Genomic DNA, 72,089 nt, shown 5'->3' on the forward strand with positions numbered 1-72,089 from the left:
ATATATACATATATATCAAAGTATGTTCAAAATATATTTACAACACTTTTAATATATTTTGATGTTTTAAGTTTATTAAGTCAGCTGTCCTCGTTAGTAACCTACAACTAGTTGTCCACAGTTAGATGTACAGAAATAAATCGATAAATATTATCTTGAATCAATCCACGACCCAGTGTATACGTATCTCAGTATTGATCACAACTCAAACTATATATATTTTGGAATCAACCTCAACCCTGTATAGCTAACTCCAACATTCACATATAGAGTGTCTATGGTTGTTCCGAAATATATATAGATGTGTCGACATGATAGGTCGAAACATTTTATACGTGTCTATGGTATCTCAAGATTACATAATATACAATACAAGTTATTAAGTTATGGTTGGAATAGATTTGTTACAAATTTTCACGTAGCTAAAATGAGAAAAATTTTCCAATCTTGTTTTACCCATAACTTCTTCATTTTAAATCCGTTTTGAGTGAATCAAATTGCTATGGTTTCATATTGAACTCTAATTTATGAATCTAAACAGAAAAAGTATAGGTTTATAGTCGGAAAAATAAGTTACAAGTCATTTTTGTAAAGGTAGTCATTTCAGTCGAAAGAACGACGTCTAGATGACCATTTTAGAAAACATACTTCCACTTTGAGTTTAACCATAATTTTTGGATATAGTTTCATGTTCATAATAAAAATCATTTTCTCAGAATAAAAACTTTTAAATCAAAGTTTATCATAGTTTTTAATTAACTAACCCAAAACAGCCCGCGGTGTTACTACGACGGCGTAAATCCGGTTTTACGGTGTTTTTCGTGTCTCCAGGTTTTAAATCATTAAGTTAGCATATCATATAGATATAGAAAATGTGTTTAGTTGCTTTTAAATGTCAAGTTAGAAGGATTAACTTTTGTTTGCGAACAAGTTTAGAATTAACTAAACTATGTTCTAGTGATTACAAGTTTAAACCTTCGAATAAGATAGCTTTATATGTATGAATTGAATGATGTTATGAACATCATTACTACCTTAAGTTCCTTGGATAAACCTACTGGAAAAGTGAAAAATGGATCTAGCTTCAACGGATCCTTGGATGGCTCGAAGTTCTTGAAGCAGAATCATGACACGAAAACAAGTTCAAGTAAGATCATCACTTGAAATAAGATTGTTATAGTTATAGAAATTGAACCAAAGTTTGAATATGATTATTACCTTGTATTAGAATGATAACCTACTGTAAGAAACAAAGATTTCTTGAGGTTGGATGATCACCTTACAAGATTGGAAGTGAGCTAGCAAACTTGAAAGTATTCTTGATTTTATGTAACTAGAACTTGTAGAATATATGAAGAACACTTAGAACTTGAAGATAGAACTTGAGAGAGATCAATTAGATGAAGAAAATTGAAGAATGAAAGTGTTTGTAGGTGTTTTTGGTCGTTGGTGTATGGATTAGATATAAAGGATATGTAATTTTGTTTTCATGTAAATAAGTCATGAATGATTACTCATATTTTTGTAATTTTATGAGATATTTCATGCTAGTTGCCAAATGATGGTTCCCACATGTGTTAGGTGACTCACATGGGCTGCTAAGAGCTGATCATTGGAGTGTATATACCAATAGTACATACATCTAAAAGCTGTGTATTGTACGAGTACGAATACGGGTGCATACGAGTAGAATTGTTGATGAAACTGAACGAGGATGTAATTGTAAGCATTTTTGTTAAGTAGAAGTATTTTGATAAGTGTATTGAAGTCTTTCAAAAGTGTATAAATACATATTAAAACACTACATGTATATACATTTTAACTGAGTCGTTAAGTCATCGTTAGTCGTTACATGTAAGTGTTGTTTTGAAACCTTTAGGTTAACGATCTTGTTAAATGTTGTTAACCCAATGTTTATAATATCAAATGAGATTTTAAATTATTATATTATCATGATATTATCATGTATGAATATCTCTTAATATGATATATATACATTAAATGTCTTTACAACGATAATCGTTACATATATGTCTCGTTTAAAAATCATTTAGTTAGTAGTCTTGTTTTTACATATGTAGTTCATTGTTAATATACTTAATGATATGTTTACTTATCATAGTATCATGTTAACTATATATATATCCATATATATGTCATCATATAGTTTTTACAAGTTTTAACGTTCGTGAATCACCGGTCAACTTGGGTGGTCAATTGTCTATATGAAACATATTTCAATTAATCAAGTCTTAACAAGTTTGATTGCTTAACATGTTGGAAACATTTAATCATGTAAATATCAATCTCAATTAATATATATAAACATGGAAATGTTCGGGTCACTACAGAATACATGCGCTACTTTTATAAATGTTTTACGAAATAGACACAAGTAATTGAAACTACATTCTATGGTTGAATGATCGAATCCGAATATGGCCCTTTTTGCTTGGTAACCTAAGAATTAGTAAACCGATCTACTAATTGACGCGAATCCTAAAGATAGATCTATTGGGCCTAACGAACCCCATCCATGGTTGCGGATGCTTTAGTACTTCGATGTTGTTTTATATCATGTCCGATGGATGTCCCGGAATGATAGGGGATATTCTTATATGCATCTAGTTAATGTCGGTTACCAGGTGTTCAATCCATATGAATGATTTTTGTCTCTATGCATGGGACGTATATTTAAGAGAAATGGAAATGAAAATCTTGTGGTCTATTAAAATGATGAAAATGATCGATTATGATAAACTAATGAACTCACCAACCTTTTGGTTTTCACTTTAAAGCATGTTTATTCTCAGGTATGAAAGAAATCTTCCGCTGTACATTTGCTCATTTTAGAGATATTACTTGGAGTCATTCATGACATATTTCAAAATATGTTGCATTCGAGTCGTTGAGTTCATCAAGATTATTATTAAGTCAATTATAGTTGGATATATTATGAAATGGTATGCATGCCGTCACCTTTCGATGAAATGAAAGTTTATCTTAAAAAAATGAATGCAATGTTTGTTAAATGTATCATATAGAGGTCAAGTACCTCGCGATGTAACCAAATGTAATGTATTCGTCCAGATGGATTAGGGCGGGTCTTTACAGAATAGACGGTCAAACTGAACGTATGAATCAAACATTGGAGGATATGTTACGGGCGTGTATTATTGATTTCGGCGGTAGTTGGGATGAGCACTTACCATTGGTGGAATTCTCGTACAATAATAGTTATCATACTAGTATCGGGATGCCACCTTACGAGATGCTTTATGGGCGTAGGTGTCGAACCCCGATTTGTTGGAGTGAAGTGGGTCAAAGAGAAATCGGGAGTACCGATTTGGTTTTAGAGACGAATAGCAAGATTGATATGATTCGAGCTCATTTGAAAAAGGCTCAAGATAGACAAAAGGCGTCTGCCGACAAACGAAGGCGACCAATTGAGTTTCAAGAAGGTGACATGGTGATGCTTAAAGTTTCGCCATGGAAAGGTGTTATTCGGTTTCGAAAACGAGGAAAGTTAGCTCCTCGATTTATTGGACCATTTAAAATTTTAGCTCGTGTTGGTGAAGTTGCGTACCGTTTGGAATTACCCAAAGAGCTTGCAGGGATCCATAATACATTTCATGTTTCCCACATCCGTAAGTGTCTTGCGGATGATTCTTCATAGGTGCCTTTAGACGAAATTGAGCTAAACAATAAGTTAGAGTATATTGAGGAGCCGATTGCTATACTCGATGAAAAGGTCAAAAGATTGAGGAATAAAGAGGTGAGAACTTTTAAAGTTCAATGGCGTCGAAGTATAGGTTCTGAGTTTACATGGGAATCCGAAGTGTTTGTTTTGGTGTATCTTCCTGCTTGTCATGCGGCTTGGATCGCGAGGTAGCAAACTGGTTCAAGTGGGGGAGAGTTGTAAGATCCTGTTTTCCCATATGGTTGGGACGCCATCTAAAATGGTGGGACGCCATCCCAATGTGAAGGGTTGGACGCCGTCCAGTAACTTGGACGCCGTCCAGATGAACTGGCGGGTCTGCTGCCTTATTTTTAGATATTAAAAGGGGTATTTTGGTATTTTCACTTAGTGAATGAATTTAAGGGTATTAGATCAGTTTGGTGGGTGACTTAACTCCACTTTTATCTACCATTACCCTTCCACTTCAATTCTAGAGAGAGAGAAATTTCTAGAGTGAGAGAGCTCAAATCAAGGAAGAAGAAGGTTGAATCAGGGCTTAGTGCAAGTTCTAAAGTTGTTCATCTAGTCCCTAGCTACATTTTGATTGTAGTGGTAAGTCTTAACCTTGATTTCCTTGTTTTAATTGTGTAAGGGTTAGGGTTTGGGTTAGTAATGAACATAAAAACCCAATTGTTAGTGTTTTGGGGGTTTGTGGGTAAGTTTGGGTCATGAGGACTCAAAGATGACTAACCTAGAGTTTTGAAGTGTTAAATTATGTATATGGGTCTCACATGTTAGTAAATCACTAGCACACTTAGTGGTTAAAGTGAATGGGTGTATATGGCTATGATAGTGACCCGAATGAGTGTGTTAACCTTGAAATGGGTCAAATGAGTCTTTGATGACCTAAGTGGGTTAATGGGTGCAGAAGTGAGATAACTTATGTTAAACGGTGTATTAAGACCATAATGGAATTATTAGTAAGGGTTTGACGAAATCCCGACCTAGTGTTAGGATGAATGGTGCAAATGGGTCACGTTTGCACTATGGGCCAAATGGCACTTGTATGGTGAATAAGTTGGTTGACCAACTTGAATGAATAATTGATATATGTACTTAATGTATTAGGGTACTTTGCTTTGAAGCGTACGGAAGTGTTTAATCATCACCGACGTGTATGGTGAGTGGAATAATTATGCGTGTACGTATATAATGTATTTAAATGTGTAGCGTGAAATGTGGAATTGTCGCGGTGTTCAAGACACCATATTCTATGTAACGAGTGAAATTATCGCGGTGTTTAAGACACCACTCATTGGTTTGATTGACATGTGGAATAGTCGCGGTGTTTAAGACAACACATTGTCATAAGAGTGGAATTGTCGCGGTGTTCAAGACACCACTCATTGGTTTGATTGACATGTGGAATTGTCGCGGTTTTTAAGACACCACATTGTCATGGGGGTGAAATTGTCGCGGTGTTCAAGGCATCACCCGGGGGATTAGTGATTACGCGTCATATGTACACTAATGGATGTTATGAACTCTGATGGTCTCTAGCGAGTACCGTTCCCTTGTACGATTGGTTAACCATGGTTGTGTGAATTTTGTATTAGCATATTAAATTGTGAACTATATGCTTTTGGTGTCGCTAGGTTATTATGAATTGCGGATATTGGTTTATGCATAATGTTTGCATAGTTGTCGAATTGCTAGCTTGTATGCGGTATTGTGTAAGTGATTGCAAGTAAGTAGGTTATATATGTATATGTATAATTATTGCATTCACTAAGCTTTAGCTTACCCTCTCGTTGTTTACCTTTTTAGGCTTCGGCGTGGACAAGGGCAAAGGTATTCGTTTGGAATAGTAGTGGCTCTCGGGGGTTTAGCTTTTTGGAAGTTTGGCCAAGATTTGGGTAGTTTAACCCCAACACCATGCTCTAGTGTCGTTTGGAAATTAAACTAGTACGGTCGAAACTTGTATTTTTGAACGAAACTCGTAAAACGGCCGATGTGGGCCCGATGTTGTAAAACTTGATTTTATTGTGGAAATCTCTTAGTTTAACTTATATTGGCATGTTGTAAAAAGGTTTTCCTTTAAAAGTGTCGGGAAGCGGGTTTTCCACTCACGTAAGTTGGATAAGGGGATCAGAAAGTTACAGTTCATTTGGACGCCGTCCAGATCTTCTGGACGCCGTCCAAGGCTTCTTTGCTGGACACCGTCCAGATGTCTGGACGCCGTCTAGATGTACTGCATCAGATTTTTTTTTTTTGTGTTTTTGAGATAACGAAGTTGGGTCGTTACACTCCATAGCATGAGAAAAGGCTAAGTGGAGACCCTCCATTACAATAATAAACAAAAATGGACTAAGAGGATCTCCCTGTCTTAACCCTCTTTTAATCGAGAATTCGCGTGTCAGACTACCATTTACCAAGACAGAAGTCTTAGCCAAAAAATGACACCACTTAATCCACGTGCACCACTTATTGTCGAATCCCAATGAAGATAACATGAACATCAAATAGTCCCAATTAACCGAATCATAGGCTTTTTCGAAATCCACCTTCAAATGTAACATCTTTTTCTTAGCTTTCTTATACCATGAAATAATCTCTGACAGCATTAACGGTCCATCTAGAATCTGTCGCCCTGAAATAAACGACGTTTGAACCAGGCTAATGAAATGTCCTGTTCATATCGATTATAAACGTTTCATATTATTTGGTTTCGTTGCGAGGTTTTGACCTCTATATGAGACGTTTTTCAAAGACTGCATTCGATTTTTAAAACAAACTATAACCTTTACTTTATCGATAAAGGTTTAAAAGACATAGCGTAGATTACCAAATAATGGTAATCTAAAGTACAACGTTTACATACGACCATTACATAATGGGTTACAATAATATATTACAACAATTTATTTTCCGAAATGCAGTTTTTCTTTAAACATTATTATACAAGCATGCTGACTCCAAATGTTGTCCTTAATTTAGCATGCAACAGCGGAAGCTCTTAATAATCACCTGAGAATAAACATGCTTAAAACGTCAACAAAAATGATGGTGAGTTATAGGTTTAACCTATATGTATATCAATTTGTAATAATTGACCACAAGATTTCACTTTTCATAAACATCCATCTCATATCAGGCATTTCGCAAACTGCTTAGAGATAAAAATCATTCATATGGTGAACACCTGGTAACCGACCTTAACAAGATGCATATAGAATATCCCCATCATTCCGGGACTCCCTTCGGACATGATAAATTCGTAGTACTAAAGCATCCGTTACTTTGGATGGGGCTTGTTGGGCCCGATAGATCTATCTTTAGGATTCGCGTCAATTAGGGTGTCTGCTCCCTAATTCTTAGATTACCAGACTAAAAAGGGGCATATTCAGTTTAATAATTCAACCATAGAATGTAGTTTCATGTACTTGTATCTATTTTGTAAAACCTTTATAAAACTGCATGTATTCTCATCCCAAAAATATTAGATTTTAAAAGTGGGACTATAACTCACTTTCACGTATTTTCACTTCGTCGGAAAAATAAGACTTGGCCACGCGTCGATTCACGAACCTATAACAAATATATACATATATCAAAGTATGATAAAAATATATTCATATCATATATTATTACGTTTTAACGATTTAAATTGGTAACTTAGCAGTCCAACGTTAGTAGTCCACAATTAGTAGTCCATAGTTAGTAGTACATAATTAAATCAATATATTATCTCGAATCAATCCACGATCCATTGTATACATGTCTCAGACTCGATTACAACTCAAAGTATATATAATTTTTAGAATCAACCTCGACCCTCTATATGCTAACTCGAGCATTACCGCGTATAGAGTGACTTACGGTTATTCCGAATAATATATATAGATGACGTCGATATGATATGTCAAAACATTGTATACGTGTCTATGGTCTATCAAGATTACATAATATATGTTAAATTACATGTAATACAATATAAGTTAGTTAAGTTATGGTTAGTATAGATTTGTTATAAAATTTTCGTAGCTAAAACTAGCAAATTTATCCAATTTTGTTTTACCCATCATTTCTTCGTTTCAAATCCATTTTGAGTGAATAAAGTTGCTATGGTTTCATAACGAACTAAAATTTATGAAACTAAATAGAAAAAGTATAAGTTTATAGTCGGAAATACATGCTACAAGTCATTTTTGTAAGAGGTAGTCATTTCAGTCGAAAGAACGACGTCTAGATGACCATTTTGAAAAACATACTTCTACTTTGAATTTAACCAAGATTTTTGGATATAGTTTCATGTTCATATGAAATATCATTTTCCCAGAAGAACAACTTTTAAATCAAAGGTTATCATAGTTTTTAATTATCCAACCCAAAACAACCCCCGGTTTCACTACGACGGCGTATGTCCGTTTTTACGGTGTTCTTCGTGTTTCCAGGTTTTAAATCATTAAGTTAGCATATCATATAGATATAGAACATGTGTTTAATTGATTTTAAAAGTTAAGTTAGAAGGATTAACTTTGTTTTCAAACAAGTTTAGAATTAACTAAACTATGTTCTAGTGATTACAAGTTATAATCTTCGAATAAGATAGTTATATATATATATGAATCGAATGATGTTATGAACATCATCACTACCTTAAGTATAGTAGGTAAACCTAATGGAAATGACAAGAAATGATCTAGAGCTTCAAAGAATCTTGGATGGCTTGAAAGTTATTGAAGTAGAATCATGACACGAAAACAAGTTCAAGTAAGATTTCTACTCGAATTAAGATAGTTATAGTTATAGAAATTGAATCAAAGCTTGAATATGAATATTACCTTGAATAAGAAAGATAACCTACTGTAAATAAAAAAAGTTTCTTGATCTTGGATGATTACTTGGAATGGATTAGAAAGCTTGGAAGTAAACTAGTAAACTTGAAAGTGTTATTGAAGTGTTCTTGAGTAGTTGTTTTGTAGGTTGATTTATGTTGGGATTTTTGAGCTAAATTGATGTAGATTTTGATGAAGATGATGAATAACACTTAGAACAATGAGAGAAGACTTGAGAGAGAGTAGGTTGATGGATGGAAGTTGCAAAATGAATGTGTTGGTGGTGTATGAAGTTCACGTGAATGGAGGCCATGGATATAGGCTCCATTAGTTTGTAATTTTGTGAGATATTTCATGCTAGTTGCCAAATGATGGTTCCCACATGTTTGATGACTCATTAAGGCTGCTAAGAGCTGATTATTGAAGTGTATATACCAATAGTATATGCATCTAGGAGCTGGGTATTGTACGAGTACGAATACGGTTGCATACGAGTAGAATTGTTGATGAAAATGAATGAGAATGTAATTGTAAGCATTTTTGTTAAGTAGAAGTACTTTGATATGTGTCATGAAGTCTTTCAAAACTGTATTAACACATCTTAATACACTACATGTATATGCATTTTAACTGAGTCGTTAAGTCATCGTTAGTCGTTACATGTACATGTTGTTTCGGAACCTTTAAGTTAACGATTTCGTTAAATGTAGTTAATCCCATTGTTATTATATCTAATGAGATGTTAAATTGTTACATTATCATGATAACATGATGTACTAATATATCTTAATATGATATATAAATATTAAGACGTTATTACAACAATAATCGTTACGTATAAATATCGTTTTGAATTTCTTAAGTTAGTAGTCTTGTTTTATGTATATAGTTTATTGTTAATATACATAGAGAGATACTTATATATCATTTCATCATGTTAAACATATATATATTTTCATATATATAATATCATGTCATATACAAGTTATAACGTTCGTGAATCATCGGACAAACTGGGTGGTCAAACGTTAACACAAAATCCGTTTCAGTTAATCAAATCTTAACAAGTTTGATTGCTTAACATGTTGGAAACATTTATTCATGTAAATATTAATCTCATATAATATATAATCATGGAAAAGTTTAAAGGACCCGTCCTAATCCATCTGGACGAAGTCACCAACATCTGGTTCCATTGCGATGATCGACTCCAAATAATGTCTTTAAAATGAGCAAATGCACAGCGGAATGTTTCTTTCATATCTGAGAATAAACATGCTTTCAAGTGTCAACCAAAAGGTTGGTGAGTTCATAAGTTTATCATAAAATAATAAAATTCATCATTTTGATAGACCACAAGATTTAAATGCTGCATGGTACAAATGGGCCCGAATCCTATATCCACCTGTAATGTACATGCGATATCTTTTAAATACAGTACACATTTCTTGTGTACGAAATCATCTTTCATAAATCTTAGTAACCGTACACATATCTCGTGCACAAAAATAACATACACATAACCTGTGTATAAAATCATTCTCTCGACATTCACTTTTCATTTCTTTCATAGCTTGGCTTGGTAACCGACCTTAACATATAATGCGCATAATAATATCCCCAAAACAGAACATCTCGTCTGTATAATAATCATATAAACTTCGAAGTACTAAACACCACACCCACTAGCCCTTCCATCTAGTGAACATTCTGGGTGGGGGTGTTAAACCCGGTAGCTACCTTTAGGATTCGCGTCAATTAGGCGTGCACTAATTCTCAAAATTAGTGATGTTCCCTAATTTTTAGGTTACCAATCAATAATAATCAGGGGAAAAATATTCATATCAATTGTGGCAATTATCACGTCCACACAATTATCACGTCCACATAATTCATTCGAGGAATGTTTTGCTTGTGTCTATCTCGTCAAACATTTATAAAAGCATTTCATATATTCGCAGTTCAAAATGTATTTCAAAAGCATTTAATAAAGCAGTTGTAAAAGTAGCGCATGTATTCTCAGTCCCAAAAATGTAAAGAGTAAAAGGGAATCAAATGAGCTCACCTAATGTATTTTGTAGTAAAAATACATATGACTATATTGAACAACTGAACAATGCAGGGTTGGCCTCGGATTCACGAACCTATATCATTTGTATTTTCATCAATACATATAATTGTAATTGAACCAATAATTATATTATTATTAATGATAATTTTTATATTAATAACTTGTATACTTTATTATATATTCGTTTTGTGTATTTAAGTAAAGTGTTTATATATTTAAGTTATGGTTATTATACATATTTTTATCTACTTAATCTTTTGCTTACAAAATATTAGTTATAGTAATCTAGAGTAATATTAATAATAATAAAAATGATAATTTTTATAAAAATGTTACTTTTAATAATAATGATAGAAAAAAATGATAGTCTTAATAATAGTTTTTTTTTTTAATAATGATAATAATAATAATAGTAATGATAACTTTATTGAAAATGATAATTTTAATGTTAATGAATACTAATAATAATAATAATAATAATAATAATAATACTTTTTCTAATAATAATACTAATAATGCAAATAATCATAATAATAATAATTTTACTACCTTAAGAGTATAAGCTCCAAAAAAAATATAAAACTGTCTCTGCCAGAACTCGAACGCACGACCTCCCGAATACCGCCAACACCCTAAACCAATGCACCAATTCAGTTTTTCTGTCTTAATACCACTTCTATATTTATTAAACCTGTAATTCGTTTACTCTTCATCATTTCTAACAAATTTTGGATTTCGGCCCAACTATAAGAAATGGCACCTTAAATTAAATGTCAACTGTACAAGTGGATTAGGGAAAAAGGAAACAAGACAACCCCACCTCATTATCAAATTCCAATTATCTTTATCATCATCATCAAAAAAAACATCCTTCCATCATCGTTTTCATCATGTATCATTATCTTTTTTGTATTATCCTTGTCCTCATAGCATCATCATCATCGTGAGTCTCATCATCCTTATCAATATTTGTAACGACCCTGGTTTTTTCCACTTTTAATTAATGATGATTATTATTAATACGTGTGATTGAACGAATGTATGTTATTACATTTACTTGTTACCATGATTGATCATACATGACTTTTGAATGCCCGAAACGTCTTTGTGACACACGAAACTTTCACGAATAATATTTTTAGAATATTATTTACATTCATGATTAATTTTATTAATCATTTTAATTAACTAAGACTACTGGTTAATTACTTGGGCTTTTATTGAATTAATTTGTTAATTAATGGAACTTGGGTCTTTACTAGTGTTAATGGACTTAAGAAGCCCACCCTACTTCTTTAATGGACTTATTAGTCCATTACATATTATGTAAGTATTACATTTAAGATGAAACTAGTAGCTTAATGCTTATGGATTCTTGTTACTACTTAGTTACACCATGTTCCCATGCACACACCTTGTAACCACCTTTTAAGCTAATTACATGAAAGAACTAGTAGACAATTGCCTCCCCCTTGATTCCATTTTGGTCGTTGGCCATAGTAGGCCTTAAGGAGTATTTTTTGTTTCATTTTTTTTGATTACTTATCTCTAGTATACTCTCTCATTTACACACACACGCTTACTTGCAAATTTCTCTCAAGCTTTTCTCTCTTTTTCTCTCATTTTGTAATTAACATGAACAAATACTTCTTTTCTTTTTCCTTTGTAAAAACCGAATTCTACTTGAACATCATCATCATTCTTTTGTTTGTTGCTACTTGTCTTTGATTATTGTTTACTTACTTGTTGTTGTTATTTACTTACTAGTTACAAGAATCAAACTTCTTAGTTTGTTCTTCATTTATCTTGTTCATAACAAGAACATACAAGAACTAAACTCACTAGCTTATGTTCTACATTTAATTTCTTAAAAGATTGTAAGTTCATGTGTTGAAAATCATTACTTGTAATTCATGTTAGTAAACTTTAAAGTTTACTCTCTTAAAGATCAAGCTTTGGTTGAATCTTTAAAAGTATGAAACCCATGAACTTATTACTTGTTATTTAAGATTATTACTTCATTTCTTACACTTTTCAAATCGTGATTTTTGGATTAAATGGTCAAGTGTTACTAGTTAACTTTGATCTCATTTTTCTTGAACAAAAGTTAACTTTAAAGGTTCAAGAACATAGAAGTATAACTCTTTAGTTATAACTTCAAATACTTATGTATGATCTGAGTTTATATAGCTTATAGTCTTCTAACTTTGTCATAATCAAGAGCTTATGAGCTTACATACACTTTACAAGATGATAATCTAAGTTTTGTAGCTTATGGTTTCATTAAAGTAAAGGTTCAAGTGTTAATACTTAGGATTTAACTTAATAACTTTAGATCTAGATATTTGAGTCTTGGTGTAGTGACCCGAACTTTTCCGAACCTTTCTATGATTATATGTTTAATGAAAACTATATTTACATGATTAAATGTTTCCAACATGTTAAGCAATCAAACTTGTTAAGACTTGGTTAATTGAAACGAAAATTTTGTAAACGTCTGATTACCCAGTTTGACCAATGATTCACGAACGCTATATGTTGTATATGACATGATGTTACATAAATGAATAAATATATATGTTTAACATGATATAATGATCATCAAGTATCTCATTAAAAATAGTAACAATAAGTTATATACTTAAAAAGGAGACTATTGACGTATGAAACTCGAAACGATACATATAACGATTATCGTTATAACCACGTCTTACTAAATATATATGAAGCATATTAATACATTGTTATATTATATATAACATTATAATATTATAATTAAATATATCATTAAGTGTATTAACAATGAACTACATAAGTAAAAACAAGACTACTAAATTAAGGATTTCGAAACGAGACATATATGTAACGATTATCGTTGTAACGACATTTAAATGTATATATCATATTAAGATATATTAATATATCATAATATCATGATAATATAATAATTTAAAATCTCATTTGATATTATAAACTTTGGGTTAACAACATTTAACAAGATCGTTAACCTAAAGGTCTCAAAACAACATTTACATGTAACGACTAACGATGACTTAACGACTCAGTTAAAATGTATATACATGTAGTGTTTTAATATGTATTCATACACTTTTGAAAGACTTCAAGACACTTATCAAAATACTTCTACTTAACAAAAATACTTACAATTACATCCTCGTTCAGTTTCATCAACAATTCTACTCGTATGCACCCGTATTCGTACTCGTACAATACACAGCTTTTAGATGTATGTACTATTGGTATATACACTCCAATGATCAGCTCTTAGCAGCCCATGTGAGTCACCTAACACATGTGGGAACCATCATTTGGCAATTAGCATGAAATATCTCATAAAATTACAAAAATATGAGTAATCATTCATGACTTATTTACATGAAAACAAAATTACATATCCTTTATATCTAATCCATACACCAACGACCAAAAACACCTACAAACACTTTCATTCTTCAATTTTCTTCATCTAATTGATCTCTCTCAAGTTCTAACTTCAAGTTCTAAGTGTTCTTCATAAATTCTACAAGTTCTAGTTACATAAAATCAAGAATACTTTCAAGTTTGCTAGCTCACTTCCAATCTTGTAAGGTGATCATCCAACCTCAAGAAATCTTTGTTTCTTACAGTAGGTTATCATTCTAATACAAGGTAATAATCATATTCAAACTTTGGTTCAATTTCTATAACTATAACAATCTTATTTCAAGTGATGATCTTACTTGAACTTATTTTCGTGTCATGATTCTGCTTCAAGAACTTCGAGCATCCAAGGATCCGTTGAAGCTAGATCCATTTTTCTATTTTCTAGTAGGTTTATCCAAGGAACTTAAGGTAGTAATGATGTTTATAACATCATTCGATTTATACATAAAAAGCTATCATATTCGAAGTGGTAAACTAGTAATCACTAGAACATAGTTTAGTTAATTCTAAACTTGTTCGCAAATAAAGTTAATCCTTCTAACTACACTTTTAAAATCAACTATACACATGATCTATATTTATATTATATGCTAACTTAATGATTTAAAACCCGGAAACATGATAAACACCATAAAACCGGATTTACGCCGTCGTAGTTACAACCGGGGGCTGTTTTGGTTTGGATAATTAAAACTATGAAAAACTTTGATTTAAAAGCTATACTTCTGGGAAAATGATTTTTATTATGAACATGAAACCATATCCAAAAATCATGGTTAAACTCAAAGTGAAAGTATGTTTTTCAAAACAGTCATCAAGATGTCGTTCTTTCGACTGAAATGACTACCTTTACAAAAATGACTTGTAACTTATTTTTCTGACTATAAACCTATACTTTTTCTGTTTAGATTCATTAAATAGAGTTCAATATTAAACCATAGCAATTTGATTCACTCAAAACGGATTTAAAATGAAGAAGTTATGGGTAAAACAAGATTGGATAATTTTTCTCATTTTAGCTACGTGAAAATTGGTAACAAATCTATTCCAACCATAACTTAATCAACTTGTATGGTATATTATGTAATATTGAGATACCATAGACACGTATACAATATTTCGACCTATCATGTCGACACATCTATATATATTTCGGAACAACCATAGACACTCTATATGTGAATGTTGGAGTTAGCTATACAGGGTTGAGGTTGATTCCAAAATATATATAGTTTGAGTTGTGATCAATACTGAGATACGTATACACTGGGTTGTGGATTGATTCAAGATAATATTTATCGATTTATTTCTGTACATCTAACTGTGGACAACTAGTTGTAGGTTACTAACGAGGACAGCTGACTTAATAAACTTAAAACATCAAAATATATTAAAAGTGTTGTAAATATATTTTGAACATACTTTGATATATATGTATATATTGTTATAGGTTCGTGAATCAACCAGTGGCCAAGTCTTACTTCCTGACGAAGTAAAAAAATCTGTAAAAGTGAGTTATAGTCCCACTTTAAAAATTTAATATTTTTGGAATGAGAATACATGCAGGTTTTATAAATGATTTACAAAATAGACACAAGTACGTGAAACTACATTCTATGGTTGAATTATCGAAATCGAATATGCCCCTTTTTATTAAGTCAGGTAATCTAAGAATTAGGGAACAGACACCCTAATTGACGCGAATACTAAAGATAGATCTATTGGGCCTAACAAACTCCATCCAAAGTACCGGATGCTTTAGTACTTTGAAATTTATATCATATCCGAAGGGTGTCCTGGAATGATGGGGATATTCTTATATATGCATCTTGTTAATGTCGGTTACCAGGTGTTCACCATATGAATGATTTTTATCTCTATGTATGGGATGTGTATTGAAATATGAAATCTTGTGGTCTATTGTTACGATTTGATATATATAGGTTAAACCTATAACTCACCAACATTTTTGTTGACGTTTAAAGCATGTTTATTCTCAGGTGAATACTAATAGCTTCCGCTGTTGCATACTAAAATAAGGACAAGATTTGGAGTCCATGTTTGTATGATATTGTGTAAAAACTGCATTCAAGAAACTGATTTCGATGTAACATATTTGTATTGTAAACCATTATGTAATGGTCGTGTGTAAACAGGATATTTTAGATTATCATTATTTGATAATCTACGTAAAGCTTTTTAAACCTTTATTTATGAAATAAAGGTTATGGTTTATTTTAAAAATGAATGCAGTCTTTGAAAAATGTCTCATATAGAGGTCAAAACCTCGCAACGAAATCAATTAATATGGAACTTTTTTAATCAATAAGAACGGGACATTTCACTTGAATCTTCAAGATCAATCTAAGAACTATGTTCTACAATTTAAGATCTTGATTAGTTAGTTACTTTCAAGTTTATAGTTTTACATTACTTTTATATTTCATGTATGTGTTAAATCTAAGACTTTGATGTAACTTTGGTTCATCAAACACTTGCAACACTTGATTGTGTTGTGCTACACATCTTAGACTTGCACTTGGGTTATGATGGTCAAAACTTGGTAAAGATGATGTAAACCCATCAACGAGTTGTACACTTGAAGCTATATGCATCAAGGATGAGAACCGTGATGAACATCAAGCACCAAGAACCACTGGAACCTACTGTTTTACTGTTTTTGGGTCTGACTAGTATGACCTGGGATGCTTTAATGTTGATTTTAAGATATCTCTATTCGAGTAGATAACTTTTCATATAGGACTCGTCTTAATCCGAGTTACGGTTTAGGATTTATGGCCCTCCGATCGTCACTATGTCCATTTAACGTTGTGCTGAAAATTCTGACCTACTCGCACTTAGACTGTCGCCACGGTCAAACGAAGACAGAGAAATGGCCACTGGTCTCACCTTATTTCAGTAGGTATTGAGGCCGTGGCGACTGACCGAAGTCAGCCCTTGTTTTAAACTCTTTCCTTGAACAAAACTTACTTTATACCTTTCGTTTGATGATGAATGATGATGACCCTTAAGACCTTATTTACATACTTATAAACCTATTGGGACGATTGACTTAGTGATATTTGACTTAGGTTGAGGACCCGTTTGGACAACCTACATACTTGCCTATTTCCAGAGTCATACTTTACCGCTACTTGATCATTGTGAGTTATAGCATTCCCTTTTTACTTTAACTTATTTGGGAACTGAGAATGCATGCGCTTTTATACATTTTACATACTAGGCACGAGTACTTAAAATTTATATATGTGTGGGTTATACAACGGCAGAAACTTTCCCTTTAGCTCGGTAACGTTTAGTCATTGGTTTTTGAACCGGTGAAAGCGAATCTTAGATATGGATCCATAGGGTTTGACATCCCCACTCGGGCTAGTCGCGCTAGCATTTAACGAGTGTTTAATACTTCGTAAACATACGCACTTTCCAAGTGTACTTTCAGGGGGTGATATATTATTAAACGTTAAGTTAGTTACCAAGTGCCCACGGTTAAACATATACTTAAACATACGGATTTGGATTACTATTTTGAAACGCTCTTTGTAGCACTGAAATCTCGTGGCCTACCTTACATTACTGTTATACTTAAACTATAGCTCACCAACATTCGTGTTGACGTTTTTAAGCATGTTTTTCTTAGGTGCTTAAGGTTTGCTTGCTTTCGCTGTACTAGTCATGCTTTGTAGACACCCGATGTGCTTATTAGAGATGTCACCGCATGAAACGTTATTTTGCATTCAAACATTATACTTTTGAAACGATATATTTGTAACGACCTATGGGTCACATACTATTACTTATGCTTGCTATTCGTAGAAGCATACTTTGGGTTGTTAAACATTTTATGTTGGTTAAGACATCACTTTTATTATGAATGCAAACTCTTTGAAACAGCATATAGTGTTTGACCTTGTAATGATCCTGTTGTTGATGGTCCGTACATGTTGATTTAGTACGGGGCATCACATTTGGTATCAGAGCATTGGTTGTAGGGAATTAGGTTGCATTAGTGAGTCTAGGACCGACCCGATTAGGATTCACTAATAGGACTAATCTACAACTTGCTAGTTTACTTGTTTTCGCTGAACTTACTGCATGCCACTGCTTACTTCTACTGCTGTATGAACTTACTGCATGCTACCGTTTCCTTTTACTACTATGTAAACTCGTTGTATGCTTTTGCTTACTCTCGCCACTGCGTGCTACTATATGCTTTTAACATGTTACTTCGGTATGATACTGTCACTATTGCCATGCTACGTACTGCTGTAAACGATCTAGGCTGCTGTAGTTGTTATGCCTGATTACGCGCTTGCTACATGTCTATTATTCGCTGTACTGACGTGGAGAACTTATCCTTTCCAGTTCAGATGTTTTCCTGAACTACTTACCCGCTCATCTAACCCTAAGAACTAGTAGTGAAATCCACCTGTTACTACTGCCCCACCGTTCCAGAGATCGAAACATTACTTCACGTAATCTAGAAGATTGTTCAGTTGACACATACTCTGTACGCTTTCATGACCGTCACTTAACTCTTTCATTCTTCACCACTGCTCGACGATCTAACGACACTTCTGGACTTAGGTCCCTAACACTCCTAGACATTGGAGAAGTCGGGAAGGCATTCCCTTTAACAAGGTCGTAGTGTCTTCTACTGATGCTCAGCCATACCCAAAGACTTGGGAGTCGCCTCAAGACACATCGTATCACTACTTGCTACACGTACAACCCGGCACGAGACCCAAATTGAATTTCTAGAAAGGAATCTAACGATGTTACTTGAACCCGAATATTTTGAAGAAATATCGGAGCACTTAGGCATTGATGCATGACCTATGGAACTTACGCATCCACATCGAGAAACTGTGAGATTAGTTATGTAGATTCTGTTTTGAGATGGCATAGATAAAGTACAGTTAGATGAAATTGAGTATAACTGGAAGTGATCACGTTACATTGACCATATGGGGTGATACTGGAATGAACGTACGATTTAGTACGATATAATGACGCCAGGCCAGCGTGATTATATTGAAGTAAATCATGCAGAAGTTCCAATGTCACTACATGAGGAATATGAGGTGATCCAGGGAAACTTTGGCAGGGATCACTTGAGCCTACGCATTATAGTCTGTTAAAGGTAGGGAAGGAATAACCACGTAGCCCAGATACTGTACAAGAAGGGCCTTGATTGCAGAATTGATAACCCGAAAATTTGTTATAGATATCGACACCCTGGACATTTAAGGAAAAAGTTCTCAAATAGGAAAAACCCTGTACTGACTTGCGATAGAGCAATCGTTATCTCAGTTATGGAAACTCGCATGGATCCTGATTTTAGTTAGGGTACGTTTCATCACAACGTTTTATTGTCTCAAGGTTGTTTAATACTGGAGCGATAGAAACCTTATATCCAAGAACCCTAGTGTTATGACCAATAAGCCAATAACAACCATGAGGGTTAAGTATTCTATAGGGCAAGCAAATGGTAAGCTGAGAAAGATAGAGGAATAATTTAAGGTAGTACTTTAAGATTAACAGGTGGGTCATTTGGAGATGACCTCATATTAACCAAACTTGGAAGTTTTAATGTAGTAGTTGAAAAGGATTAGTTACCTACACAGGCATATGTTATTTGAGAAGACTGATAAAATTTTCACGGCAGTATAATAAGATTGGTTGGGATGAACCTTAGGATTGACCTAACACCCATCAATTAGGGATATTGGATGCAATAGTTGGGATGAACTTTAAGATTAACCTAATACTCATCAAGTTAGGAAGCTTTGATGAAATAGTTGGAACGAACTGACTTTCAAAGATGAAAGCGAAGGATATTGATAGTGAGAGAATTTTTAGTATACCGCTCGAGAATGGCAAGCCAAAAGCCACCTGGGCTACTTCAACGACCCGAAAGCCCACAATGGAAGTGGGAAGGAATAACAATGGATTTCATCACGAGCTACTGAAAACGGTAGGCGGTTAGGACATCATCCGGGTTATTATTGACCATCTCACCAAAACTGCTCACCTTCTAGCCATGAAAGAAACCGATACAATGGACAAACTTGCACAACGATATTTAAAGGAAATTGTATTCCGTCACTTCAGCAATTCAAATTCTATATTAAAGATTACCCAAGAATATCATTTGATACTCATTTTTACGCAACTCTAAATCCTAACTTATTACGAGAAATCTTTATTCTATGATAACCACAACATCATCCTTCTTACCTCGATGTTAGTCATACCAGTTCGAAATTTTCCAAAAATCAATGAGTGGTTAACTCTCATCCTCATGCCCTCCCACTCGTATCTCACTTATAAGCAACAACTTAACACTTAAGCATTTTTGGTCAGAGGACTTATGCCCTACTAATAGTCATTAATCACATATAAATTCAATGGTTTTTATTACCTCAAATATCACTCGAAATTTTCAAAAATCTTTTACTCAATCCTTATCAACCTTTTCCAACTTGTAACCTCCGAAATATGAAAATTTTGTCTGCCAAAAAAAAAAAAAAATTTATTTTGTTCGCCATTCGCACAAATTTTGAAATCATATACGTTATATAAAATAAAGCAAATGATTACTTATTTTTGACAAATACAAGTAGAATTTTACTTTCACTCTTACAAATCAAATCTTTTATTCAAAATATATTTTACTTTGAATGGTACGGGTTGTACATAACCCTAGTTTACTAGAACTTCATTTGTTTCCATACATTGTCACCTTAAACCATTTATATAAAAATTTTCGTTTCTTGCTATATAAAAATTCTTCGCTGCTCATTCGTACCCAAGTCATCGTGAAAACTTTACAACGTCGAAATCGAGAGATTCATGTGTGTATGTGTTGAAGACACTTCTGCCACGTCATTCAGAGCCTTTGGACATCCACTGACACTTAAATCATTTAAAAATCATTGCGTTACCTCAAGGATCTTATTTGCCACGCCTGTTGGAACAACGCTCTTTCTTACATAACTCTAAGTCCTGACTTATTCCAAGGGATTCTCATTTAGTGGTATTAGTACCATCATTATTCCGACTTTAATACTAGTCATAACCTGTTTGGTACTTTGCAAATTCAAGAAACAATTAACTTCTCACCCTTGTGCTCTATCCTTCGTACCTCACTTTTAGCAACGGCTTCGCACGTAAATATTTTTGGCCCAAAGACTTGTGTCCTGATAATTACCACAACTACATTTATGTCATTAGCTTTCATTACCTAGTAACTAGTCACCCGATGAATTCAAAGCTTTTCCACTCAATCTTTTCCAACTCGTAACCCTTGCAATACGGAAAACTATGTTATCAAAATTTTTACACGTTGTTTATTTGTGCGGTCCTCACAAGGTTTACAGACAATGAAGGTACTAAAAACTTTTCTGTCACTTATATGATTTATAAAATCATATATGTATAAATTTATACTTACTTATTTTGATACTAAGTTATATCTTCAAATTAGTTAAAAACCGCTCCTTTACCGAGTTATTCAACTTAAGTTAAATAGTTTTGTGCAAAATGGTACACGTTGTATCTACTTCTAAATTTACTAGGAACTTCGTTCCTCTTACGTTGTCACAACAAACGGTTAAAGGTTTTGTTTTTCAAAACTCCCTTAGTTGATTTTATTAAAGGTTTTCATATTAGACTACACCATGTAGGGGTCACACTTTTTCTCGCCCTCTGTTAGAGATGAAACCTACTATTAAGATCTTTGTTAAAAAAACTCTTGAGCCACTTTGGATGGCGGTTTTATAAAATTTGTCAGAAAATCTTTGCACCCATAAAATGTTCTTTTTAAAGCTAGACATGACAAAAATGTGGGCCGATAAATCAGTTTTCTGAGGTACACTCATTGGTCACCTCATTGTAGGAAAGGTACTAGGTGGGGTTTTCTCAATACTTCACGGCAAATCACAACACCCTCGTAAACCTCATCTCTATGAATCAGTATGTTGAGACACAAGAATCATTTTTGGAGATTTTTTTCACTCGGAGTAAACCATTCGTTAGGACCAAGGGTTCACGTATCTTCTCATCCGCACATCCCCTTAAGTACACGAATAAATTTAGAATGAACCACTCGAAGAGTTCACTCTCGTTCAAAGACCACACCTTTCGTGCGATTTTCTTTCGGAAATTTAATATAAGATACTTTGAGAACCTATGAATCTTGTTATCCCTTGGGAGGGGACTGCTTAAAACATTTACGACACTAATGTGGATACTCTATATACTCCTTCCTTCATTGGTTGCAACTGTATGTTGCTCTAGTTAACATTAACCCTACTTCAACATGTAACTGAAAGGATGAAGTTACATTACAGAACTGTGTTTTCATTTCATCCAAGGGTAGGTTCACCTGCAGTATGGTAAGCTAGGTGATATTCCTCATTGTTCGTTCAGACCGTTCTGAAGACACTATGAATAATTATGGCTTGCAAGCCCGATTGATCACTTTTAGCTAAAATTTCAATTCACTTATTCAAATGAAACGTTCTTAAATATCGGGTTCCTTATGCCTATGGCCTCCTTCCGAAATTAAGGGGTTAGTAAAATCTGTGGCTAACACTATCCAGGCATCAAATCACATGGTTGTGATCACCATGTTTTTCATCCTACCTGTCAGCTTTGTATTACGGCACAAGCGCTCAATGTTTTAGTTGAGTTTAGAAACATTCATGATGCATTTCATGCATCCATCTTACTGAAGATGCTTGTAAGGCTAAAAACATCATCTCTCCTTTTGGGGATATATATTCAGATGACATACTCATGATTAACAGAAACGAAGTCAATTTGTCGATCTCTTAGGACAAGAGACTTAATTAATGGCATATGCCTATTCTTACTTTCATACGCCGAAGTACCTTTCAAGATAAATAACTTACTTCTGAGCCACGAGTCTCACGGAACTTTGATACGCCCCTTCTTATTCGAATATGGTACCATTGTTGGCCACTCCTCAAAATTTCGGGACGAAATTTTCTTTAACAGGTGGGTAATGTAACGACCCTGGTTTTACCACTTTTAATTAATGATGATTATTATTAATACGTGTGATTAAACGAATGTATGTTATTACATTTACTTGTTACCATGATTGATCATACATGACTTTTGAATGCCCGAAACGTCTTTGTGACACACGAAACTTTCACGAATAATATTTTTAGAATATTATTTACATTCATGATTAATTTTATTAATCATTTTAATTAACTAAGACTACTAGTTAATTACTTGGGCTTTTATTGGATTAATTTTTTAATTAATGGAACTTGGGTCTTTACTAGTGTTAATGGACTTAAGAAGCCCACCCTACTTCTTTAATGGACTTATTAGCCCATTACATATTATGTAAGTATTACATTTAAGATGAAACTAGTAGCTTAATGCTTATGGAATCTTGTTACTACTTAGTTACACCATGTTCCCATGCACACACCTTGTAACCACCTTTTAAGCTAATTACATGAAAGAACTAGTAGACAATTGCCTCCCCCTTGATTCCATTTTGGTCGTTGGCCATAGTAGGCCTTAAGGAGTATTTTTTGTTTCATTTTTTTTATTACTTATCTCTAGTATACTCTCTCATTTACACACACACACTTACTTGAAAATTTCTCTCAAGCTTTTCTCTCTTTTTCTCTCATTTTGTAAGTAACATGAACAAATACTTCTCTTCTTTTTCCTTTATAAAAACCGAATTCTACTTGAACATCATCATCATTCTTTTGTTTGTTGCTACTTGTCTTTGATTATTGTTTACTTACTTGTTGTTGTTATTTACTTACTAGTTACAAGAATCAAACTTCTTAGTTTGTTCTTCATTTATCTTGTTCATAACAAGAACATACAAGAACTAAACTCACTAGCTTATGTTCTACATTTAATTTCTTAAAAGATTGTAAGTTCATGTGTTGAAAATCATTACTTGTAATTCATGTTAGTAAACTTTAAAGTTTACTCTCTTAAAGATCAAGCTTTGGTTGAATCTTTAAAAGTACGAAACCCATGAACTTATTACTTGTTATTTAAGTTTATTACTTCATTTCTTACACTTTTCAAATCGTGATTTTTGGATTAAATGGTCAAGTGTTACTAGTTAACTTTGATCTCATTTTTCTTGAACAAAAGTTAACTTTAAAGGTTCAAGAACATAAAAGTATAACTCTTTAGTTATAACTTCAAATACTTATGTATGATCTAAGTTTATATAGCTTATGGTCTTCTAACTTTGTCATAATCAAGAGCTTATGAGCTTACATACACTTTACAAGATGATAATCTAAGTTTTGTAGCTTATGGTTTCATTAAAGTAAAGGTTCAAGTGTTAATACTTAGGATTTAACTTAATAACTTTAGATCTAGATTTTTGAGTTAATACTTAGGATTTAACTTAATAACTTTAGATCTAGATTTTTGAGTCTTAGATCTTCAAGATCAATCTAAGAACTATGTTCTACAATTTAAGATCTTGATTAGTTAGTTACTTTCAAGTTTATAGTTCTACATTACTTTTATATTTCATGTATGTGTTAAATCTAAGACTTTGATGTAACTTTGGTTCATCAAAACACTTGCAACACTTGATTGTGTTGTGCTACACATCTTAGACTAGCACTTGGGTTATGATGGTCAAAAATTGGTAAATATGATGTAAACCCATCAACGAGTTGTACACTTGAAGCTATATGCATCAAGGATGAGAACCGTGATGAACATCAAGCACCAAGAACCACCGAAACCTACTGTTTTACTCTTTTGGGGTCTGATCAGTAAGACATGGGCTGCTGTAATGTTGATTTTAAGATATCTCTGTTCGAGTAGATAACTTTTCATATAGGACTCGTCTTAATCCGAGTTACGGTTTAGGATTTATGGCCCTCCGATCGTCACTATGTCCATTTAACGTTGTGCTGAAAAATTCTGACCTAGTCGCACTTAGACTGTCGCCACGGTCAAACGAAGATGAGTTTGCTTCTGTAAATTTTATCACACTTAAAGGACTCATAGACAGAGCAATGGCCACTGGTCTCACCTTATTTCAGTAGGTATTGAGGCCGTGGCGACTGACCGAAGTCAGCCCTTGTTTTAAACTCTTTCCTTGAACAAAACTTACTTTATACCTTTCGTTTGATGATGAATGATGATGACCCTTAAGACCTTATTTACATACTTATAAACCTATTGGGACGATTTACTGACTTAGTGATATTTGACTTAGGTTGAGGACCCGTTTGGACAACCTACATACTTGCCTATTTCCCGAGTCATACTTTACCGCTACTTGATCATTGTGAGTTATAGCATTCCCTTTTTACTTTAACTTATTTTGGGAACTGAGAATGCATGTGCTTTTATACATTTTACATACTAGGCACGAGTACTTAAACTTTATATATGTGTGGGTTATACAACGGCAGAAACTTTCCCTTTAGCTCGGTAACGTTTAGTCATTGGTTTTTGAACTGGTGAACGCGAATCTTAGATATGGATCCATAGGGTTTGACATCCCCACTCGGGCTAGTCGCGCTAGCATTTAACGAGTGTTTAATACTTCGTAAACATACGCACTTGCCAAGTGTACTTTCAGGGGGTGATATATTATTAAACGTTAAGTTAGTTACCGAGTGCCCACGGTTAAACATATACTTAAACATACGGATTTGGATTACTGTTTTGAAACGCTCTTTGTAGCACTAAAATCTCATGGCCTACCTTACATTACTGTTATACTTAAACTATAGCTCACCAACATTCCTGTTGTTGATGGTCCGTACATGTTGATTTAGTACGGGGCATCACAATATCCGTAACCTTTCATCATTTTCCTTCACTACAACAGTAACCAGGAGCAGCAGGAATGGGTCCGAAGGTGGCAGGTTTTATGTGTTGTTTGGTGTTTGCGATGGTGTTGGTTCTTATGAAGAAGGTGGTTGTTTGTAATTGCTGCAGCAGAAACCAAAAGAGGAAAACAGGTGCATCATTTGAAAAGAAAAAAAATTGAAATAAAGAGTGATGATTCGATAGTGGGTTATGGGGTTTGGTGATAGTATTTAACGGTTGTTGATGGGTTTTGTTTTTGTTCCAAGTTGAAAGATGCAGCTATAGCAGTATATAATTGGATGTTCAATGTGATGTTGTGGTGGTGGTTAATTATGGTGGTGATGAGGAAGGTGGTTGGAAGCTCATGAATGGGGAGGATGGTGGCGGCGAGGTGACAGTTGTGATGGTGGCAACGGGTTGCTCAAGGTGGCGATGGAAACACAAATTGGTAATGTTAGGATCGGATATGATGGTGGTTATGAGGTGTCGAAGTGGTGATCCGTAAGTGGGTCTTCGGTGGTGGAGGTGATGAAGAGAAAAAAAAAATATTGAAGGTGGGTTAATATATATATATATACATCTATATATATCCATATATATCTCATTCTTTGTAGATATATATATATATATGTATATATATATATATATATATATATATATATATATATATATATATATATATATATATATATATATATATATATATGAATAAGTTAGATTGTGGTTGTTTTCGAACAAAGCAAAGAAACAAGGTGACGTGTTAGTGGATTGTAAGATGAAAGATGGTGATGCTTGTCAAAAAGAGAGAGTGATTGAAGGGATATATGTTTGTTATATAGTATGCTGTATGCATATGTAATATGAATTTATATGTTTATATTTATATAAACAACTCTTATATGAATTTAGTCAAGAAAGAAATCAGTGTATCCTAATAGTAATTATCACGTTTATTATTAAAAGCCGCCCCTTATATTTAATATTGTGCCGACAGTTTTGGTTTTTATTATTTTATGGACTGGATTCGTGCCCCGTTGTTAATTTGTGTTGGATAAAAATGTTCAGAAAAATCCCATATTTTTAAATTAATTATATTTATTTATTTTGGTCATTATAGTGTAAAATTCGATCATTAATTTGTTAAATAAAAATTACATCAACTGTCCATCTCATTTATGGGTAAAATATAAAAAGTGTCAAAACTTAACCAATAATTCCTAAATACACTTTTAATAAGTCTAAAATTTATAGAACTCATTTTCAGATCACCGTTTATTTTAAAATCACATATATTCATTTTTAACTCGTTTAATATCGATCGAATTACAATTGAGCGTTACTGTCGATTACAAAATAAATTCGAATATATTTATATATATATATATATTCCATATACTTCATTTACATATATAGATACCTTTTAAATAATAGTTATTATATATTATTTTATTTTACATTATTAGTTTTAACAATTACGCCATACACTATTTTAATTTATATTTCAAATTCATATATTTAAATATATATGTATCTATTTATAAATAGTGGTTCGTGAATCGTTGAGAGCAGTCAAAGGTCAATGAATTCATGAAACATAGTTCAAACATTTTGAGATTCAATTAAATAGGCTTTGCTTATCGTGTCGAAACCATATAAATATTAAGTTTAAATTTGGTCGGAAATTTCCGGGTCGTCACAGTACCTACCCGTTAAAGAAATTTCGTCCCGAAATTTGAGTGTGGTTGTCATGGCTAAAAATAAAGATGTTTTCATGACGAATATGTGTTGATAAATAGAGTTTTATCACCGCTAAGTATTTGAATAGAATAATTAAATTACTCGGAGCGTATAAGAGAAGCTATCGCAAAAGAATTGAATAGAGATTCGCCTTAGCTTTTGATGTAGTCAGGGTTGAACTTATAAAATAAGGTGCATCTTAACTTTTGACGTTGTCTTGGTTGAATTTCGGAATTCAAGGGATTTAAAGAAAATCTTTGAAATTTAAAAGATCTGATTCTTCGGGATTTATGGGAATTAAGATCTCTATAATTAAATGCGATCATCTGTCCCGATTACTTTATCTGATATTTTCAATATAAATGAACTTTTTTCGTTCCATTACTTTTATCACTCCTATACTTAATTTAAAAGATTGTGAACATGCTTAATCCAGTTCTAATCCTTGTCCTTATCCTTACTATTGCAACAATCATCCTCCTTTTCCAACTTCCACCGGAGGAATTTGTTTTCTTCTACTTCGCCCTTGGGGTTATAGTGTTTTTAATTCTCCCGTGTCTTTATGTTGCGATAAACATTGATATACACGGTCTGTAATTTATGTGTTGTTATCGGGTTTTATATCTTCCCTTATGTTTCGGAGCTCTTTGCCTTTTTCTTCTCTTCTCGACCTCTAGTAAAGCGAGTAACGGTCCAGAATTCGTAAGTATGGTGTTTCGAATGAACTTAATGTTTTAATCAAGAAAGAACTAAATAGCACGATTTGATTTGTCAAATTACCACAATCACTGAGAATAGAACTATCAAGAATATACTTTCTTGATAAGTTCAGAAGTTAAATAGAATGAAAGAGTTATGTAACATGGCACATGATGACATTATGTTATGTGAATCATCACGTCCCATTAGAAACTCAGCATGACTTACTGTAATATAATCACGTTGGCCAAGCGCATTATATTATACTAACTCATGCTTCAATTTCCAACACTACTTCAATAACATTCATATTTTAAGCTCAAAAGTTTACAGAATATAGAAACTAACAGTTTCTATATGATGTAACACTGATAGCACGAAGAGATTAATGAGTTCAGATAAGATTAGTTATGAAAATATCTTCAGAAATATGGAGGATATTTATAATGAAAGATACGATGATATCTTGGAATTTCTAATATCGAAAGATGATGAAGAAAATTTGTCCGCAAGAGTTTGGAGTAAGGAGCAAGATATTCGCTAAAGATTTCATCAGAAACAGAATCATCAGGATTCTTAATGTACAAGTTTAGTCCTTGTGATTTGTTCAGAGACTCCTTCGTAGTTTGCTCAATCAATTTTTCAGTTTCAAACTTTTTCTGAGCTTTGCCAACATACAATTCTTTATCATCAACTTTTGGCTGTTGAGGCCGTTTACAGTTTTTGTTGCTTCATTCAACTTTTCAAAATTCAGAGCATTAATTCGCAGACTGGGTGCTTTTCAGAATTTCAGAATGGAAGATCATAGTTCTAAGAGATAAATGTTATATGGATACATATAACTGTTGATGTGGAAACGTTGCGAGACTCAAAAATACAGATTTGCTCATTCCCGATAATTGGTATCGCAATTCTTGTTACAAGATGCTGATGAGTACATGATGAGACTTCAATAGATAAATATAGTGATTTGTCGGAGAGATTTAAGCCAAGGAGCAACGAGGTTGCTGGTACGTCTGCTGGTAATATGATGGAATATAAAAGAATTCTCCGGTATCAAAAGGGTAATCGTATATATCAGGATTATAGTAAGGCTACTTCGAATGAAAAGTCGAAGTTGACTTGCTGGAGCTGTGACAAATTTGGCTAATTTGAAAAGAAATTGCAAAATTATTTTCGGTAATAACAACGCCAAAGGAGCTAGCACAGATACGTTTTAAACGCTTACTCAGGTTCCGAGTGTTTTCCGGTGCATAACTATATGCATAATCTTTCTTCTTGTAGATGAAGTGCGGTTGGTTCATCCTTTCAATTGAGGTGTTTTCGAGAATTACGAAAGGTTTGAACGCAGATTTTAATCATCAAGATACAAATGAGGTTTAAGATGAAATCAAGTGGAAAACTTGAAGAATTATTTAGTTTCATATGTTATGATCAGTATTTTAATTCATTTTAATTGTCCATTATCATTCGTCCACAGTCGATAGTCCACAGTTAACAGTCCAATCATTCATATATAGTTTAATATATAATATTCGAATTAATTAATACGTATCGTAACCCGTGTACATGTCTCAGACTCGATCACAACTCAAACTATATATATTATTGTAGAATCAACCTCAACCCTATATAGAGAACTCGATCATTACTGCATATAGAGTGTCTATTGTGATTCCAAATAATATATATAGATGTGTCGACATGATATGTCAAAACCTTGTATACTTGTCCCGATATTTAAAGTGCGTAAAATAAATAACAGAAATTAAATGACAATAAATAAAGTACGTAAAGTAAATAACAGAAATTAAATGACAATAAATAAAATTGCAAGAATATAAATTGCGATAATTAAATTGCGATAAATAAAATGTAATCAGTTAGCTAGGAACAATTAGCTAGGAGCAATTAGCGTAGATTCTTAGCAAATTTCTCATAGTTAATTTGTTTGTTTCTAACAAATTTTATTTTGTCAAATGTTTTCTTCATTATGCCACTTGTTGGATTCTGATAGGTCAAAATCCAAATATGAAATTGAATGAAAATGGTTATTCTGTGGTGAACGGATTGGTATATCTGTGGATGTAGGTAGGATAGTAAATGACTATTGATTCAGGTTCGAAGAATGTACGGTGTAACTTATTAATGCGAAATCTAAATATTCCTCGGGTATTACCTACCCGTTAAAATATTTTCACCATTAACAGTTTGTACAATAAAAATTTTAATTTTATGAAAACATATATACATATATATTTTCTTCAGACGTAATCATGGATTTAATGAGTCAATGTGATATTAAACTCATCAGATTTATGGCTAGAACTAGAGTACATAATCTCTAAAACATTAGAGATTACATAATTGCCATGTCGAACGAAGATCAAGGATGTAGAACGATACGTAGAACGAAGATAATCGATGTAGGACAAGATGTAGAACGAAAATTATGCTCGAGGTACAGAATGAGATGATGAGGCATGGATTGTTGATGGTACTGGTGTTGTTACTGATGGTACTGTTGGTGTCGGTGATGTTGTTGAAACTGGTAAATTTTGCACCATATTCTCCAAATTGATTACTCGAGCGCGAAATTCGTTGACTTCTTCGATTACTCCGGGATGATTGGCGGTTGGAACAAGCGGATGAATAAGGTTTAGAATTTTAGATAGAATATAATCGTGGCGAGATACTCTGGAAATGAGGGTGAAAATGGTGTTTCGGACTGGTTCGCCGGTAAGTGCTTCATGTTCTTCGCCAAGAGGTAAATTCGTTTGGTGAAAAGGATCGCCTTCTTCGCGTCTCGATTGATTAAGTCGACTAAGAACCCATCAGATGAATTGAGGATGGTTGATTGGTTGATTCATTCTGGTAACGCTGCTTCCGGAGCTTAGGTGAATATCCATGTCGGAATAGCTGTCGGAATAACCATCGGAATAGCTATCGGAATCTGAGGGACTCGAACTGGTTGAGGGATTCATCTCGTACTATCAGATAAAGGATTTTTGATAAGAAATAGATTATAGGATGTAGATTAGTACCCTGCAATACATAATTTACATATGCATATATAATACTAAAATCCCATAAGTTACGGAGGAATCTACGGAAGCTGTCAGGTAAAGGTAACAATAACAGATACGCTAAGATATGAATTTATCTATACAATGTCTATGCAATAGAGGCAGTAAGACGTGTCTAGACTTTAAGGATGATAAACAAATAATTTTTGACACTAAATGATAAGCAAAACTTTTGACATGCAGACACGATCGAAGTCCCGACTCACTAATGCATCCTAACGACTTATCAGTTAGACACACTAATGCATGACCTGGTTCGCTAAGACCACCGTTCTGATGCCAACTGAAAGGACCCGTCCTAATCCATCTGGACGAAGTCACCAACATCTGGTTCCATTGCGATGATCGACTCCAAATAATTTTTTTAAAATGAGCAAATGCACAGCGGAATGTTTCTTTCATATCTGAGAATAAACATGCTTTCAAGTGTCAACCAAAAGGTTGGTGAGTTCATAAGTTTATCATAAAACAATAAAATTCATCATTTTGATATACCACAAGATTTAAATGCTGCATGGTACAAATGGGCCCGAATCCTATACCCACCTGTAATGTACATGCGATATCTTTTGGATACAGTACACATTTCTCGTGTACGAAATCATCTTTCATAAATCTTAGTAACCGTACACATATCTCGTGCACAAAAATAACATACACATAACCTGTGTATAAAATCATTCTCTCGACACATAAGGAATGTTTTTCTTGTGTCTATCTCGTCAAACATTTATAAAAGCATTTCATATATTCGCAGTTCAAAATGTATTTCAAAAGCATTTAATAAAGCAGTTGTAGTAAAAATACATATGACTATATTGAACAACTGAACAATACAAGGTTGGCCTCGAATTCACGAACCTATATCATTTGTATTTTCATCAATACATATAATTGTAATTGAACCAATAATTATATTATTATTAATGATAATTTTTATATTAATAACTTATATACTTTATTATATATTTCTTTTGTGTATTTAAGTAAAGTGTTTATAAATTTAAGTTATGGTTATTATACATATTTTTATCTACTTAATCTTTTGCTTACAAAATATTAGTTATAGTAATCTAGAGTAATATTAATAATAATAAAAATGATAATTTTTATAAAAATGTTACTTTTAATAATAATGATAGAAAAAAATGATAGTCTTAATAATAGTTTTTTTTTTAATAATGATAATAATAATAATAGTAGTGATAATTTTATTGAAAATGATAATTTTAATGTTAATGAATACTAATAATAATAATAATAATAATAATAATAATAATAATAATAATAATAATAATAATAATAATAATAATAATAATAATAATAATAATAATAATAATAATAATACTTTTTTTAATAATAATACTAATAATGCAAATAATCATAATAATAATAATTTTACTACCTTAAGAGTATAAGATCCAAAAAAAATATAAAACTGTCTCTGCCAGGACTCGAACCCATGACCTCCCGAATACCGCCAACACCCTAAACCAATGCTCCAATTCAGTTTTTCTCTCTTAATACCACTTCGATATTTATTAAACCTGTAATTCGTTTACTCTTCATCATTTATAACAAATTTTGGATTTCGGCCCAATTATAAGAAATGGCACCTTAAATTAAACGTCAACTGTACAAGTGGATTAGGGAAAAAGGAAACAAGACAACCACACCTCATTATCAAATTCCAATTATCTTTATCATCATCGTAAAAAAAAAACATCCTGCCATCATCGTTTTCATCATGTATCATTATCTTTTTTGTATTATCCTTGTCCTCATAGCATCATCATCATCGTGAGTCTCATCATCCTTATCAATATTCGTAACCTTTCATCATTTTCCTTCACTACAACAGTAAACCAGGAGCAGCAGGAACGGGTCCGAAGGTGGCAGGTTTTATGTGTTGTTTGGTGTTTGCGATGGTGTTGGTTCTTATGAAGAAGGTGGTTGTTTGTAATTGCTACAGCAGAAACCAAAAGAGGAAAACAGGTGCATCATTTGAAAAGAAAAAAAAATGAAATAAAGAGTGATGATTCGATAGTGGGTTATGTGGTTTGGTGATAGTATTTAACGGTTGTTGATGGGTTTTGTTTTTGTTCCAAGTTGAAAGATGCAGCTATAGCAGTATATAATTGGATGTTCAATGTGATGTTGTGGTGGTGGTTAATTATGGTGGTGATGAGGAAGGTGGTTGGAAGCTCATGAATGGGGAGGATGGTGGCGGCGAGGTGACGGTTGTGATGGTGGCAACGGGTTGCTCAAGGTGGCGATGGAAATACAAATTGGTAATGTTAGGATCGGATATGATGGTGGTTATGAGGTGTCGAAGTGGTGATCCGTAAGTGGGTCTTCGGTGGTGGAGGTGATGAAGAGGAAAAAAAATATAGAAGGTGGGTTGATATATATATACATCTATATGTATCCATATATATCTCATTCTTTGTAGATATATATATATATCTATATGAATAAGTTAGATTGTGGTGGTTTTCGAACGGAGCAAAGAAACAAGGTGACGTGTTAGTGGACTGTAAAATGAAAGATGGTGATGCTTGTCAAAAAGAGAGAGTGATTGAAGGGATATATGTTTGTTATATAGTATGCTGTATGCATATGTAATATGAATGTATATATTTATATTTATATAAACAACTCTTATATGAATTTAGTCAAGAAAGAAAACAGTGTATCCTAATAGTAATTATCACGTTTAATATTAAAAGCCGCCCCTTATATTTAATATTGTGCCGACAATTTTGGTTTTTATTATTTTATGGACTTGATTCGTGCCCCGTTGTTAATTTGTGGCGGATAAAAATGTTCAGAAAAATCCCATATTTTTAAATTAATTATATTTATTTATTTTGGTCATTATGGTATAAAATTCGATCATTAATTTGTTAAATAAAAATTACATCAACTGTCCCTCTCATTTATGGGTAAAATATAAAAAGTGTCAAAACTTAACCAATAATTCCTAAATACACTTTTAATAAGTCTAAAATTTATAGAACTCATTTTCAGATCACCGTTTATTTTAAAATTACATATATTCATTTTTAACTCGTTTAATATCGATCAAATTACAATTGAGCGTTACTGTCGATTACAAAATAAATTCGAATATATTTATATATATATTCCATATACTTCATTTACATATATAGATACCTTTTAAATAATAGTTATTATATATTATTTTATTTTACATTTTAGTTTTAACAATTACGCCATACACTATTTCAATTTATATTTCAAATTCATATATTTAAATATATATGTATCTATTTATAAATAGTGGTTCGTGAATCGTTGAGAGCAGTCAAAGGTCAATGAATTCATGAAACATAGTTCAAACATTTTGAGATTCAATTAAATAGGCTTTTCTTATCGTGTCGAAACCATATAAATATTAAGTTTAAATTTGGTCGGAAATTTTCGGGTCGTCACAAAAGTTCGGGGTCACTACAGTTAATGATCTTGTCAATAACACTAAGCAAACGATTTGTGAGTATCTTCATGACAATCTTGTAAAAGAAGCCCACCAACGAGATGGGTCGAAAATCGGTCACAAGAATCGGGTTCGTAACTTTTGGGATAAGAGTGAAAAAAGCCGAATTTGCACCTCGATGCATGATGCCTGAAGAAAAAATCTTCTGATATCCCTGCAAATATCAAATTGAAAAATGTCCCAAATTTTTTTTAATGAAACGAAAGAGATATCGTCCGGTCCCGGAGCCTTAGAACTACTGTAACATCCGTCCCACATCCGTCCCACATCGTTTGGAGAGGGGAACGAAGCATGCCTTATAAGGGTGTGGAGACCTTTCCTAGCATGACGCATTTTGGGACCACAAGCGCAGCAGATCCCATGAGAACTCTGCAGTTAAGCGTGCTCATGCAAGGGCACTACCAGGATGGGTGACCTCCTGGGAAAGTGCTCGTCGTGTGTGGTTGCCAAGAAAAATCCGTGCGCCTACGGGAAAAGCGGACAATATCATGCTACGGGGAACGTGTTACCTGGGATGTTACAGATGGTATCAGAGCCAGGCCCCGAACCAAACGTGCACATCGAGGACGCTGTGTCCCATTAGGGGGAGGATTGTAACATCCGTGTTACTTCCGTCCCGCATCGGTTGGATAGGGGAACGAAGCATGCATTATAAGGGTGTGGAGACCTTTCCTAGCATGACGCGTTTTGGGACCACAAGCGCAGCAGATCCCATGAGAACTCTGCAGTTAAGCATGCTCATGCAAGGGCACTACCAGGATGGGTGACCTCCTGGGAAAGTGCTCGTCGTGTGTGGTTGCCAATAAAAATCTGTGCGCCTACGGGCAAAGCGGACAATATCATGTTACAGGGAACGTGTTATCTGGGATGTTACAACTACCGCAATCCCACACCGCATTTTTAATCTCCGAATCATCCAAGTCTCTCTCAAGTAATTCGTCTTCGTTAACAGTGAGTCGATAGTGTGGATTAATATGACCAAACTCCACACGTGTATGAAATGCATCAAACTTGGACATGTAGTAATCAAAGAACTTATCCTTTATAACATCAGGATCCTCAATCCAAACACCATCAACCAATAAGCCTTGTATATGTTGAGAATAACGTTTGTGTTTAAGAGACGCGTGAAAAAACTTGGAGTTTTCGTCACCCTCAATGTCCCATTTAATACTAAATTTCCGAAATGAATCAATATCTTCCAACTTCAACAACTCGTCTCTTTCCGCAACCAAACTATTTCGAATGCTGATCAAATCAGCCCCTGCGGTGCCATCATCTATAGAAATATCAATGTCATTGATCTTGTTAACAATCTCCTTAAATCTCACAGATTCATTAGATCTAGAAGAACTAATCCAACTTCTGAGATGACCCTTCATTAATTTAAGCTTAGCCACTATGTCAACATCCTTGTCCATGTTAACAATGTCTCAAGCTTTACGAACAGTAGGGTCGAAATCAAGACGGACAAACCACGATTCAAAAATCTTGAAGTACGTTGGACCAAAATCAATCTTCTCTTGAAAAAGAAGAATCGGAGAATGATCCGAATGTCCACGAGCCAAAACCGAGCCTTTCAAGTCATCTAAAACATTAAGCACATTGTTAGTAATAAAAAATCGATCAATTTTACTTAACTTACTACCCGCCTTATTACGCCATGTGAAGTGAAGACCACCTAACGGGACTTTATATAACGAATTTCTCTCAATGAAATCAATAAACACCTGTGCATCTTGTGCACAGATATCCGAACCGCACCTATCATCTCGAATTCTAACTGAATTCCAATCCCCCATAAAAATAAAATCACCCTGGTGAGTAGCCATGAACGAAGATAACTTATTCCACAACAAAGTCTTATCCGACAACGCTTGAGGAGCGTAACATTAACCATAAACACTTCCATATTCTCACATATCCACGTACCTTTAACAATTACAAAATTATCATCACACCACATACCGCTTTTAGAAAAAGCATTCGGATCCCATAACGAAATAATACCACCCGAAAAACCACGAGCCAAACTCAAAGCATAATCGAAGTTATGATTACCCCAAAACGATCTCAGACGGTGCATAAAAATCTAGACATCTTTGATTCTTGTATACCCAGATATTGCACATTCAACGAAACACATAGGCCATTGATCCACTTCCTCTTAGAGTACATCTCTGACCCGCAACTATTGATGGAAAGGATCTTCATTTGAAACCAAATTTCCCGCCATCACGATTCAGAACAACACTACAGCCCTTAAAATTATACCCAAGTAATTCGCCAATGCCAAAAATATCATCACTTAGTTCCGGATTCTGTGAAGCAACAACTAGTGTTGGGTCATGATTCAAGACAGTGAACGATGTATGACAATTAACCGAGCCCCCAGAGAACGAGCCCGTAGGCTGTTTAGAAAAACCAGGGGGATGTGACCGACTAGAACTATCATCCATTGGATTATTATGATTCAAATCTGTCATATCACTTGTGTTTGCAACGATAGGTTTAGTATGAATCGAGCCTACCTGATCGCTAGCTGAGCAATTAACCGAGACCTCATCTTTACTCTCTTCCACTTTACAACCTGAATCTGAATTAATATGAATACCAGAAAACTCCTTGAGGTGATCTTAATCTTCCTCAATATCAGAAGAATCCGAGGAGCTGCTGATTATGTCATCAATATTAGTAGACACATCGTTGCTGCTAACAGGATCGATTGTAGACTCAATATCGAACATCCACGTTCCAACTTCATGTGCATAAACCTCCACACTAATGCCTTTAATACCAATTGTTACATTTGATAAAATAGGTTTCTTATCATAAGTAGCAATGCATACTCTACTAGATGATAAAGGCAGTTTGCTATTGGATTCGAAAAAAAGAAATCTGCCAAACAAGGAGGCTAACTTCTTACTAGCATTCGTGCCCCACGCACATGTAGGCAAACCCGAAATTTCAATCCAAACGATTCTTTCATCTACGGTGAAGTTATCAGAAGGTTCTTTGATGCAATAGAACAAAGACAAAATGTTATCATTCGTTTTGAAAGCTGAAACACTCACTAAAGTCTCAAATTTAAACCAAATCCAATAGCCACCAACGTATTGAATGTCGAAGTTAGAAAAACCCTCGGCTAAGCAAACTTTGTATACCGAATAAAGAGCACCCACGTCTTTAACCTTGGCCATAACAACGTAGTCCTTATTAGAAATCGAGATTAAATCAGAATCCTCAATAGTAGTCTGCAAAACGGGTTGTTTTTTGACAGACACCCTGGACGCATACGAGTTTTCGTCTGCTAAATCAACCTTCGTCTTTTCTGGATTCTTAATGATCTTAGGAGCAACGTTAGAAGCTTTTGGTACCTTATCTTCATCAACATCCACAACATGTGTAACCCGCTCGGTAAGACTCTTGGTAGTTTTAGTGCTATCGAATTTGGAAGCTTCCACGTAGAAGTGAAAACTCCCCATCCAGACATCTGCAAGTCTGTTTTCCATATCGAGCACATGTTTAACACCCATGAATCTAATGAAACCAAAGCGTTTACCAGATTTCGCTCTCTTCTTTGCTATGTAGACATCGATCAGGTAGCCATAGCCATCAAACACCTTCCAAAGAGCAGGAACGTCGGCATGTTCCGGGAAGTTAGTAACAAAAAACGATTGATACTCTTTCTCTGATCATTTCTGTAAATCGATGTCGAGCTTTAGATATGAAGACTTACCACTGCGTCGTACCTTGACAGACCACCCATCTTTGAGCGGCACATTACGAACGTTACCCACCATGGTGATAGGCGTTTGAGCCTGCTAGAGATCACCGGAAAAAGAAGAAAAAACACCGGCGCTGAATTTCTATTAAGATCGCCCTAAAAATTTGGAGGATTAGGTTAGTACTGGTGAAATAATACAATGTAATATATAATATTACTATTAATAACCATCACAAAATAGTTTAGTGATTGGAGTTTTAAGTTTCTTTCGAGTGATTTCAGATTTGAATCTTATTTATTTATGACAATCTCACAATATTTTCTAAGAAAATCATCATTTTAAAATCGAGTCTACCTTTTTAGCCTAAGAAGAGAAGCTTATATTAATCTTCCGTATGACCAATTTGTTCAAGGTACGTTTTTATGACAAATAACTTTTTTTTATTTTATTTTTATTAAAGCATTGATTTTTTTATGTTAGTTTTTTCTAATACTATCATCTTAATCATCTTGATAGTTATAGTTGCGTTATTGACTTATTTGTAAATTTTCATATAGGCATAACTTGGAATGGAGCCTCAGAAGAAACAAATCAACAGTTGTAACCCTTTTCGAAGTAGAAGGTTTATGCATTGTTGTTGTATGTCACTTGTAGGCAATTGTTGTTCATCTCAACCTTATTGTCTTATTAGACCTCCTCATTACGCTTTCTTTTAGTGCAAAAAACTTCGTGTGTGGTTGGGTTTACATATATGATCAATTATCGTTCGAACATTTTCTATTTGTTAATGAATGATTTGATTTGGGTAGTTAAAAAAACATATAAAAAGATAATGGGTGTTTTCGACCTTTTCCCAACGATGTGCTGACTAGACCATCGTATGAAACATTTTTTCGAGAACACATATGATGAAATATTTCATAACGCTGCAGGAAACAAGAAAATTGATACAAAGCTAATGATCTAAAATTTAGTTCCACTTGAATACAATGTTTGAAACAATTTGATGACACCTTTATGTGCTCAACTTTGGTCACCTTATAAGTTTTTGCTTAGATAAACAAACGTTTCAATGGGCAAAAACAAAACCTATTTGCAGTTTAATGAATGAATCAGATAAGGGCATTAGTTTTTTTTCTAACAAAGCTAACCTACAAAATGCACAGGAACATGAAGTGCAAAACAGACCCAAATCAATCAATACATCCCCTTGAAAACAGGATTTGTACGGCATATACTTGCCCCATATTCCTCGTACTCCGCTTTTGTATGGCAAGCCTATCCACAAGCAAACGAAAAATAAGAAGGAAGATCATTACTCTCTAATTTTCAATAAAAGAAATAAAGATTAGAAGTTATAATGATATCTTTAATATCTTTATATTATATTATATTATAGAATTATAGATATAAAAATAGAATCTAAATAGTAATGATAGGTACAAATTAACAAATCTGAGATAAATATTACCGTAAAAAACTCGGGCGTTGATGCAAGTACAGAGCCTCCAAACCATACAGCATATCTCTGGATTGGATGGCTGACTACATTGACTTCAACTGGCTGTGCCTGGTACCAAAATTAAAGGAAGAGTCCAGGTAATATGTCAAAACGGGTTTCGATTTGACCCATAACACTTTTTTTTTTTTTTTTCTTTTTTTTTTTTTTTTTGCGAAGTGCGATTGTGTGTACATATCTTGGTATAATTATGTAAAATGCATATAAAATGCCTGAAATTTACATTTTAACAAAGTAGCTATAAATGTGTTAGTTACTTGCCAGATAAGCATGCTTACTTTTATTTCATGAGTATTACTATGTCTGGTGCTAGATGCAAGAACGCGTGCATCCACAATCTTCTTCGTATCCCTTTGTAGCCTACGCTGGAAGTCTTTAAACATGGTTGATCCTCCAGACAACACTATATTCTGAAAAAAAAGGATCCAAAAGAAAACTATCTTGGTTATAAAGATGACATTTTTAACCCATTTACTTACATATATGTCATTCTGGGTTTAATTAATTTCAAGCGGGTCAAATAAGAACATTATAATATTATAATACGTAGTATTAAAGATTAAAGATGTATATTATAATTGTAACAATATTGTTTTTGTAATCATTTTAAATACATTGGTTTTTACTAGCATTAAAAGAACAGCTACAAAGTGTTAAAGTGGGTCCAATATAAACGGGCTGTCCATCTTGACACCTCTAGTTGATGGGTTGGCCTATCGAGAGATTAGATTGTTGTGATGTAAATTTGTAATTTTATATAATCCTTTATTGATCTAATAAGGGGTTTAAGCATGTCTTCAAAAGCAACTAGTGAACTCAACAGTGGAATAAAAATCGATTACCTTATATAGAGCCCTTCTTGTATCAATTGGTGCGGATTGAATACATTTATCTATTATAGCAGGTAAAGGGGTCGTGAAGTCTTTATTGTATATTTCCGGATTGAAAAAAATCTGCATGATATAATATGGAAAGTTACTAACCATTTAAAAATTTAATACAAAATAAATTAATAAATAATGCCCTAAAAATCTACAGAAAAAGCAATATACTTCATTAGCGTAAATCGTTCGTACCTCGGGACCAAGAAATCGTTCATAGCCAACATCACATGAGTATGGTGCCCCAGTCTTGGGTTTAATACCTCTCCATTGTTTAATGTACTTTGCTGGTTCTTTGTCATGCTTATTGTATTCCTATAAAACAAAGTAAAAAATAAGTCATATAATATTGAATTGTGGACCATGCTAAACTAGATTTTTTTAGTGCAGGTCGAAAGATGCCGCATCAGTTTGGGTTAACCAGCAACATTTTGTCACTTTCTATGTATAACAAGTGTATTAATTACTCAGTCGGGACTTCTGATGGAGTAATCCAGTGGACTGATATATATTTAAATAATAATTTTGTCACTTACTATTTATAACAAGTGTGATAATTACAGAGCTGCAAAAATCGCTACTTGGGAAGTACTCGTTTCGGAGGTTTTGAGGGATTAATCAACAACTCGGAGAGTAATCGGTTGGACTTTTATACATTTAAATAATAAATTTCACAATTATATGTATAAATTTACAAGAAATCCATAAAAATAAACAAAAACGTTAACATATTTGTCTAGAAAGATAAACATAATCTTCATTTGTTCAAGAACTCTAAAATTCTAATTTAAGTTCATACTAAAAAGTTGACCGATAATACCGATTAACCAATTAATTACTCGGATTTTGAAAAGTCGGATCGGCTGATTCCTTATAAGAAGTAATCGGGGAGTAATCGGCATTAATCAGGGAGTTTTACAAAAATCTTTAATTATGATTAGAATTTGAGATAAGCAAGCAATTCTAACAACCTTGACAATGTCTGAACATGTGTAGCAATAAGTCTCCTTAATCTTACGAGCTACTTCTAGTGAATCTTCTGGGGGAACATGTTCTCCTCTTTCCTACAAAATCAATATAACCAAACACTACACTTAAAAACTTAAACTTGTAAAACCAAAATGGAAACCGAAGTCAAAATCAACATACACGCATCAACTGTTGCACAAAGAGGGTAACGTCTTTTCCCGAAACCGGTATAGACTTGATGCTGCTGCCAATTACATAACCTTCAGCAACAGGTACAACATGGGTGGCCCCGTCCCCGACATCTACTACAACACCTGTCATCTCACACTATACAAATGTATAGGACTATATGTTAATGAAAAAGGGAATATTTGTACCATTGTAAATAGTGCAACTATGTGACTCTACAGTATATGCATATGATTCACTGAATTTAACAATAGCTACAAAGACAGTTTTGAATGAAATGAACAAATAAAAAAAAAAAAAAACAGATAACAGAATACCCAAAAAGAAAGAATAAAAGTATTTTATGCATGCATCAACTGATCAACAAGACTTGTTCACTTTTCAATTTTTTTAGCTTACTTAAGTTGGCAAATGTAAGGCTTTATGATGTTTATTTAACTTAACTTCAACAAAAGCGCTAATGTAAAGGCTCCCATTTAAATTATATATATGATATGATATGATATAGCTTGAATAATCGTATCATAAACATAAATTACTTATATCACATGTTTCCCAGTTCTGGAAGTTAAATGACTGTTAACCAGTCACATTTAACACTCAACTTGTGCATTCAGATTAATTATCAATATTTCTCATTACATACGTACATGGATGATTCTAACAATTGAATTTAGTACTTAGTAATTAACATCAACACGAAGAAACATAATAAATGAATTTCCATAATTTAACATTCAACAATTATAATAATTTAACAACCAACCTTAGATGTCGTGTACCCTGCAGCAAGAGCAAGTACCGGCTGCACAGCAATATAAAGACCGGGAACATTAAACGTCTCAAACATAATCTCACCAGTATACTCTCGACTTTCGGGTGGAGTCAACGGACTTTCGGTCAACAAAAAGTAATGATCCTCTGGATCACACCGCAGATAATTAAATATACATTGCTGCCAAAACCGTTCCATTGCATCCCAATTTTCCACTTGCCCATGTTTAATCGGGTAACTCAAATTATAAGCACCACTAGTTCTCGATTTCGAAATAGCTTCTTCCCCAATAAAAAAATCAAGATCGGCCATTACACCTGCACTGTGCTGCGCTAGCCAACTACTGCTACTCTTATTCGAGTTACGATTAGGTTGCGTTATAAATGACTCATTAATCGCAACCACTGTTGGAGCAATAAAGCACGGCTCCACATTACCCGCAAAACCCATTTTAGTATACCTGTATTACCACCATCATATGTTATAATCTCACATTAATTCCAAAAAAAAAAAAAAATAATAATGCTGATTGATCACATTATCCCGCTCAAATGGTGACCCAAACAACTGATCCAATTTACCATATAAAATTATCTAATCAATTAAATTTATCCTTGGCCCGGATGAAGATTGAACCTAGGATACTTTTTAAAATGGACCCATCTCAGCAACCTAGGCTAAACACCACACATGCTTATTTCAACAAATATATCAAATGTATCGGGTGTGCAACTGTGCATAGCTATACACTTAAGATCTAAGATTAAGTGTCTAAACATTTATATCCAAAATTCTATTAAATGTTTAATACTTAAAAAGATCATTTTTTATCCATCAAATGTTCAATTTGTACCATTGTATCCGATTACTTTCATATTATAACCATTAAACCATGGCAGCCATTAAAGTTTCCACAGCCATCAAAAAGTGATGACAAGTTACTGGATTACATGTAGTAACATGTCGTTTACATGTAGTAACATGTCGTGTACATGTAGTAACATGTAGTGTGCATATAATAGGAGTAATTGGAAGGTGTACACATATAAAATACGGAGTAAAATTTGAAATTTTATTAAAGTTTTAATTTTTTCTATACATTTTCAGACATCATTATGATTTCGTTCAGTCAATTCATCGAACACCTGGTGATCAATTAAAAATAATACAAGTAATTGGTACAAAATATTACCCGGTGCCGTTGTCGATTACTACAGCAGGACGAGATGTTGAAGGATTCATGATTGATGAGATTCTGAAGAGTATACAGATATAACACTAATATTATTATAATTATAATTATAATTATAATTATTATTATAGAACTGAAAATGGATCTGTAATTGGGATCCGATATGAGTTGGATTTAGTGAAGAAATGATCATATGATCGTTGGGGGAAATCGATTGATAACGGCAATTCAACAACCAGTGATAGATAATAGATAATTTTAGTAATAGTGAGTTTAGTAGTAGTTACATCCATTTGGGTTCATCGAAAATGATACTACATAAAATTCAGTTGTTACATAAAATTCAGTAATTAGCCCACTATCTTTTGCTCTAATTCAATGATGATTTGGAGATCGGCTGTCTGATTTTGGGTTTTGGATCCGGTCATGTTTGACCCGGTGAACGTTGGTACGGTTACCTTGACCCGAAACATTTTTTTTATTTATATTTAAAGAAAGTGTTATGATGTGACATACTTCCTATCGACAATAGTTGTAGTGACGAATCTAGGATGAAAATTTAACGGGGTTCCAATTTTTTTTTTCAAAACTAATTATATTTAAAGGATACTTTAGTGGTTGTTTACCTCTAAAAAAACCATAAATTTTAAAAATATATGGGGTCCTATAGTTAAATTTAGTAACGTCCTATACAATTTGAAGAGTACATTGTTCTAAAAAATTTTAAGATAGTGGAGTCATAGGACCCCAACCCTTGTAAGCTACATTCGCCCCAGACTACTTGACACATTTCACAACAAGATATCAACTTCACATCGGCGTTTTTTTCTGATGACTAATCTAGAACTAAACACTATCAACATTTACACACTTTCTCAAATAAATTAGATCTCAATATATTAATTAAATTTTATGTGCTACAAATGTTAAAAGGAAATGTACAAGTTACTAAACCCTTTCTTCCATGTATACCCGTCCAACAACATTTCACAATAAAACATGGCATCAGACGAAAAGGAGGGCGGTGGCCTAGACGGACCCCTGTGCGGCTCGCTGCCAACAGCACCCAGGTGGGTGGTTCGCTGGACGGGGAGAGAGACAGTACCGTTGGGACTGCTCTAAGATAGTCCTCATAATTTGTATAAGATCGCTGGTTACTCCTTATGTTTTTTTTTCGTTGAATATAGTCCTTCTGGTTAGATCACTGGTTACTCCTTATGTTTTTTTTCGTTAAATATGGTCCTCATGATTTTCAAATGTAAGTGAGATGGCACTTTTTATTAACAGACGTTAAATATTTCCGTTATATTAGGTAATATGCAAGGCATGTGAGGGTAAGTCTATCATTTTCAGTCTTTTTCATCACCTTCATCTCTACCTTTGTCTTCTTCAACATTATCCATGAACAACTTATCAATTATAAATACCCAAATTAAACAATTCAACAAAACTCTAAAATTAAATTCATAGTTAAACTAACAACTAAAACTATAAAATTAACATTATAAATTGTAAATACATTTGCTAATAAATGGAATGTTTGACAAGAATTAGGTTGATTCGTGATGGAGATAAAAACATACATATAAATAATACAAATTAACAAATACTTTAGTACTCATATTTCGTTTCTCGTTGACTATTGGAGTACTTCTTTTTGCAGTACCCATTAATGACGTACGTCACATCATGGTATGGTTACGTGCAGCGCATGACTTACAAATTTCCATCATGGTTACTATCAAGATGAATGTTAGGATGTTAGTCCATAATATAGGCATGTTACGCCACCGTTCTGTCTGATGGGTCATCATTCGACCATGATATGTCTCCGAATTTCTAGGACAACGTGGGAGGACGTGAAGTAGGTCGTGGGTGTGATTATACGGTTCTGGAATGGCGGTTACAAGGAGGTAGTTAATGAGTGGCGGTTACTTACATAACCGTCCAATACTCATCTATAAATAGCAGTGCTAAGTGTAATTTGGCACACTAATCAACACATACAAAAAATAACCTTCTATCTTATACTCACCTTGGAGGCTCAAAAGAATTCAACCATCAACACCCCCTCCAACTCAACCATTCTAACCGTGGGACTTGCTTTAGAGGTTAGAATTCTAATCTTAACCAAACTTTGCACTCAAGTCGATTTGCTAAGCACCTATGATTCATGGTGCCTCGTGCTAGCACCGATGCCGACATCAGTACTATCAAAAGAAACGGTGGCACTCATGGAGTCATGGACTTGTGCCTCAGAACGATTTGTTCATTGACCTCATCGACAAGGTTGATGAGATGTGTCTCTGCATCGGGCACTGAATATAGAAAAACCTTAATTAATTTCCGCCATTGGGTACCAGGTGATGTAGCGGTAAAATTTTTAGGATTAACAAAATACCGACCTATACTGGGATTTTTTTCAAACGTTTTGAGGTTGCTCTCAGCAACCTCCTTGGTGGTTTTTGGCCTCTTGCGACCAGATGGAGTGACTTTGAACTTGGCGGGAGAGTACGTCTGTGGAAGCGGCTGCAATGGCGGTGCAACGGAGATAGGCTCTGGATCTGTTACCGGAGTAGATGTGCCCATTTGGGTGGTCATGTTTGTCTGAGGGGTAATGTTAGTGGAGGTTGTGGTCTTCTGCTCCTTACTTGGATCGCCTTCCATGAGATCAAAAATCTTTGTTCTTTTAAACTCTAAACCGTAGAAATCCGGGCGTTTCAAGGCTCTTCCGAAGTCGATTTCTACAACAACGACCAAGCATTAGAAATGAAAGAGAGGCTTACAAGTTCAAAGCGTATGGCGTCGAGAGCATACCCTATGCTTTGAACAAAATTATTGGTGTTTTGTCCACCCAAGGTCAATAGCATCGGACTTTGCCAAGCTTCAGCATAACAACTGTGTATTCACACATCTTAACTTCTGCATCTTTACAAAGGTTGAAAAGATGTTCTACGTAATTACTGAGCGTCGGCGTCTTGGACAAGTTCACACTTCTTGGTGGTAAACTTTTTTTGCGGTTAAGTTTGCTCCATGATGACCTCTAGTTGGTCCGTGATGACATTGGTGAAGAATCCCTGTTGATTGTTTTTCATCTACCCACCTCCTGATTATCTGATCAGGGTAAATTCTGAACAAGTACGGATCTTCCCAGTACTAATACTTAGCATCCCTGAAGAACTTCCTTCTTCGGGATGTGCTCATTCCTTTTTGTACCAATCCGGCAACTAGGTAGTTGGTTATGTCAGCGTACCAAGGGGTATCAGTGAATTGTGATCCTATGTTGGCTTGTACTAAGCTCATAAGCTGTTCTTCCGGAAAGTTTTCTCTAATATCTTGTTCAACAAGTTGTTCCATCGCTGGATTCTCCAAACGACTAAGATGATATGCTGTGACGTTCTCTATTCCTTTCTTATCTTTAATCTCGATATCGAATTCTTGAAGGAGTAAGATTCATCGTAGGAATCTTGGTTTAGCATCTTGCTTAGTGAATAGATATTTTAGGGCTGAATGATGTGTGTAAACTGTAGTTTTGGACATGATGAGATAAGAACGAAATTTGTCAAAGGCGAAAACTACTACTAGCAGCTCCTTTTCCGTAGTGGTGTAATTCTCTTGAGCTCCGGTTAAGGTTTTGCTGGCGTAATAGATTGGATGGAAATGCTTATCTTTTCGTTATCCTAGTACAACTCCAACTATGAAGTCACTCGCATCACACATGATTTCGAATGGAAAACTCCAATCAGGAGCTATCATGATGGGTGCATGTGCGAGCTGTTTCTTTATATAGTTGAACGCTTGAACACATTCTTTATTAAAGACGAACGGAACTTCCTTTCCGAGGAGATGAGTAATACGTCGTGTGACCTTTGAAAAATCTTTGATAAAATGTAGGTAGAAACCGGCGTGTTCAAGGAAACTCCTCACAGCTTTTACTGTGGTAGGTTCTGGAAGTTTGGTTATGGTTTCAATCTTAGCCTTGTTGACTTCTATTCCTGACTTTGATATCTTATGTCCTAAATCCATTCTTTTACCATGAAGTGACATTTTTCCTAATTTAGAACTAAGTTCGAATCTTCACACCGGGTGAGCATCTTGTCAAGGTTAGAAAGGCACGACTAAAAGGTACTAACGAAGATGGAGAAGTCATCCATAAAGACTTCCATACAACGTTCGATCATATCATGGAATATAGCTACCATACACCTCTGAAACGTAGCAGGTGCATTGCATAACCTAAAGGGCATGCTTCGATAGGTAAATGTTCCATAAGGACAGGTGAAGATTGTATTTTCTTGGTCCTTTGGATCGAGGGGAATTTGAAAGTAGCCGGAAAAACCGTCAAGGAAACAATAGAATTCATTCCCTGATAGGCGTTCCAACATTTGATCAATGAACGGAAGTGAAAAATGATCTTTCCGGGTTGCATCGTTTAGTTTACAATAATCTATGCAAACCCTTCAACCGGTGACCTCCTGTGTTGGGATAAGTTCATTATTCTCATTTTTGATTACGGTCATTCCTCCTTTCTTGGGTACCACTTGAACAGGACTGACCCATGACAAATCGAAAATAGGATAGATCAGATCGGCATCCAGAAGTTTGATTACTTCTTTCTTGAGGACTTCTTGAATCATTGGATTGACCCTTCTTTTCCTCTGAACTAATGGTTTGAAATCATCTTCCATGAAGATCTTGTGGGTGCAATAGTTTGGACTGATCCCTTTTATGTCAAAAATTTTCCAAGCAATTGCTTTCTTATGTGATTTTAGAACCCTAATCAATTTCGCCTTCTAATGTGGCGTGAGATCTTTAGAAATGATTATAGGGAGCTATGATTCTCCTTCTAATAATGCATACTCCAGATGCTCGGGTAACTTTTTCAACTCTAATTTCGGAGGTTCCTCGATAGATGGCTTCATTCTGACTATCTCCTTTTTGTTTAACGAGTCATATCCCTCCTAGAATTCTGATTCTTCTTCATTAATAGTGGTCACTGATGCTATCTGTTCTTTGGTTCTGTAAATTGACCTTCTTAATGCTTCATCTTCTGAAACTTCTTCTTTAGTTTCGATGGTTGGCTCAGGAATTTCATCACAGTCCTCATTTGACTGCAGTTCCTAGTATACCTGAATGAAATCTGTTTCTTCATTCGGTCTTCTCCTTGACAAAGGTAGGGGAATGCCTTGACCTAGCGGTGCTATTTGGATAGTTTTATCGAGAAAGTTACTTTCGGATAGAGGAGATTTACATTGACCAGGATCTATGACTGATTGTTTATATAGATTTCCTTGAGGAAGTGTAAAGAACATATCCTTAGAAATTTGATCTTGGCTGCATATAGCCATGGTATCCTCCAAATATTTGTTGACGAGTTCTTGAAAACAATCGGCGAGATTGAGATCTTCTTCGCGAGGATGGGTCATGAGTCGGTTGACATTAAATGTGACTTCTTCATTTCCAACTCTTAATTTTAGTGATTTCTCGTGTACGTTAATTAACGCCTTGGCAGTATTCAAGAATGGTCTGCCAAGTATGAATGAGACCTTCGTGTCTTCCTCAATATCCATAATGAAGAAATCAACGGGGAATGCAAAATTATCCACTCTGACTAGGACATCCTCAGCTATTCCTCGAGGAATCTTAACTGATATGTCCACGAGTTGGATAGTCATTTTGCTAGGTCCTAAGTCATTAAGTCATAGCTTTTTGAATAATGAATAGGGCATTAGGTTTACACTGGCTCCTAAGTCTGCTAACGCATTGCTGATTTGGACATCTTGCAGGTAGCAAGGTACTGTAAATCTTCCTGTATCTCCTAACTTAGGGGGAATACCATGTTGTAACACTAATGAACATTCCTCACTTAAGGGTTAGCTAACTATCTCTCTTAATCTCTCTTTGTTTGAAAACAATTCTTTGAAAAATTTAGTGCAGTTTGGCATTTCTACTAAAGCATCTACTAGTCGTACATTGAAATGCAGATTGTTAATAATATCCCAATACTTAGTGAATTGCGCTTCTTGTTTTTCCTTCCTAAGTCTACCTGGAAAAGGTATGCGAGCTCGCAGAATAATTTCCGGAGCTTTTGGAGAGATAGGTTCCGGTGGAGTGACAACTAGGTCAATTAGCACAGGTTCCGTATTGGAGAAATCTTATATGGGTTTATTAACGGTTGTTTCCTTCCCACCTCTAGTTACTACTAGGGCATCAAACTCACTACACTCTGTTTCAACTTTAGTGGTTAATTGTTTAAGAGTAAGCTGAAAATTGGTTATTAATTCTTCAAAAGTCTTTATCAAAGCATCAAACTTATTTTGGCATTTTATGACTTGAAGGTTTATCATGTATTGCTTTTTCATAAAGTTGACTAAAGTTTCCTTAGAGTGGAGAGTAGGTTGGTGTAGTGGGAAAATTATATTAGAGTCCGAGCTATTCTGATGTTTATATGCCCATCTTGGGTAAGAATACCTTAGACTGGTTCTAGTAGCATCGAGACTTTTAGGAATTGATAAACTTTGAAGAGTGAGGGCGAGATCTTGTAACCTGGTTTCTAGCACTTTTACCGTTTGAGTGAAGATGTAATCCTTCTCAGCAGTTTCATTGCTCCAATCTTCATGTTGTGCAGCTATTTTTTCTAAGAGATTCCATTCTTCGTCTGCTGTTCGTGACATGAAATTGCCTTGCGAGGCCATGTCTAGGAGAGACTTATCATCCTTGGTCAAACCATTGTAAAGTGTACAGATTATGTCTACCCGACTTAACTAATGATCCAGACATCTTTTAAGCATCACTTTTACTCATGCTAGACACAATGACTCGTTTTCTTTTTGAGAAAAGTTTGTGATGTCATTTCTTAAACAAGTTTGCAGGGAGGGAGGATAAAATTTGTTTAAAAACTTTGTGGCTAATTCCTCCCATGAATGTATTGAATTTGGGTTAAGCACATCAAACCATTTTAAAGCGCATACAGACAAAGAATATTGAAAAAGGTGAAGTTTCAAAATGTTTTTTTCGTTTTCTTCCTTCTTAAAAGAATCAACCAGACTGATAAATTTATTTAAGTGAGAGTTTGGATCGTCAGTCGAAAATCCTTGAAATTTACAGATCATGCTGACCAATTTGATTATATGTGAACCGATTTCAGGAATTTCTTCAGTTCCTAAGGTGATTGATCTTCCTCTTTCTTCTAAGCATGACTTTTGTATAGAAGCAAGGGTGTTTTGTTGTTCCATATTTAGGTTTTCCATTTAAAAGACAATAAAAAGTAACCTTTAGAAAATATTAATTAACTAAAATTATCGATAATTTAATTAATATAATTATTCTTGAAATTCGGTCACTAACCTTATTGGATATTCTAATTAATTAGGATTTCTCACAGATTACTTCGTAGCTAGGTGGCCAGATCGACTACAGAGAGGCAGGATCCTTTTGGTTCTAATATAATTGGAGAATGTTCGGAAAATCCAACAACCAAGTCCATGTTTAATTGTCTTTCTTAGAGACCACCAAACAATACTTTGTCTGTTTATGTAACGACCCGTCAAAATCCCTATTGACGCGGCACGTTAATCATTGATTCCACAGTGAGGTTTTGACCTCTATATGATACGTTTTAATAAAATATTGCATTCATTAAAATAAGTGACTTTCTAAACATAGAAAGTTATAAACATGTGGGTGAGTGCTTAGGTATAAGCAAATCCCCAAAATACATAAGTTTTTATCATACAGTTTGACATCACAGTCAAATTATTTATTACACAACGCAGTTTTATTTCGAATGCAATAAACTTTATACAAAGCATGAGAGACTCCATGCAGGCAACAAACACATCACAGTGGAAGCAGTCTAAGGACTTGAGAATAAAACATGCTAAAAAGGTCAACACGAATGTTGGTGAGTTATAGGTTTAATTGCTCGAGTCATAATTATATAAAGATAGACCACAAGATTTCATCAAAAGTTTATCAATAGATTCTACATAACAGAGCACCCTAGTAACTAAACTTAACGTTATAATGATAATTACCCTATTCGTTTTAATACACGTAAACCAACGTGTCATAAACTCAAATAACATACGTCCGTTAAAAGGCTAGCGCTCTAGCTCGGACGGGGATGTCAAGACCTATGGATCCATATACAATTATTCGCGCCCACCAGTCCATATCCTATGTACTGGCAGCTACTAGTTACCAAAGCTAAGGGATTTTCTGTTTAACTCAGTGTAGAATTTAGTATGTACTTGTGTCTTATTGCGTTTAAAATAAATTGCATGTATTCTCAGCCCAAAAATATTTAAAGTATTTAAAAAGGGAGACTATAAACTCACGGTTCAATATTGAGATTCAATATTGTAGGCAAATTGCGTAGACATAATGATGGTAGACGACTGTATGGTTGGCCTTGGATTCAAGAACAATACCCCGAACAATACCCAATATTTCCTTAGTTTAAAACGGTTTGAAACCCGAATTAAAAATACCCTCGTATATACTTTATTATTATTAAACTTAAATTATAATTAAAATTAAAATTATAAATATAAATATTTATTACAGAGAATATATTTGTGTATACTTCGTCGAGCAAACTGGCATATTTATAGTACTTTTCTATTTCCTGTAGCCCATGCAATCGCATGGGTTTGTAGTGTATTTGCCATGCGATCGCATGGCCGCCTGATCCTCTTTTGTTTCTAGTTTGTCGACATAATATTTACTGTAGCAAATAGTGTTTACTGTAGCAAAGTCATTTTCACTGTAGCAAATAGTGTTTTAATGTAGCAAAGTCGTTTTCACTGTAGCAAATAGTGTTTTACTATAGTAAAGTCGTTTTCAATGTAGCAATTAGTGTTTTAATGTAGTAAAGTCGTTTTTACTGTAGCAAATAGTGTTTTACTGTAGCAAAGTGATTTTTATAATTAACACAGGTTATGACATTCGTGAATCGTCGAAAAAAATCGAAAGGTACATGAATGTGTAAACTAGTTCAAAAAGTTTTAAGACTCAACATAATAGGTTCGCTTATCGTGTCGGACACATTTATCCTGTTAATAAATTTATTAATATGAAATTTTCTGGGTCATCACAATACCTCCCCGTTAAAGAAAATTTCGTCCCGAAATTTTGAGTAGTACCTGTTTTATATGCGATATTAGTGAACAAATGTGGATACTTTTACTTCATCTGATCTTCACATTCCCAAGTAAACTCGGGTCCTCGTCTAGCGTTCCAACGAACTCTATCTATCGGTATTTTGCTTTGTTTTAATTGTTTGACTTCACGGTCCATGATTTCAACAGGTTCTTCGATAAAATAGAGTTTATCATTGATTCGTATTTTGTCAAGAGGAATTATGACATCCTCTTCAGCTAAACATTTCTTCAAATTTGACACGTGAAATGTGTCGTGAACACTACTAAGTTCTTGCGGTAGCTTTAATCGATAAGCAACTGCTCCAATTCTTTCGGTGATTTCAAAGGGTCCTACGTACCTAGGACTTAGCTTTCCTCATTTACCGAATCGTACAACGCCTTTCCAGGGTGACACTTTCAACATGACTTTGTCGCCCACTTGAAATTCTAGCGGTTTTCTTCTTACATTAGCATAACTCTTTTGGCGACTCATGGCCGTTTTTAATCGATGTTGTATTTGAATGATCTTTTCGGTGGTTTCGTGAATAATTTCTGGTCCGGTAAGTTGTCTTTCTCCTACTTCACTCCAACAAATAGGAGATCTGCACTTTCTACCGTAAAGTGCTTCAAATGGCGCTGCGTTGATGCTCGTATGATAGCTGTTATTGTATGAAAATTCTACCAACGGTAAGTGTCGATCCCAACTGGTTCCAAAGTCAATCACACATGCCCGTAACATGTCTTCCAATGTTTGTATTGTTCTTTCACTTTGACCATCTATTTGTGGGTGATAAGCGGTGCTCATATCTAATCGAGTTCCCAATGCTTTTTGTAATGACTGCCAAAAACGTGATGTGAATCGGGTGTCGCGATCAGATATGATGGAGATAGGTACACCATGCCTGGAAACTACTTCCTTCAAATATAGGCGTGCTAATCTCTCCATACTGTCTGTCTCCTTTATTGGTAGAAAGTGAGCTGATTTAGTTAGACGATCAACTATCACACAAATAGTATCATGACTACTTGCAGTCCTTGGAAATTTCGTAATGAAATCCATGGTTATTCTTTCCCATTTCCACTGCGGAATTTATGGTTGTTGCAGTAATTCGGACGGCTTTTGGTGCTCAGCTTTGACCTTTGCACACGTCAAACATTTGCTTACATAAGTAGCAATTTCTGTCTTCATATTAGGCCACCAATAGAACTTCTTGAGATCGTGGTACATTTTTCCCATTTTCTGGGTGAATTGAGTACCTCATTTTGTGTGCTTCATCCAGTACTAGTTGCCTTAGGTTACCATATTTTGGTACCCATATCCTACCAGCAAAATACAGGGTTCCATCGGCTTTTACTTCAAGCTGTTTTTCTAACCCTTTGCTCATTTCGCCTTTTCCAGTTTCTTCTTTTAAAGCTTCTAATTGTGCTACTTGAATTTTCTTTGTGAGATCAGTACGAATTGTAATGTTCAAAGCTCGGACCCTAAGAGGTTTTACTCTTTCTTTCCGACTTAGGGCATCAGCTACAACATTAGCCTTTCCGGGGTGGTAACGGATTTCACAATCATAATCGTTTAACAACTCTAACCAGCGACGTTGCCTCATATTGAGTTGTTTTTGATCAAAAATATGCTGAAGACTCTTATGGTCGGTGTACACTGTACACTTGGTGCCATATAGATAGTGTCTCCATATTTTGAGTGCAAAAACTACTGCTCCAAGTTCCAAATCGTGCGTCGTATAGTTCTTTTCATGAAATTTAAGTTGTCGTGAGGCATATGCGATAACTTTTGTGCGTTGCATTAATACACATCCTAAACCTTGGCGCGAAGCGTCACAATAGATCACGAAATCATCATTTCCTTCCGGTAATGACAAAATGGGTGCAGATGTTAACTTCTTCTTTAATAACTGGAATGAGGATTTCTGTTCCGTGGACCAATCATACTTCTTTCCCTTTTGAGTCAATGCAGTTAAGGGTTTGGTGATTTTAGAAAAATCTTGAATGAATCTTCGGTAGTAACCAGCAAGACCTAAGAATTGGCGGATTTATGTTGGAGTCTTCGGGGTTTCCCATTTACTAATGGCTTCGATCTTGGCGGGGTCAACTTTAACTCCATGTTTACTGACAACATGGCCCAAAAACTGTACTTCTTGTAACCAGAAATCACACTTTGAAAATTTTGCGAACAATTCTTCTTTCTTGAGTATCTCTAGTACCAGTCTTAAGTGTTGCTCATGTTCTTCCTTGTTCTTCGAGTAAATCAATATGTAGTCGATAAAAATAATGACAAATTTGTCTAAATACGGTCTACAGATGCAATTCATTAGATCCATGAATACTGATGGAGCATTAGTCAATCCAAAAGGCATGACTAAAAACTCATAGTGACCGTAACGGGTTCTGAACGCGGTTTTAGGAACATCTTCTTCCTTCACTCTCAGCTGATGATATCCAGAGCGTAGATCAATCTTAGAATAAACACTTGATCCTTGCAATTGATCAAACAAATCATCAATCCTCGGTAATGGGTACCGATTCTTGATTGTTAATTTGTTTAATTCTCGGTAATCTATGCACATTCTCATAGATCCATCCTTCTTCTTGACGAACAGAATAGGAGCACCCCAAGGTGAAAAACTGGGACGAATAAATCCACGGTCTGATAATTCTTGCAACTGGTTTTGTAATTCTTGCATTTCTGAAGGTGCAAGTGTATATGGGGATCGGGCTACAGGTGCAGCTCCTGGCATGAGATCAATCTGGAATTCTACACATCTGTGTGGAGGTAGCCCTGGTAATTCTTCTGGAAATACTCCGGGATATTCTCTTACAACCGGCATGTCATCAATGCTTCTTTCTTCAGTATCGATCTTCTTTACGTGCACCAGAATAGCATAACAACCTTTTCTTATAAGTTTCTGGGCCTTCATACAGCTGATAAGGTTCAACTTCGAGTTGATTTTCTCCCCATAAATCATTAATGAAGTTCATCCTTTCGAGGGATGCGGATTGCTTTCTCAGCGCAAACAACTTCCGCTCTTGTTTTGGACATCCAGTCCATGCCAACGATTACGTCAAAACTTCCTAATTCTACGGGTATCAAATCGATTTTGAAGGTTTCACCAGCGAGATTTATTTCGCAACCATGGCAAATTTTATCGGCCTTTATTAGTTTACCATTAGCTAATTCAATAGTATATTTATCGTCTAGAGGCAATGATGCACATTTTAGTTTAGAACTAAAGTCTTTACACATATAACTTCTATCAGCACCCGTATCAAACATAATAGAAACTAGTTGATTATTAATGGTAAACGTACCCGTAACAAGATCAGGATCCTCACGTGCTTCACTGGCACTAACATTAAATGCCCTTCCACGTGTTGGTTCTTTGTTCTTCTCCTTATCAGGGCATTGATTTATAAAGTGACCAGGCTTCCCGCATCAAAAATATTTCTTGACATCGGTCGGTTTTGTCTTTACTTCAGAAACGGTGGCATAACAATCTTTCGCCACATGTCCTTTCTTGTTGCACTTATCACATACCACTTGGTAATAACCTGTATGATGTGTGTAACATCTTTTGCAGAACAGATGGGGTCCCTTATAGTTTGGACTAGCAGTTGCCCCATCTTGTTTACCTTTAAAAGTTTCTCGCTTCTTCAGGTGAGTACTTTTGCCCTTATAGTCTTCCCATTTCCTCTTTCCTTCAGTTGTCTTGACTTCGGTAATTGGTGCCTTAATTGAACTCTCCGTGATCTGGTCCATGAGTTGGTGTGCCATTGTCATGGCTTCCTGCATCGTATTTGGTTTGGATGATGTAACATTTTCTTTGATATTGATCGATAAACCGTTAATATACATTTCTATCTTTCGTTTCTCGTTTGGCACCAATTCGGGACACAACAAGGCTAGTTCCATGAAACGCTTTTCATAGTTCTTGAGATTTGCACCGAAAACCTTTAGATTACGTAACTCAGATTCCATTTTTCTGATCTCGTTTCGAGGACAGTATTCCTCGATTAACATCTTTTTCAATTCTTCCTAAGAGATATCGTATGCCGTATCCATTCCTTCTGCTTTAGCATAATTGTTCCACCAAGTAAGTGCACCGTCTTGCAATGTGCACGAAGCATACTTTGACTTGTCTCCGTCCGCACAATTACTGATTTTGAAAACGGACTCCATCTTTTTAAACCATCGGGTTAGACCGACTGGTCCCTCAGTTTCACTAAACGTCTGTGGTTTGCATCCTTGAAAAGTTTTGTATGAGCATCCGTTTCGTGAATTTGTGTTTACGGCTGCTGCTTTGGCTGCTGCTTCATTTGCTGCTTTTGCTGCCTCGGCTGCAGAAATTCTTTCATTCACACGTTTCTCAACTAGTTCCTCAAACTCTGCATCCGATATTTGAGACATGTTTCTTCAATAAACATATAAGATAATTTAATCACGTAGAATATTATAAATGTAGCGAGTAATTAATGGTACATCGTGGCATATTAATAATATGAACCAATTATTATAAAAGCCTTTTCTTCTTATTAGCATTTTATAATTATTTCTTAGGGTATTACCTACCCGTTAAAGTTCATACTTAATAGCTTAATACAACAATTAACTACTACCATTCAAATAATATTCTATTATGAAAAACTAATGGATTATCATTTCACGCTTTATTCTTCAATGCATTATCGTACAACAATACAATACCACTATTTCACATAAGTTTATTTTACATAAAACATATGTAAGATAAAGTAAAGCACACTAATTAATATTATACACTGTGTGAAGTGATGTCGTAGCGGAAATGGTTTTTAAAAGCGGCGAGGCTTCTTGTTATCAGGTACTGGAATATCGCTTATTCGAGCGGTAAGTTTATATTTTTGCCGGGGTTCTGAGGTACTTGATACCTCAATAGAGTTGGTAAGAGAAGGGTGACTAGGGGTAGCAATATTAGGAGTAACAATTGCTTTATTAATTTTTGGATTTGGAAATTTGGGGTTGGTGACTACAGGTTCCTTTTCTTTGTTAACTTCTTTTTCTGTAATCTCCTTTACTTCCTCCTCCTCCTCACTGATCTCACCTAATGAACTGTCTGAGTCATATGTAGGAGAATATGTACCGGTGGTCATGAACCGATATCTGCCAGGCGTAATCGGCACAACCCGCCCGTCGGTAGTGTATCTGGCCCAATGTCCATGTTCGTTTAGAAATGGATAATCCTCGTTTATTTCAGGGTTCACAGTTCCATCGAAACGATACTGTGGCTCCGGAAAACTAGGGATGGGTGGAGCTGGGACCTCCTCTGGGTTTACCTGGAGTTGAGATTCCCCGTCTAACACAATTTCTTCTTTAATAGGTATTGGAACGCCCTTTTCAGTTGTGGATAGAATAGATTCAGTGTCTGATTCCGAGTCATACAAAATGATAGGATTAGAAGAAGTCATCTATCACATAATTGAAACAATAATTACGTTAGTATATAAATATATCACATATAATGTTTTTGACAAAATGATAAGCAAAAATCGGTAAAAACAGATATGGTCATAGTCCAGACTTACTAACGCATCCTAACAATTACTAGTTAAACACATTAATGCAAATTCTGGTTCCCTATAACCTCAAGCTCTGATACCAACTGTAACGACCCGTCAAAATCGCTATTGACGTGGCATGTTAATCATTGATTCCACAGTGAGGTTTTGACCTCTATATGATACGTTTTAATAAAATATTGCATTCATTAAAATAAGTGACTTTCTAAACATAGAAAGTTATAAACAAGTGGGTGAGTGCTTAGGTATAAGCAAATCCCTAAAATACATAAGTTTTTATCATAGTGTTTGACATCACAGTCAAATTATTTATTACAAAACACAGTTTTATTTCGAATGCAATAAACTTTATACAAAGCATGAGAGACTCCATGCAGGCAACAAGCACATCATAGCGGAAGCAGTCTAAGGACCCGAGAATAAAACATGCTAAAAAGGTCAACACGAATGTTGGTGAGTTATAGGTTTAATTGCTTGAGTCATAATTATATAAAGATAGACTAAAAGATTTCATCAAAAGTTTATCAATAGATTCTACATAACAATGCAGCCTGGTAACTAAACTTAACGCTATAATGATAATTACCCTATTCTTTTTATACACGCAAACCAACGTGTCATAAACTCAAATAACATATGTCCGTTAAAAGGCTAGCGCTCTAGCTCGAACGGGGATGTCAAGCCCTATGGATCCATATACAATTATTCGTGCCCACCAGTCCATATCCTATGTACTGGCAGCTACTAGTTACCAAAGCTAAGGGATTTTCGGTTTAACTCAGTGTAGAATTTAGTATGTACTTGTCTTATTGCGTTTAAAATAAATTGCATGTATTCTCAGCCCAAAAATATTTAAAGTATTTAAAAAGGGTGACTATAAACTCACGATTCAATATTGAGATTAAATATTGTAGGCAAATTGCGTAGACGTAATGATGGTAGACGACTGTATGGTTGGCCTTGGATTCAAGAACAATACCCCGAACAATATCCAATATTTCCTTAGTTTAAAACGGTTTGAAACCCAAATTAAAAATACCCTCGTATATACTTTATTATTATTAAACTTAAATTATAATTAAAATTATAATTATAAATATAAATATTTATTACAGAGAATATATTTGTGTATACTTCGTCGAGCAAACTGGCGTATTTATAGTACTTTTCCATTTCCTGTAGCCCATACAATCGCATGGGTTTGTAGTGTATTTGCCATGCGATTGCATGGCCACCTGATCCGCTTTTGTTTGCTAGTTCGTCGACATAATATATTTACTGTAGCAAATAGTGTTTACTGTAGCAAAGTCGTTTTCATTGTAGCAAATAGTGTTTTACTGTAGCAAAGTCGTTTTCCATTGTAGCAAATAGTGTTTACTGTAGCAAAGTCGTTTTTCACTGTAGCAAATAGTGTTTTACTGTAACAAAATCGTTTTCACTGTAGCAAATAGTGTTTTACTGTAGCAAAGTGATTTTTTTAATTATCACGGGTTATGACGTTCGTGAATCGTCGAAAAAATTGAAAGGTACATGAATGTGTAAACTAGTTCAAATAGTGTTTTACTGTAGCAAAGTGATTTTTATAATTATCACAGGTTATGACGTTCGTGAATCGTCGAAAAAAATCGAAAGGTACATGAATGTGTAAAATAGTTCAAAAAGTTTTAAGACTCAACATAATAGGTTCGCTTATCGTGTCGGACACATTTATCCTGTTAATAAATTTATTAATATGAAATTTTCTGGGTCATCACAGTTTAAAATCTTTCTCAATCAAAATATTCGATTCCCCAGCAGCGGTGCCAAAAACTTGTCACCCTCTTGATATGACTGACACGGACGGTTTTATTTATGCAGTGTCGTTAAGTCGCAAGGCGTCAGCTAATCGAGAGGGAAAACAGTGGTTTATTATTTATATTTTGCGGGGACTAAATTTACTTTTAACTTTTTAAGGTAGAAGGTGTAACTTAATTTAGGGTCGTGTTTTTGAATGGTTTAATGAATTGAAGATCAAGTGGATAGTTGTCTTTGGTTAAATTACCTAGATAAAAGATTGTAGTTGTTTAAGCTAATAATCCTATTTGCAGCAAAGTAAAGGTAATGGAAGGGTATCCGGAGAATGCAGATCAGGAAAATGTTGACCAAGATATCAGTTTGGGCTAGGGAAAGGTAATTATGTTTATGTTTAAGCTATGATTGGAACAGTGTAGATCTGGTTAGATGAGCCAATTGCATAGACCTACTTATCTCTAGACTCTCGGAGTTCTCGTTGAGTAGTGAAAAGTATGTCACTTGGTTGTATAATTGAAAGGTAACTATACCTCGGAGGTTATCCTCAGTAAAGCACTAGGTTTATTAGTGAGTTGAGTTCTAATCCTAACCCTCGTTATCAGTTTGGATAACTGAATAACAACGTGCCGTGTTGAGTGAACACTGATCACAAACGGAAGGAGTCCATCGGGTCAAGTTGACAAAACATTAATATAAACTAACAACCATTTCATCATACTAATGAGATCTTACCAATCTAAACATTATACATCATTACAGTTGATGTACCGAAAGTAAATCAGATAGAAACCTAATAGATACCTAAACAGTTGATATGACTTAATCCTGGGGCAACAATCAAACAATAACATGCAATAGGTTTGGGTCACACAATTAAGGTATTATCTAGATCTTAACAGCTCCTAAGAGGTCTCTTTGGAACAATCAATAGGCATACTAGGTCATTCATGTATCAATTCCTAAGTTTCGTGTCCTAAAAGCGCATTAGATGTCTCTCGTGAACTTCGGCCATACTGAGTTCATAGAATCTTCAGGTACAGTATAACCAGGGGTCTTAATCCTATGAAGTAGCTAAGTTCATATAGGTGGACAAGTCCTAATCACAACCTAGGTTGGTCAATCCTTAAGATGCTAGCATACAAATCTATCGGGGTCACAAATGCAGCATAACAACGGTAATCGTACTAATTTAACATAACTACGCTAAACCAAACTTCTATCATGGAAACTGATGTGTGACGTTTTGTGTTTAAATTTTAAATAATATAAAACAATTATCAAATAACTTAACTAATTAACACAAACGCTCGGGCAACAATAACCCGATCATTATAGCAACTAGCAAGTATTCAGTCAAGGTTCATTCCACAGGGAGCAATTTTCATGAAGCTCAAAACACTAGTAATTATCCTAAGTTGGTTGGGGGGTTTTGATAAAGTGTTGATTGATATCGGCTAAAAAGTCACGTTTTCACCTCGGTATTAAAGGCCAAAAACAAGAAAGATTCGAACTTTGTCGGCAAAATACCCACTTCATCAGTTAGAATTGGAGAACAAGTAATTACGAAGACAGTGCAAAAAGAATCAAGAGAATCGGAGCTAAAACGAAGATTCTAGAGCGAAAACGGTGAAAGACAAGAAATGAAGTTACGATCCAGGGAACCAGGCAGCCAAACGGCCTGCCAAATGGCTTGCCTAGCTCACAAACAGCCTTCCAAACGGCCTGCCAAATGGCTTTCCTAGCTCACAAATGGCCTGCCAAACGAGTCAGACAAACGGCCCTTGAAAACGGCCCCTGCAAACGGCCTGCCAAACGTCCTGCCAGCCATTTGTAGGGAAAATTTAGGCTTATTTAAAGGGTCTTTGTCATTCATTCCAACACACATTTAATTCACTTATTTCTCTCTCTTGTACAATATTAGTCATACTTTCAAGTTCTTCGACTCCGTGAGGGAAACCTAGTATCCGGAGAAGAACGCCGAAGATTGTATGAGGAGCGGTCTGGAGTCTTGAAGTTGTCACTTTTGTATTCGGAACTCGTTTAATCTACTGGTACTTCTATCCTTTATCTTTATATAATGTCTTCTATCATTATGTTCTGTGATATTGTTGCCATGATTAGCGAGTAGTTATCTTTAGTGTATGCTATGATGTAAGCAGTTATAATGTTATGGTTTGTGTATGTTGTTGAAATGCTTTCCGATTATTCTTTAAACTCAATCGCTTTTCCAATTAATAGAACGTAGTTATTGGCTCTGTTATTGGGAAGTCACGAACCCCGATTCAGAGTACACTATGTGTGTCACCCCTTGGTAAGAGAAGTCTATCAGATACAACGTAAGATCAACTGAGGCACACAAGTTGTAGTAAGTCTATCGAGCTTTGGATTTTGACTGAGGACTCTTTCGTAGTGAAACATCTGACTAGACCCTTAGTACATTGTCGGTCCCAGACCATGCTAGTGTAGTCACCAAGCATATAAACTTCGTACGTGCATGCTGAAGCACAACGGTTGTTGTAAGCTGTACCTCTGCTAAGTAAGGCCATGGAACCCGATCAGTGTTGATTAGTACACTGCACCATAACGCGGTCTCAAGCATTGCACCCCGCTTGAGGGATTCTTAGTTAATTAAGGAACTGTTTGTTTAGACACATAAAGGATTGGACCGTTAGGGTAACCGAACGTGTTCATGGAAGTCAGCTTGACTTGGCCATGGTGTTCTTTATGGTTGAACTCTTTTCAAGGGCCTAACTAACTTTTAAAACCAATCATTAATGAAAGCATTGAAACACATCACGTCTCTCGGATATGGTAAACCATGTATTCTATTATGCTTAAGAAAGTTTAGACCTTTGTGGAATGTTAATGCGTCACCCAACTGAGTCGCTTAATTGGATGAGCCGTCTGAACGTGTATGCCTGTAGTCAGACTGCACGGGCATCGGGGGTAAGGGACGTTGCTGTCTATTCAGAATCTTCAAGCCTAGTGCATTACCCAGTGACATGTCTTACGACAGGGGCGTTTAGGACCAGTGTAATGAATACAAGGCCTCTGCCTATTCATGAGCCAGCATTCCATAATCTCAGTAGAATAATTGATGAAATCATAGTATGCACTTACTTTAACCTTATACGAATTACAAATTTTATCGCATTTACTTTATCTGTCTTATAATTTAGAAAATCCCAAAATTAAGTAACCACTACTCCTTCATAACTATCTTAGGCTTAAATATATGTTCGATTCTACTGATATCTCAAAAATACGACTCTAGGTCATACTTCCCTTACTCATACTAAGGAGTAGTACGATTTAGGCCCCGCTAAATATAAATTTAAAACAGTACCCCCCTCTTGGTGGTTGATTCTGACGTGTTGCGACCTAACGACACCGCACAAATAAAACGTCCGTTTCGGCCATATCAAAAGGGAAGCTAGTTTTTGGCGCCACTGCCGGGGAACTGGTATCAGACAATACTGCTCTCTATCAAACTTATTCACAAGCATTTAGTGGTGTCTAAGAAAGACAATTATACACGGACTTGGTTGTTAGATTTTTCGAACAGTCTCCAATTATATTGGGACCAAAAGGATCCTGCCTCTCCGTAGTCGGCCTGGCCACTTAGTTTGTTGAATAGTTCGTGCGGAGCTATGTTATCGAAATACCAGGGAATCAGTAGCTAGAACAAAAAACATATTCAACCTTAGGATAGTTACTTTAAACTAGACTACTTTAGATTAGACTACCTTAGATTAAGACTACCTTAGATTACCTTAGACTACTTTAGAAATTTAGTTTATCTGCTTAAAATTAAAACATAAAGGCATACCCAGTGTATGACTTAAACCCGATCTAGACCAGGGCCGTTGTTATTCGTACCTGATCCAGACGTAATAATCTCTAAAGCATGCAAGGAAGCACGAATTGGAAATCGAATGGCGTTACACGTTACTTTAGCAGAAAATACCAAACCCTCGATTGAAGGTCGAGGAGGACCGATTAGATTTCTAGAGATTCAAGGACACTCGTTCGAGTTAAAACATCACATCATCCAGCTCATCTAGAATAGCTATCAGTTTCATGGATTACCGAATGACGATCCTAATTCTCACCTTGATAAATTCATATATCTTTCGAACTCCTACAAACAGCCAGGGATAGGACAAGATATAGTCCGGCTATACTTGTTTCTCTATTCTCTAACTTATCATGCTCAAACATGGTTCGAAGGATTGGAAAAAGATTCCATCACGTCATGGACGGAGATGGCTACTAAATTCCTAACCAAATATTTCCCTCCTTCTAAACAAACCAAACTAAAGAATCACATCATTAACTTCAAACAAAGTTATGATGAATCTCTTTACACTGCATGGGAGCGATTCAAAACCCTGCTGAAGAAATGCCATAATCACCAGCTAGAACGGTCAGCCCAAATATGTACCTTCTACAATGGTCTTACGGTAAATCATAGGACGACGATCGATGCAGCAGCTCAAGGGAATCTGATGAACCAAAGTGCAGACGAAGCATGGGAGTTGCTCGAGAACATGACAATGCATCATCATGATTGGAACAGTGGTGAAAAAACTTCATCATCTGCCCCACTCTCTGCACTTAACAATCAAACGGAGGCCATTAAATCCCTCACGGATAAGATGGAATCTCTCGCTAAACAACTCGGAGAATTGAAGACGCAACCACAGCAGGTCAACCAAGCTCAGGCTTGTGTTAACTGTACCAAACCGCAACCCACTGAAGAATAACAAGTTGAGTACGAAAACCCTGACGGTTCAGTCTATTACGTTCAATACCCAGCTCGTCCACCAAATCTCGAATTCAATCAACAACCTAGGGTTAATCAATTCAACGAAGCAACCAGCCTTTTCGCTATCGTTACCCACCTTATCCAGCCCAACAATCTCAATTGATCTACGATCAACCACTTCCACTCACTGGTCCACCAGTCAAGGAAAATTCTCCTACCACCCAGATTACAAAAGCAACTAACCCCACTCTCGGAGCTGATGATCAGTTGACTCAGTTCATTCAAGGACAACAACAGCTAAATCAGAGAACTGCAGCCAGACAAGATCAGACGGAGATACTAATGAGATATCAATTGGCTCTGCTCAAAAGTCTGGAGGCGCAGCTCGAGACAGTTATCACAACGCCTTGAAACCTGAACACAGGGAAGGTTACGAAGTAATACTATCCAAAATCCCCACACAGAGGAAGCAAAGCAAATGGATTCCGTAATCCCAGGAGAAGAACCACAGAGAAGGTCAGCTAGGCTTAAGAACAAATTAACATATACTCAGAAGCTAACCCCTGCAACTCCAGTTCGTGTACCCTATCCTGGAAGGCTACAGGAGGAACCATCCAAGCTTGATTCCTTCAAACTTGATGGAAGATTCCTGGACACCATGTCCAAAGTTCCCAACCAGAAGAGGTACATCTAAAGGCTTCTCTCTACAAAGGAGAGGATACCAGATTCTAACAACATTCAATTGAGTGCAGAATGCTCTGCATTACTCAGAAACTCTCTACCACCAAAGCTAGGAGATACTGGCCGATTCATTTTCTCGTGTTCAATCTACCAATCTGGAACCATTCATGCACTAGCAGATTTAGGAGAAAGTATCAACCTAATCCCCTACCTCTCTATAAGAGATTAGAGTTAGGAGACTTGTCACCAACTAAAATGACAATCCAACTTGCCGATCACACAATTCGATATCCTAAGGGCATAGTTGAGAACGTCTTAGTGAAAGTTGACAAATTCTTGTATCCTACGGATTTCGTAGTAATGGATATTAAGGAAGACCTACACACACTAGTAGTGTTAGGAAGACCTTTCATGAATATGGCTAGGACTGTCATTGATGTGTACAATCAAACCTTGATCTTGCGATCACATGGGGAGAGCGTTACCTTCAAAATTGACCGACCAACCGATCTTTCTGGACAGGCAGATATGTTTGCTATTTCCACCAGACGGATCACTTCCGATGACGAGTCTTCACCACCAGCCAACGATATCGGGATGGGTGTCGAATCACAGTCTGTAGACGACCCAGAAATGGAAGAAGAAGATCTCAGCGAAGAAATAGAGGAAGAGGAGGAATCTGAAGAGGAAGAGGAAATGGAAGACGTAAAAGAAACTGCTATAGTACCCTCTCCAAGCATAAGCATCACGAAGAATTAATGAGGCTTGAGATGGAAGATCACAATTTAATCATTCATTTCAAGAAGAAGACTGACAAGGCTGAGGTTAAGGATATAGAAATTGACCCTGCAAGTATCAAAGTGAAGAATCAGAATACTGAAGAAACTCGTTCATCAGATGCATCCTCAGAAGAACACTATACCGATGATGACAAGGATAACTCACACTCTCCAACTGAACCAGATCAAGTGGATCCGGACTCTTCTTCAGATCGGATTCCGGTCATATCTACACACGCAGACATGATAACCTTCATCAATGATACCGATGAATTTGAAGATATTCTCGAAGCCATTCGTAAATCAACAATTGATTTCACGCTAAACTTAACAGAACGAATTATGGCTATCCAAGAAGAATACAACCTTTATCTCTAAAGAGAAGACAATGATGTTGAAATCCTAGAAGAACGCATTCAAGACTTTATTAATACTCTTCACGATCATATTTACCGAGAAGAAAGGCAACGAGAGCACAATTCAGTGGTACGTACTATTCTTGAGACAAGATTCTGTCGAGATCAGAAGATCATTTACTCTAAGGTTTATAACGCCTTAGCCGGATCTGCACTTCCGTTCTTAGCAAACCAACGAGCACTACTGACTCTCATCGGGAAGCACATGGATCTTTCAACAGGACGCCCGACTTATCACTCTGATTTGCAAATGATCGAGGATATTTATAGCTTTTTCGCTCTCTTGGAAAGAGATAATTACGAAAGCACACCAGACATGCTAGTGATTTACGTAACAATTGATCACCATGCTGATATGATAATCAAAGAGTTACGAGACTCAGTTACAGAGGAAGTAAGGTGTAACAATCCGTTCTCTCATCTTGAACCAGATCGAGTCAACATTTCCACCTATGTTACGAATGTCAACATTGCCAACAATCCGTTCAATGAATCCACAGATCCAAGTTCACATTTAAATCCGAATGTCGGGAGATATACTCAAAGGCGATGACATTAATGCTCGGGTCAGGATTGCTTTTCACTTCCTTTCAGCTTCGTCTTTTTACAAATCTGTGCAAAGCTACAGACTCTTACTGTGGAGATCACCATTCCGAAGACTTCGAGATTCTAAAGATACAGTTTCTAACATTGTTTGAAGACCTTCGAAATGAGCATCCCATGAGAGAAACAATAACCACCAACACCGCTTCTATGATTGACATTCATGGGTCAACCAGTAGAGTCATGGATCATATTCTCATCGGACTTCAAGACTTATCACGAGCTGAAACTGTGCACTACTTATCTTTCAGAAGATCTTCAAGAGAAGTACCGGATCTTCTACCACTATTGGTCCGACACTTTCTTAGGATTTACCCACTAAGACTCACATTCCCTCGAGAAGACCATGATTACAACCATCAGTGAGGAATGTTTGCTTTTTAAGGCATCATTACGGTCGAGCCAACGACCTTAAATAAAAGCGCTTCTCGGGAGGCAACTCGTGCAATAAAGTAGAGTAGAAGAATAAAGGATGACAAATGAACCGATCAATAAAAGATGCAAAGATTAAAAGCCAGCCACATCTGCTAGGGGTATTTCTTTCTTCCCGCTACTAGCTCAAAATTTAAACTATGCCACATCCTAGCTTATCACTAAGTGTGGGATTACAACCCAATTAAGCACTAGACAAATACTCCCAATTCTTCAACTAAAACTCCTAAGTGTGGGATACAATAGGAGCATTGAGGACAATGTTCGTCTACGTGTGAGATGTTGGTATAATCTTTTTATGATGTATTAAAATAACCCATTACAAAGATTTCAAGTTCTTAAGCCAAATTTCAAAATTTTTAACAAAAGAAAGCCTTTTCGAAAAAGTATTTTTGAAAACCTGAAATGTTTGTAAATGAAAGTAAGGCTTAAGTAGGGTGGAAATCTTGTTAGGTTGAATCAAATCTCTAATAGAGCATTACATGACTAAGGCATTATAGACCTAAATTGATTATGGTGAGGCACCCCAAATAAGACCAGCATTCACCTTTAATGCTTCATTGTTTTTCGTTGAGAGTGCCGATGTCTGTGTTCAGAATCAGAATTTGATTTAGATCTATATTTCCAAAGCAGGGAAACATGATTCAATTATAATCAAAAGAGCTAGCCATTTGTCAAAAATAAGCCTTTCGCACCTCCACTACTTCTACTCCACAACCACATCCACATCATCTTTACTATTACTCGAAAAATCCAGAAAATAAGATTCCTTCCGAAAACCCGATGTTATACCTCTCAAGTATTATGGCAAAGGTCTTGATAAAGTTTACAGGCAAAAAGTTTCTCGAGATGAAATCTTCAAAAAAATAATAATAAATAAATAAAAAAAACTATTAAGAGAAACGCCGAAGAAGAACTTGTCCGAAAATGATTATCCAATGAAGAAAAGTTCAAAAGTGCTTCTCGAACATTTCAGCACTCCTATTTATCCGAATAAAAGTCTACATAAAGACTACATTACCCTTTTTTTTACTCCTCAAAACAACTTCACTACCACTCCAAAATTCCTTTCCATCATTGACAAATGACCTAGAATGTAAGATCCTGTTTCCAGTTATATGGGACGCCGTCCAAGATCATGGGATATCGTCCAACAAAGAAGAACTGGCGCCATCCAGGTAGTTTGGACGCCGTCCAGATGAACTGGTGGGCTAGCTGTTGGAATTTTAGATAATTTAAAGGGGCTTTTTGGTAATTTCACTTGAGGGCCGAATTTAAGGCACAAGATTAGATCTAGGAGTGTCATTTACTCCATTTCCAATAACCTCTTCCATTCCACTTGAATTTTAGAGAGAGAGAGAGAGAGAGAGAGATTTCTAGTGTGAGAAAGCTCAAATCGATAAGGAAGAAGCTCGATCCGGGTCAAAGCACGTGTAGTAAAGTTGTTCACCTCTTTACTAGCTACGTTTTGATTGTGGTGGTATGTCTTAACCTTGATTTCCTTATTTTAATTGTTTAAGGGTTAGGGTTTGGGTTAGTGGTGAACTTAAAACCCATTTGTTAGTAATTTGGGGGTTTTGGGTAAGATTGGGTCATGAGGACTCAAAGATGACAAACCTAGGGTTTTGAAATGATAAATGAGTTTATCAGTCTTAAATGGTTAGTATATCACTAGCACACTTTGTGTTTAAGTGAATGGGTGTTATTTGAGTTGTGGGTGACCCAAATGGGTGTGTTAACCTTGAAATGGGTCAAATGAGTCTTGGGTGACCCAAGTTGTTAATTGAGTACGAAAACATACTAACTTTGTGATAATAAGCATATTAAGACCATGATTGACTAGCGTTAGGGTTTTGGCAAAGTTGACCTAATGATAGGGTTAAGAATGCAAATGGGTCGAAATTGCACTATGGGTCAAATAACACTAGGAAGATGAGTAAGTTGGTTGACCAACTTGATTGTGTAATTGATTATATGCATAATGTAATAGGTACATTACATCGAAGGTTGCAAGCTCGATTATCATTCACAAAAGGCTTTAAGGTGAGTGGAATAATTATATATGTATGTATATGATTTATTTACTTGTGGGGTATGGGTTGAAGTTCGATATTGACGATACCATATCCTAGAGTATATTGTTTGTTATGATGAGGGTTAACGTTCGATGTTGACGATACCTCATGTATGGATTTAAAGTTCGATGTTGACGAAGCCATACCACTATTGTAGTGACATCCGATGAGGGCTTAAAGTTCGATGTTGACGATACCTCATACGTGGGTTTTAAGTTCGATGTTGACGATACCACATTAATTGGGACAGATGAGATTTAAGTTCGATGTTGACGATACCATGCGTAGGGCTAGCCTTGAAATCTTGAATATTAATGGATGTTGAGAACATCAATGTTTTACGTGATGTAGTGTGGCATATTATATTGTTCGTGTTATATGCTATTGTTATGCTATCTTGTGTTATCAAAGATTTAGCGTTATACTTTGCGACGGTATGCTAATTTTAATTGCTAGTATGTATGCGGAAGTTGTGTAAGTGATTGCAAGTAAGTAGGTTATATATGTACGTGTATAATTATTACATTCACTAAGCATTATGCTTACCCTCTCGTTGTTTACTCTTTTTAGGCTCCGGCGTGGACAAGGGTAAGGGTGTTCGTTTGGATTAGAGGCCTCCCGCTTTGTTTTGGATAGGGAACGCTTATTGAAGTTTAACTTTTGACATTTGACCAAGATTTGGGTAGTTTAACCCCAAACCCCACGCTCTAGGTGTCGTTTGGAATTTAAACTCTTAGGATCGAAACTTTTATTTTGAACGAAATTCGTAAAACGGGTTGTTGTGGGCCTGTCATTGTAAAACCTATTCTTATTGTTGAAACTTCATATTATTACTTATAGTAAGGTGTTGTGATAATTCGTTTAATTTAAAAATATCGGGAAGCGGGTTTTTCGATCGCGTGAAATTGGAAAACAGGTCAGAAACTTGCAGTTCATTTGGATGCCGTCCAAAATGCTTGGACACTGTGACGACCCGGGAATTTCTGACCAAATTTAAACTTTAATCTTTATATGTTTTCGACACGATAAGCAAAGTTTGTTAAGTTGAATCTCAAGAATTTTAAACTGTGTCCATACATTCATTTAACCTCGACCAAATTTCAATGATTCATAAACCATTATATGAACGGATATGATTATATATGTATATGTATATATATATATTATAACTTGAAAACGTTAACAAAGTATTAGACGTATAATACTTTACATGAACGTATTTGTTTCAATATGATTATATATGGAATTAGAAGATAATATCAAATGATTGAATTATCAGATACATTGAATTATGATTACGAGTCTCTGTTGAGAGGTCCACTTTGATTTAGGAAACCTTTCCTTTTTAACGATATTCGGAATAAGTGGTAAAGTGATCTTCGAGTAAGGACAAAGTGTCAAGTAGCGAGAGCAAGTCAGATTGGTGGAAATTTCTGTTAAATTCCAATACATGCCTTACAATAATTGCCTCGTGACATTTGATAAATTAATTAACCTTCATATTAGGTATTGTGAAAGCGAAATTAGGGAATATAGGTAAATTAGAAAATAGATATTGACAAGTTAAATATATCGACATTTTACATTAAGATGATTCCTTAAGTTTGATTTTTCCTTTAGACTTAATCCTAT

At 35.2% G+C, this 72,089-nt stretch overlaps 3 protein-coding genes across 4 annotated transcripts; all 3 read right to left on the minus strand.

Moving 5' to 3' along the window:
• Positions 1–34,883: 34,883 nt before the first annotated feature.
• LOC139901284 (uncharacterized) lies at positions 34,884–36,369 on the minus strand. The gene is made up of 2 exons (XM_071884013.1): positions 35,797–36,369; positions 34,884–35,102 (listed from the first exon to the last, which is right to left on the minus strand). Exons 1-2 carry the CDS (start codon positions 36,367–36,369, stop codon positions 34,884–34,886), a joined length of 792 nt encoding a protein of 263 aa, XP_071740114.1.
• A 1,215-nt stretch (positions 36,370–37,584) lies between these two features.
• On the minus strand, positions 37,585–38,751 carry LOC139901285 (uncharacterized). Its single transcript, XM_071884014.1, has 2 exons — positions 38,688–38,751; positions 37,585–38,639 (listed from the first exon to the last, which is right to left on the minus strand). The coding sequence occupies exons 1-2, from the start codon at positions 38,749–38,751 to the stop codon at positions 37,585–37,587; spliced, it is 1,119 nt and encodes a 372-aa protein (XP_071740115.1).
• Positions 38,752–39,657: 906 nt separating this feature from the next.
• On the minus strand, positions 39,658–44,534 carry LOC139897637 (actin-related protein 3). Of its 2 annotated transcripts, none has more exons than XM_071880333.1 (9): positions 44,202–44,534; positions 43,001–43,469; positions 42,226–42,372; positions 42,048–42,140; positions 41,272–41,391; positions 41,038–41,148; positions 40,453–40,605; positions 40,148–40,246; positions 39,658–39,954 (listed from the first exon to the last, which is right to left on the minus strand). In XM_071880333.1, exons 1-9 carry the CDS (start codon positions 44,249–44,251, stop codon positions 39,874–39,876), a joined length of 1,323 nt encoding a protein of 440 aa, XP_071736434.1. In that variant the 5' UTR covers positions 44,252–44,534; the 3' UTR covers positions 39,658–39,873. The 2 variants fall into 2 exon arrangements, with proteins under 2 accessions (XP_071736434.1, XP_071736435.1); XM_071880334.1 differs by having other exon boundaries at positions 40,474–40,605; positions 44,202–44,532.
• Positions 44,535–72,089: the final 27,555 nt, after the last annotated feature.

This window comes from Rutidosis leptorrhynchoides, chromosome 3, assembly GCF_046630445.1.
Source record: "Rutidosis leptorrhynchoides isolate AG116_Rl617_1_P2 chromosome 3, CSIRO_AGI_Rlap_v1, whole genome shotgun sequence".
Taxonomy (NCBI): Eukaryota; Viridiplantae; Streptophyta; class Magnoliopsida; order Asterales; family Asteraceae; genus Rutidosis; species Rutidosis leptorrhynchoides.

Excerpts from the sequence above, each read along its gene's own strand:
- LOC139901284 (XM_071884013.1), bottom strand. The coding sequence starts at position 36,369 with ATGGACAAGGATGTTGACATAGTGGCTAAGCTTAAATTAATGAAGGGT. Across the intron at positions 35,103-35,796 it reads TCCCAGATAACACGTTCCCT|GGATATCAGAAGATTTTTTC; the intron begins GTAACATGATAT and ends TGATATTTGCAG.
- LOC139901285 (XM_071884014.1), bottom strand. The coding sequence starts at position 38,751 with ATGGTGGGTAACGTTCGTAATGTGCCGCTCAAAGATGGGTGGTCTGTC. Across the intron at positions 38,640-38,687 it reads TGTCAAGGTACGACGCAGTG|AGAAAGAGTATCAATCGTTT; the intron begins GTAAGTCTTCAT and ends AGAAATGATCAG.
- LOC139897637 (XM_071880333.1), bottom strand. The coding sequence starts at position 44,251 with ATGAATCCTTCAACATCTCGTCCTGCTGTAGTAATCGACAACGGCACC. Across the intron at positions 41,392-42,047 it reads CATGTTCAGACATTGTCAAG|GAATACAATAAGCATGACAA; the intron begins GTTGTTAGAATT and ends TTTGTTTTATAG. Across the intron at positions 41,149-41,271 it reads AACGATTTCTTGGTCCCGAG|ATTTTTTTCAATCCGGAAAT; the intron begins GTACGAACGATT and ends TATATCATGCAG.